Raw genomic sequence first — 71914 nt, 5'->3', positions numbered from 1 at the left:
ATAACAGTCTGAGGAATACGGTAGACCCAGAAACATGGAAGTAGGGTACAGACTGACAACCCTCAGAAGAGGGGGCGGGGGATAGGGGTGGGAAGAGATAAACCACAGAACTTATATGCATGTATACATGACCAATGGACATGGACAACAAAGCCAGGGACAGGGCGGGGGGGGGGGATGAAGAGGGGGGTGCCAATGGGGTAAAAAGGAGAAACATCTCTAACAAAACAAACAAACAAACAAACAAAAAGAAAAAAGGAAAAAAAAAGAAACATCGATGAGAGAGAACATTGATAGGCCGCCTGCTGCATGCCCCCCACTGGGGACCAGGCCCACAACCTGGGCGTGTGCCCTGACCAGGAATCGAACTGGCGACCTCTTGGTGCATGGGTCGATGCTCAACCACTGAGCCACACCAGGTGGACTACGTGTCACCTTCTCAAAGAGACCTTTCCTGACCACCCAGTCCAAATGATACCCTCATCGGAAGTGATTGAACAATGATAAATCATTTCCTGTATCACATTATTTTAATTTCCCCCTTTATTTCATGGATATATTATCTGAAAATTATTTGGGTCATTTATCAATTGTATATCTTCCTACCCAAGAACATAAACTCCATGAAGGCTGGGATTTTGTCCTGTGTTTGTCCCCAGGACCTGGAGCAGTGCTGAGCTCAATAAACGTGTATTGAATGAGTCTAATCTAATTGTTTTCAAATTATTCCCCTCACCCTCAGGAATCTAACCATGGTCTGTAGCAAATGTTAGGCTGTCAGAGTATAAAGCAAGGCCAAGCAAGGTGTTCCAGCTGAGGCAGTGGCCGGCCACCCATGTCCAGCTAGAGCAGTGTCCTGTCCCGCTCCGTGGAGGCTAAGGAAGTGCTCTGGCCCCCAGGGCTCCATGCACTCAGTTTGAGAAGTATTCTAGTCCAACCCTTTATCTGTGCGGAAAGAAAGGCTAGGACAGCCTGGGGATGAGACTTGCCAGGTTCAAAAAGTAAATTCATGACCCAGAGAAAACTGGAACCCCGAATTCCTCCTTTCTACAGGCCAGGGCTGTCTTTAGTGTTCTTTACTCCCTGGACGTGTGTTCACTTCATTCATTTTCTAATGATCAGACAACTATTTGTTAAGTGCATTTTAGGTATACAGTAGGCATCAAAAATGGGTTTAGTTACTTGAGATTTAACCCAAAGGGATGTCTTCAGACAGTACCACTTAGGATCTCTAGCCCTGAGATCTTCATGTTCTTCAGTCCAATAAAACACATCGGAACAAAATTTGCCAGGAAGTGGCCATGGAACCAGTAACTTCAGTTTTCCTCTCTGAATAACAAAACGCACGTTCCAAAATGTGCGGTGGTTCCTGCTACGTGACAGGCACCAGGACGCAGACATGAAGCAAGCACAACCCCTGCCCTCACCACTCATGGTTCAATAAAAGAGGCCACTGCAAATGACACAGCAGAGTCGGTAAATGCTGCAAGTGGAGTCTGGGAAGGCTTCCTGGAAGAGGCAGTATTTCATTTGAATCCCAAACAATGAGTAGGAGTGAGCTAGAGGAGACTGAGGGAGGGATGGGATTGACGATGGAAAAAGGCTTTCCAGCCCTTTGAAACATCCCACGCAGAGGCGCTGAGTTGTTGAAGAGCTTTTGAGAAAAAACTCTCAAAGGTGGCTCAGAGTGATCAGATGTTCTGGGAATGGAGTCCAAAGGACTCAGTGGGAAGAAGGATGGTGCACTTCCGTTCTAACTCTTGGTTCTATTGTATCAGAATTGATCTGGTTGAGGACAAAGAGTCTTATATCCAAATTTTTAAATTAGTTTTATTCTTCTACTTGATTGATACTACTCCGTAGTGTTTTTTGAACCCCCAAAGCAAGGGCAAAAGCAACAAGACTGGTAGAGTTGGCGTCTTTCTGCCCCCCCCATGTATTGGACAGTGAGGCTCCTGGTTTGTGAAATTGGTCCCCTGAGAGGAAGAGCAAAATGAGATCCTCAGTCTGCGTGTGTGTGTGTGTGTGAGTGTGTGTGAGTGTGTGCGTGCGTGAGAGTGTGTGCGTGCGTGCGTGTGTGAGTGTGAGTGTGTGTGTGTGTGAGAGTGTGTGTGTGTGTGTGTGTGTGAGTGTGCTGGGTGTCCGAGTTGGAATGGAACTGGGGGGAGGGCTGGGAGCCAATGCAATAAAATGATCATGAATACCTCTTCTGAGGTCCTACTTTGTTACAGAAGCTAAGGAGTTAACACAATTTCATAAAACGAGTATTTTTTGGCTGGAGAAGCAGCTGGCAGCTTATCTCACTTTCCCCAGGATTCTTGTTTCAGCCTTGTAGTAACATTTAAATTAATGTGCTTGGATGGTCTTGAGTCCATGTGGCAGGCTACACAAGATAGAAATGTGCTCACATTAGCAGAAAAGAAAAAAAATATGCAGGTTGGCCTGTGAGAGCCTACTCACGCCATTTGTGAGCTGAAATATCCCCCAAGAGAATTTTTACTTTCCTTCTTGAATATTTTGCACAAATGGGAAGAAGGGCATGAAAAGAACAGATAGTGTTCAGTCCACAGAAACAGAACTGTGACATAAAGATAGCAGTAATAGATAACACTCACGAAGACTGTAGAAGGTGCTAAGCAGTTTATACCTGGGCTCTCATTTAACATTCATGATAATTGAATGAGGAGGCATAACTGTCCTCATCCTCATGTCGCTAATGAATGGCTGTTGCTCTGAGCCATTGCCCAGGTCCTGCATCTTCTGGAACTCAGAGATCCTGGGTTGCTTGCCTGTCGTAACTCAGCAGGTAAGGAGCAGAGGGGAGAGCAGAACCCCAGAAGTTTAGTCCCAGACTACAAACACTCAGCCGTGATGAACACGACCTCACAAGGTTTTGTCCTTATTGAAAGTGTCCTAAGATTTACAATCATGGTAGGGCTTTATTCGGAAAGATGCTCACTTCTCTGCTTTTTAATGGACTAGAAAAAGACAAAATGTACAGGAAAACCCTCAAGGACTCTCAGTTTCTGGAGACCTTGATTTTGGAATAATCTGTGAAATCAAGCACTGAGAATGGTTCTGAAATTCAGCTGATGCTGATCTACGGACCGACTGGAGACCATAAAAACAGAAGGAGCAATGTGCAGAATCAGAGATCAGTTACTCAAGTGGACTGTGAGACAGTTTGCAAGGGGAGAGTGGTGGGAGGTGGAGCACAGGTATACATGAGCTGGATCATAGAGGACCATGCCTGGGAGAAGACGGACTCATCCCAAGGGCAATGGAGGGTGACACTGGAATATTTCCATTTCAGGCCAGTAACCAAGTGCAGTCGGGGGGACTCATTGGAGAGGTCAGACTGTGGACTGAGTGTCCGGTTAGAAGGCAATGGCAGTGGTGGAGTCTCAACTAATGTGGAGAAATGAGATTGTAGTTCAAACACATGAAATGGAGAGATGATAGGGAAGGATTCCATTCCTTCCTGAAAGAATTTGCAGTTTATAGCGTGAATACATAAGGAACGCATTGTCTCTTTAGACAATGTCAAGGTTTCTTAATTTCAAGGAAAGTGTACTTTACATACAGTGAAATGCCTAAATCTTAAGCATACAGTTTCATGAATTTTGACAAATCGATGCAACCCACAATCCTATCAAGATACAGAACTTTTATATCATTGCAGAAAGTTCCTTATTATCTCTTTCATTCAGTTCACGGCTCTACCCTGCCTAGAGGAAACCATTTTTCTGATTTCTATCACTGTAGATTAATTAGGCCTGTTTTACAACTTCATATAAATGGAATCATACAGTATGTGCTCTTCTGTGTCTTGCTTTTTTCAGTCCACATAACGTTTTTGAGATGCATGCACATGGTTGTATGCTGAGTAGTATTCTCTTGTATAAATAAATATACTGAAATTGGCTTATCCATTCTCTTGTTGATGGACATTTGGTTTGTTTCCAGTTTTGGGCTATTATGATTGTCTTCTCAGTACATTTTTTTGGAGGGAGTATATACTTTAATTGCTCTTGAAAGTACGTGATAGTGAAGTGACTGGGTCATACATAGGTAGGCATATGAGATAACTGTAAGGCTGTGTGAGGGTTATGTAACAATTAGTTTATATCTTTGATAACTTGGTGTTGCCTGTGTTTGTAATATTAACCATCTAGTGAGTGTGCTGTGGTTTCTCATTGAGATTTTATTTGCATTATTTTAATGACTAATGCTCGTAAGCACTTTTTTGCATGTTTATTGGTCGCCCTTAATAATACATAATGCTTGAGTCTTAGTCTCTCTACATGTGTGTTGTGTTGTCTGACATTTTTATTGAGTTGCAGGAGTTTCTTATGTATTCTGAAGCCTAACTTATTATTTTTCATTTCATGGTTAGTATTTCCTGTGTCCTGAAAAATCTTTGCCTGCCCAAGGTTGGGAAGATGTGCCTTTTTATTTATCGTTTTTATATTTAGACCTATGACTAATCTCAAATAATTTTTTGATGCGTGAATTGAGTTACTATTTTTCTTATACATATCTAGTTGTTTCTATGTCATTTATAGAAAACCCTTTCCTTTCCCCTTTGAATTATTTGGCCCTTTATGAAACATCAATAGAAAGTATAAATGTGGGAGTATTTTTAAACTCAATTCTATCTCATGGATCTATTAATCTATTCTGTGTCAGTGTTTCAATTACCATAGATTTATCATAAGCCTTGAAATCTGGTGGAATAAATCATCTATGCTCTTTACAAGATTGTGTTAGATACTCTGTCCCTTGTAATTCCTCATACATTAGGATTAATCTGCTGACTTCTATGAAAAAGTATGGGATTTTGATTGGGATTATATTGGATTTATCAATCTATAAGAGGGATAAATTACATCTTAACAATATCGAGTTTTGTGATATAAGAAATAGTAAATTTCTCCGCTTTTTTTTTTTTTTTTAAAGCATGAGGGAGAGACAGAGGAAGAGAAAGAGAAAAAAATCGATGGGAGAGGGACACATCGAGTGTTCGCCACCCGCATGACCCCAACTGGGGCCAGGGACAAACTACAACCGAGGTACGTGCCCTGGGTGGGAACCAAACCTGGGACCCTCCGGTCTGTGGGCTGACACTCTAACCACTGAACCAAACTGGCCAGGGCAATTTCTCTACTTTTCAAGGTCTTCAGGTTCTTTAAACATTGTTTAGTTGTTTAACACTTTTCAGTGCAGAGCAGGAGTTGGCAAACTTTATTGGTAAAAAGCTAGATTGTAAATATTTTACACTTTGAAGGCCAAGAGGCCAAATCAGATACTGGTTCTCATATAACAAGAAAACAAATTTTCTCAATTTTTTATTTATAAAATTCATAATATTGAGTATAATTTTTTTTTTTTTTTGTAATACAGATCTACTCATGAGAAGAATAGAATTCTTTTTTCAACAGAAAACATTTTGCTTAAATGGGGTTCAGAGTTAGTTTTCTCTATCATAAAATTCGATTGCAAATGCTCATCTGTGAATGGTGGTCTGAAATGAGATTTTCTGCATTTTAGTTTTGGAAAAAATTTGTGTGTGTTTTTCCCCTACCTGGATAGGTACTTGGAATCCTGATACCAAGCCATGAACATATGTCTGTGATTGAGCATCTTCAACATTCACCACTCAGAAGGCATTTTTAAAATCGATTAGATTCTTGGTAATTTCCCTTGAGTATGTCATTACAAGGCAGACAAACCACTTCCCCCTGAAAATGAGGTAGAAAGTCCTCGACTGTCCAGTGGAATGGATCCTGAAATGTGGACATTTCCTTCGCACTTACATCAAGTTTGAACAACACTGCTGGAAACTGGAGTCTGAACTAAGAAAACACGTGTGCACATTTGTAGGGGAGTGGAAATTTGGACTGTTGACAGTGTGGTTAGTGCATGAAGCAGCTTGATGCTATTTGTGATTCAGACGATGTTAGTTGTGGTCAAATGACTTCGCTGCAGTATACATTTCCCGAAGACAGGCTGTGTTGCCTTGTAGTTTCAGGTTGAACTCATCAAGAAATATTACTGGGTCTGCTGCAAAAGCTAATTGCTGAAGCCATTTAGTGTATTGGGGAATACTGGTTGAGGCAAGTTCTTATTCAGAAAAATTTCATTCTCATCGATGAACTTAAAAAATTTTTTTGCAATGAATGTTTACTACTGCTAAACCATCAAACTGCTATATGGTAGGGGAAGTCAAGATATTCACTATTATTTCTGACAAAGATTCATGGAGCCTGGCCTGTGTGGCTCAGTGGTTGAGCATTGACCCATGCACCAAGAAGTCACCAGTTCAATTCCCGGTGGGGGTCCGTGCCCAGGTTGTGGGCCAAATTCCCAGTGAGGGGCATGCAGAAGGTGGCCAATCAATGTTCTCTCTCATCGATGTTTCTCTCTCTCTCTCTCCCTCTCCCTTCCTCTCTCTCTAAATTAATAAAGAAAGAAAAAGAAAAAAAAAAGATTCATGGAACTTTTTTCTTAGAGGAATGAATGAATTTCACCATTGATACTACTGATTTAATAACATACTATATATTTTAAATGTTTTCTGCAAACCACCTACTGATGAATAATATAATGAATAAACCATTGGCCTCAAAAACCTTACATTTTCACAAGCTTTGTAAATTTGTTCAACTAAGTTCTGCTCCCACTTGTTTTTACCATCGTCCGTTGTAATCTGTCTTTGCAGATTCCGCTTCAAATTGTACTAAACTAGTGTTTTCTCAACTTCTTTTTTTTTTTTTTTTTTTTATTTCTTAAAGGGCCAGCCACCTGCATGGACTTTTTTGCCTGCATTTTATTTTATTTTTTATTTTATTTTATTTTTTTTTAATGAATTTTTATTTTATTTTTTGTTACAGATATTTTACCTTTTTACCCCATTGGCACCCCCCACCCCACCCCCCCTCCACCCTGTCCCCCGCTTAGTTGTCCATGTCCATTGGTCATGCATACATGCATATAAGTTCTGTGGTTTATCTCTTCCCATCCCCCCACCCCCCATCCCCTCTTCTGAGGGATGTCAGTCTGTGCCCTACTTCCATGTGTCTGGGTCTACTGTATTCCTCAGACTGTTATGTTCATTATATTCCGTATATAAGTGAGATCATGTGGTATTTGTCTTTTTCTGCTTGGCTTCTTTCACTTAGGATAATACTTTCCAGGTCCCTCCATGTCGTCTCAAAGGATAAGAGATCTTTCTTTCTTACGGCTGCATAGTACTCCATTGTGTATATGTACCACTGCTTTTTTATCCATTCATCTACTGGTGGACACTTGGGCTGTTTCCAGATCTTAGCTATTGTAAATAGTGCTGCTATGAACATGGGGGTACATATATTCTTCCTGATTGGTGTTTCAGGCTTCTTAGGGTATATTCCCAGCAGTGGGATCACTGGGTCAAATGGAAGTTCAATTTTTAATTTTTTGAGGTAGCATCATATTGTTTTCCATAGCGGCTGCACCAGTCTGCATTCCCACCAGCAGTGTATTAGAGTCCCCTTTTCTCCACACCCTCGCCAACACTTGTTGTTTGATGATTTATTGATGGCGGCCATTCTGACAGGTGTGAGGTGATATCTCAGTGTTGTTTTAATTTGCATCTCTCTGATGATTAGTGATGTTGAGCATTTCTTCATATGTCTCTTAGCCATTTGTATGTCCTGTTTGGAGAGGTGTCTATTCAGCTCCTCTGCCCATTTTTTAATTGGGTTCTTTGTCTTCCTTTTGTTGAGTTGTATGAGCACTCTATATATATTGGAAATTAACCCCTTATCTGATACATCATTGGCAATGATGTTCTCCCATACAGTGGGTTGCCTTTCCATTTTGATGATTGTTTCTTTTGCTGTGCAGAAGCTTTTTAGTTTGATGTAGTCCCATGTGTTCATTTTCTCCTTTATTTCTGTTGCCTTAGGTGATGTATCAGTGAAAATTCTGCTCCGTATGATGTCCGAAATTTTGTTGCCTACATTTTCTTCTAGAATTTTTATGGATTCACGGGTTACATTTAAGTCTTTTATCCATTTTGAGTTTATTTTTGTGTATGGTGTAAGTTGATGGTCTAGTTTCATTTTTTTGCATGTAGCTGTCCAATTTTCCCAACACCATTTATTAAAGAGGCTGTCTTTACTCCACTGTATGCTCTTGCCACCTTTGTCAAATATTAATTGAGCGTATTGCCTTGGGTCCATTTCTGGGTTTTCAGTTCTGTTCCACTGGTCTATATGCCTGTTCTTGTGCCAGTACCAGGCTGTTTTGGTTACAGTCGCTTTGTAGTATAACCTGATATCTGGTATTGTGATCCCACCTACTTTGTTCTTCTTTTTCAAGATTGCTGTGGCTATTCGGGGTCTTTTTTGGTTCCATATGAACTTTTGAAGTATTTGTTCTAGTTCTATGAAATATGTCATTGGTATTTTGATGGGGATTGCATTGAATCTATAGATTGCTTTGGGTAGTATGGACATTTTAATGATGTTAATTCTTCCAATCCATGAACAGGGTATGTGCTTCCACTTTTTTATATCTTCCTCTATTTCTTTTTTCAATGACCTGTAGTTTTCTGCAAATAGGTCCTTTACTTCTTTGGTTAAGTTTATTCCTAGGTATCGTAATTTTTTTGGCGCGATGGTAAATGGAATTGTTTTTTCAGTTTCTCTTTCTGTGAGTTCATCATTGATGTACAAGAATGCCGTTGATTTCTTGATGTTAATTTTGTATCCTGCTACTTTGCCAAATTGATTTATTAAGTCTAATAGATTTTTGATGGAGTCTTTAGGGTTTTCTATGTACAATATCATGTCATCTGCAAATAATGACAGTTTCACTTCCTCCTTTCCAATTTGGATCCCTTTTATTTTTTCTTCATGTCTGATTGCTGTGGCTAAGACTTCCAGTACAATGTTAAATAAGAGTGGCGAAAGTGGACATCCCTGTCTTGTTCCTGTTCTTAATGGAAATGTTTTTAGTTTCTGTCCATTGAGTATGATGTTGGCTGTAGGTCTTTCATATATGGCCTTTATTATGTCGAGATATGATCCCTCTATTCCTACATTGCTGAGCGTTTTTATCAGAAATGGATGCTGGATTTTGTCGAATGCTTTTTCAGCATCTATTGATATGATCATGTGGTTTTTATTCTTCATTTTGTTTATGTGGTGTATCATGTTTATTGATTTGCGAATATTGTACCAGCCTTGCATCCCTGGAATGAATCCCACTTGGTCATGGTGAATAATTTTTTTGATGTATTTCTGGATCCGATTTGCTAATATTTTGTTCTGGATTTTGGCGTCTATGTTCATCAGGGATATTGGCCTGTAGTTTTCTTTCTTCGTAGTGTCTTTTTCTGGTTTTGGAATTAGAATTATGCTGGCCTCATAGAACGTGTTTGGAAGTCTTCCTTCTTCTTGAATTTTTTGAAATAGTTTGAGGAGAATGGGTGTTAGTTCTTTTTTGAATGTTCGGTAAAACTCCCCCGTGAAACCATCTGGGCCTGGGCTTTTGTTTGCTGGGAGAGTCTTGATTACCTCTTCAATTTCCTTAGGTGTTATTGGTCTGTTCAAGTTTTCTATCTCTTCCGGGAATAGTTTTGGGAGACTGTGTGTTTCTAGAAATTTGTCCATTTCGCTTAGATTGTCGAATTTGGTGCCATATAGTTGTTCATAGTAGTTGTTAACGATCTTTTGTATTTCCGTGGTGTTGGTTGTTACTTCTCCTCTTTCATTTCTGATTTTGTGTATTTGGGTTCTCTCTCTTTGTTTCTTGGTGAGTCTAGCTAAGGGTCCATCAATCTTGTTTATCTTTTCGAAAAACCAGCTCTTTGTTTCATTGATCCTTTCAATTGTTTTTTTGGTCTCTATGTCATTTATTTCTGCTCTGATCTTTACTATTTCCTTCCTTCTACTTGCTCTGGGGTTTTCTTTTTGTTTGCTTTCTAATTCTTTAAGTTGTGAGGTTAGACAGTCAATTAGAAATTTTTCTTGTTTTTTGAGGTAGGCCTGTAGTGCTATGAACTTCCCTCTCAGAACTGCTTTCGCTGCATCCCATAGATTTTGTGTTGTTGTGTGTTCATTTTCATTGGTTTCCAGGAAGTTTTTAATTTCTTCCTTGATCTCCTCGGTGACCCATTCATTGTTTAACAACATGCTATTTAGCCTCCATGTGTTGAAATGTCTTTGCATGTTCTTGTTGCAATTGATTTCTAGTTTCATGCCATTGTGATCTGAGAAGATGCTTGATATGATTTCAATCTTCTTGAACTTGTAGAGATTTAGTTTGTGTCCTATCATGTGGTCTATCTTTGAGAATGTCCCATGTGCACTTGAGAAGAATGTGTATTCTGTAGTTTTGGGGTGTAATTCTCTGTAGATATCTATTAAATCCATTTGGTCTAGTGCTTCATTTAGAGTCTCTGTTTCCTTGCTAATTTTTTGCCTAGAGGATCTATCCAGTGCTGTCAACGGGGTGTTGAAGTCCCCTGCTATGATTGTATTGCTGTCGATTTCTCCTTGGAAGTCCTCCAGAAGATTTTTAATATATTTTGGTGCTCCTATATTGGGTGCATATATGTTTATCAAGGTTATATCTTCCTGTTGGATAGATCCTTTCAATATTATGTAGTGGCCGTCTTTGTCTCTAGTTATGGTCTTCATTTTGAAATCTATTTTATCAGATATGAGAATTGCTACCCCAGCTTTTTTTTGCTTTCCATTTGCTTGGAAAATTTTTTTCCATCCCTTCACTTTCAACCTATGTGAGTCTTTTGTTGAGAGGTGAGTCTCTTGTAAACAACATATAGATGAGTCATGCTTTCTTATCCAATCAGCTACTCTGTGTCTCTTTATGGGAGCATTCAATCCATTTACGTTTAAGGTGATTATTGATATGTACTTATTTATTGCCATTTTTGTTTAGTGTGGTTCTATTTTTCTTCCCATTTCTACTGCTAATTACAGCAGTCCTTTTAACATTTCTTGCAGTGCTGGTTTGGTGCTAATGTATTCCCTTAGCCTTTTTTTGTCTGGGAAGCTCTTTATTTGATCTTCTATTTTGAATGATAGCCTTGCTGGGTAGAGTAGTCTTGGATTCAGATTCTTGTTTTTCATGACTTTGATTACTTCATGCCATTCTCTTCTGGCCTGTAGTGTTTCTTGTGAGAAGTCAGCTGAGAGCCTTATGGGGTTCCCTTTGTAGGTAACCTGTTGCTTATCTCTTGCTGCTTTTAGGACTCTCTCTTTGTCTTTAATTTGTGGCATTTTAATTACTATGTGTCTTGGTGTGGGCCTGTTTGGGTTCTTCTTACTTGGGACTCTCTGTGCTTCTTGAACGTGAATGCCTTCTTCCTTCACCAAATTAGGGAAGTTTTCTCTCACTATCCCTTGCTCATTTTCTTCTTCTTCGGGGACTCCTATGATGCGAATATTATTACGTTTCCAGTTGTCCCATAGTTCTCTTAGGCTGTCTTCCTGTTTTTTAAGTTTTTTCCTTTTGTTTTTCTGATTGGTTGATTTTTTCTACCCTGTCTTCTAATTCACTGATCCGGTCCTCAGCTTCCCCTACTCTGCTTTTCAAACCTTCCAATGTGTTTTTCATTTCTGATATGTCATTTTTTATCTCTTCTTGTTGGTTTTTAATTTCCAATTGGCTTATTTTCAGTGTCTCTATGTCCTTACTCATGCTGTTCAGCTTCCTCAAGATCATGGCTCTGAATTCTAGCTCTGTTAACATGCCTAATTGTTCCACATTGATCTCATCTTCGGTGGAGGTGTCTTGCTCTTTCATTTGGCTTCTGTTTCTGTGTTTCACCATTTTGGCTATCACTGTGGGCTTTGGAGCCTGTCAAGTTCTCCCTGTGGGTATTGGTGTTCTGCTGTTTGTGACTCCCTCTCCTGTGTTTAGATGAGCGAGGGAGGACCCACGTTGAACACCACTGTCAAGTCTTACTTTCCTGGTTAAAGTTGCCAGCCCAGGAAACGTACTGTTATCCTCTAGCTTTTTGCCTGGAGGCTAGCAGTCTAGGTTAATTGATGAGTTTTGGGTTGTCAGTTGATTGAAAAACTCCCTCTGGTGCTCAGCCAAGGGGCTTTCACGAGGGTGGGGCAGATGCTGGTTGTTAGTGAGCCTCAATTAACACTTCAATGGCCCACAGGGTGGGGTTGGATCTCCGAGGGAGGGGTTGCTGCCTCTCCCCAGAGCCCTGTGAAGGAGCAATGTGGCCACCGTCCTGAGTGGCTGCACTCAGCCAAAGCTCTGAGCGCCCTCCAAATCCGGAGTGTCCCGTCACAGTTCCAGTCCAGTCCGCCCTCCCTCCGCCGGAGCCCAAGGTGAGTGGCTGTGGCTGTTTCAGCCTCTGTCCCGGCTGCGCTGTGGAGCCGCCTGGGAGTGTGACCCGAGGGCGCCGCTCCCAGCTGAGGCCGCTGCCGAGCTGCCGACTGTGGGCTCCCAGCCCCGTCTCGCGCCTTCGCAAGCCTCCCGGGATGGAGTCAGTGTCCCTCGTTGTATGGTCCTCGCAAGCTGCTTTTCTGTTGGTTTTTCCCGTTGATTTGTCTGTGTTATAGTTGTAATTCCAGTTTGGTTCTGGGAGACGGTCTGTGTAGCTCCGTTCACTCCGCCGCCATTTTTTTCTTCTCTCAACTTCTTTGATAATCTTCTTACCTTAGTTTTTTTTGCAAAGTCTATGCAAGGAGGCCAACTGTCCTGTCCTTTCGAATTTGACAGTGACTTCTTGAATAAACAACTGAGCAGCATCGCTAACATCTGTCAAGTCAACGACAGCCAAGGAAAAGAAATAGTTTACCTTGTTTTTTTTGTTTGTTTGTTTTGTTTTTTTTGTTTTTTATCCTCACCCGAGGATATTTTTCCATTTTTTGTTCAGATAGAGCGGGAGGGAGAGAGAGGAAGAGAGAGAGAGAGAAACATCGATGTGAAGGGACACATCGAGTGGCTGCCACCCGCACGACCAACCAGGGCCGGGGACAAACTGCAACCGAGGTACGTGCCCTTAGCGGGAACCGAACCCGGGTCTCTCTCTACCGCAGGCTGACGCTCCAACCGCTGAGCCAAACCGGCCAGGGCTACCTTGTTTTTTTAATTGACTACTAATGTTCCTCCCACTGTCCTCAACTCTTTAAGCAACTGTTCTTGCCAAAAGATAAATAGTCTTAAGTTTATTTTCTGTGCTCCAAACACATTTCTTTAGCTGCTGCAAACATGATTTAATTAACTCACCACTGCTAAATGGCTTTCTGTCCTTGGCTAACAAACGAGCCACTTGGGAACTTTGGATTGCAGCTTCATTTCTGTTATTTCCACATTTTTGTGAAGAAATTATGCTGTGGGGAGATATTTTATTTTCAATGTCTAGATTTTCTGACCATTGCTATCCCATGAAATGGAAATTTGGTGACGAATGCTTACTCTGGTAATGGTGACATATGCTGTGTTCCTTTAGCACAGCTATAGGGCCATTGCATAATAAACACCCCGCATTGCCATCCCCTTGGTAACAGAATCATTCACGCGCCGCTTTGCCTGAATGTGAGACAGTGTCTCTTTCGTGGAAAGGAAGCGCATTTTTCTTTTTGGTTTTAACATTATGGATTTGCACTGGTAATCATGAAAACAATTATGAGATTCCAAATGCTATGAAGTGACAACTGCATCACTGTGATCTATAGTGTCCCGCAAGGCAGTGAGTGGTTGTGGTTTTTGCTGCAGCTCCCCCCCCTCCCCCGACTGTTATCCTGCAAAAGTGACCATAGATGCTGCTGCCCAGGAAAATGGGTATGTGTTCTAATCAACAGTTTTTATGGACATTGAAACTTGACTTTCATAAAGTTTTCCACACGTTGGGAAAAATTCTTATTGTGTTATTATATCATTATTTTTTTAAATTTCTTTTTCTCTCTTTTAAAAATACACTTTCTTTAAAAAATTTTTTTTTCTTTATTTTTTTTAAAGAGAGAGGAAGGGAGAGGGAGAGAGAGAAGGAAATATTGATGAGAGCCCTGGCCGGTTTGGCTCAGCGGTTGGAGCGTTGGCCTGCGGTCCGGAGAGACCCGGGTTCGGTTCCCGCTAAGGGCACGTACTTCGGTTGCAGTTTGTTCCCGGCCCTGGTTGGGTCGTGCGGGTGGCAGCCATTCGATGTGTCCCTTCACGTCGATGTTTCTCTCTCTCTCTCCCTTCCTCTCTCTCCCTCCCACTCTATCTGTACAAAAAATGGAAAAATGTCCTCGGGTGAGGATTAAAAAAAAAAAAAAAAAAAAAAAAAGAAATATTGATGAGAGAGAACATTGTTTGGACGCCTCCTGCATGCCCCCCCCACTGGGGATTTGGCCCACAACCTGGGCATGTGCCCTGAATGGGAATCGAACCGGCGACCTCTTGGTGCATGGGTCGATGCTCAGCCACTGAGCCACACCGGCTGGGCTCTTTTGATTTATTTTCAATCATTCAACATTAAAAAATGGGAAAGCCATTCATTCTTATCTTGTAGACTAGACAGATACAAGGGGCAAGCCAGACTTTGCTGCTGGGAGCTTGCCAACCTCTACTTTAAACAGCCAACTGTCTTTTATGTATTTATTTTTCTTTATTGATTTTGGAGAGAGAGGAAGGGAGAGGGAGAGAGAGAGAGCAACACTGATGAGAGAGAACATCAACTGGCCGCCTCCTACATGCCACCCACTGGGGATTTGGCCCACAAACTGGGCATGTGCCCTGACTGGAAATCGATCACATGTCCAGATTGTGGGCCAAATCCCCAGTGGGGACGTGCAGGAGGCGGCCAGTTGATATTGTCTCTCATCGATTTTTCTCTCTCTCTCCCTCTCCCTTCCTCTCTAAAAATCAATAAAGAAAAATAAAATAAAAGATTAGCAAATTAGGCGAGTTTGTTTTCTTTCTTTCTTTTTTTTTTTTTTATCCTCACCCGAGGACATTTTTCCATTTTCTGTTCAGGTGGGGGGGGGGGAGAGGAACAGAGAGAGAGAGAGAGAGAAACATTGATGTGAAAGGGACACATGGAGTGGCTGCCACCCGCACAACCGACCAGGGCCGGGGACAAACTGCAACCGAGGTACATGCCCTTAGCGGGAACCGATCCCGGGTCTCTCAGGACCGCAGGCCGACGCTCCAACCGTTGAGCCAAACCAGCCAGGGCGCGAGTTTGTTTTCTATTCCCTCTTATATTTGTCATTTCTGGTGTTTTCATTTTTTTGTGTAGATCTTTGCTGTGGTATCATTTCCCTTAAACCTGAAGAAATTCTTTTAACATTTCTTTCAGTGCAGATCCACTAAGTGATGAATTCTCTTAGTTTTGGTATATTTCAAGTGTTTTATTTTGCCTTCACTATTTCCTTTGAAGTGTTTTTATGTTCACAAACACAAAAGAGCAAAAACAGTACACCAAATAAAGACGAAATTAATAATGCTGTAAGAAAATTAGAAGTACCGACAGGCATTGCGTAATTACATATTTATATTCTGTCTTGCCTTTCAAAATATCCAGTGATATTAATTTCCAATTAGCATTTAGATTGTTCATGAGAAACCTTTTCAGTCTCCCTTCTTCAGTTCCCAGATGATGCTTGTAAATCTGTTTATGCAATAGTGACATCTCGAGAGGCACCCACGTGAGTGGATATGTGCTCAGTGAGTGCATGTTTGGTCCTTTATTCAGACTGTTGCAAATGTCAAGAAAATCTGGAGTTCCTCTTTCCTGGGGCCCCTTCTCTGTTAGGCTCTCCCAGTTCTCTGCATCTTCACCAAGACTTGGCTCAAGTTAAGGTTCACTTTCCTTCCAAAACATTGTATTCCTCTGCTCTCAATGCAACTATTTTTTATAACTGTCACTCAACTGTAGTTACTCAGTTAGATAAAAATTAAAATTCTTAAGGTTACCAAAATATAATTCATGTATGTTAAAATTCAGCCTACAGGGAACCTTCTAGTAAGAAGGAGAAAGTATATATATATATATATATATACTGGTTTTAAAGACTTTTTGTGTGTGTGTTTATGTTTAAGCTGCAGTACTTTAATGTTTTATCGTTCTAGTATGTATATCTCAGGAATAGAATGAACATCCTTTGTGGAATGTTTATATTTTTATACTTCCAGTTCAACTTAAAATTTAAAGTCTTATAGACTCATTATAATTTAAAACTATAAAGCTACTCAATGCATATATTTAAAGACATATATAATATCTAAATTTCTTCTTTTCAGTAAGCAATTTTCCAGCTGAGTATTCCTTCATTTAACACTCATTCTTTATGTACCCACTGTATTCATTGCACTGTGCCAGGTGCTGGGACTCAGCAGGGAAAAGGCAGATGTTCTGCCTTATAAATATAAAAATAAACTATGTAAGGAGCGATGAAGAAAACAGGAGGTTCAGGGCTACATGTAGAGGGATCAGGGAAAGCTCAACTCAGGAAGGAATCAATGACTTGAACCAGTTTGAAAAATTACTAGTAACAACATGGAGAAGAGGGATGGTCTCAATGGATCTCTGAAGCAATGGTAGACGCGTTTCAGGTCGCCCGTGGCAATGGATCTCGTCCTTGCACCCAGTCCCAGAAGAGTTCCTCCATGTGGCTGCTGTAGCTGAGCTGCTCTAACTGAAGACATGTGTGTGCATGAGCCCTGAGAAAGAGCTGCTGCTGAGAGTTGTGGTCAAAGGCCTGTGATAGCTTCTGAAGAGTCCACTGGTACCTGCGCATCAAGACCGTCAAACTCGTTCCAGGCACCCAGATTCCGAGCTTCTGGATCTTAAATGTCCTCAGCCAATGTTCTGTCAGCTGTAGAATTAGGAAGAGGCCCCAGTCCATATGGGGGATTAGTAATGGCCTTAGGTGCTCAACTACTTTAGTTGGGGTTACTTGATGACTTCTAGCAGTACAGTTTAACTCTTTGCAATCTGTATTAATGCCACTTGATATATTTAGAATCATCATCCTCACCTCCCTGTTTAAGATCTCCGCCCCCCACATCACCCTCTCCATTGCTCCTATTGCTCATATGTAGCATGAGCACTACCCAAAATCATGTTTTTAAAGAAGTCTCTATCTCCACCCAACTAGAGTATAAGCTTCTTAAGAGCAGAGCCCCTGCCTGTGTTGTTAATGATATACAGGGTGGTGCAAAGTAGGTTTACAGTTGTTGAGTATATGAAACATGGAGTTTATTCTTGTATTATTTTTTCTTAATTATCGTATTTTCCATGCAAACAACTATAAAGCTACTTCTGCCCCACCCTGGGCCCAATGCATATAGAACTCTTCCTGCCACAAGGTTGAGGACTCAACAAATACTGACTGAATAAATAAACTGAATGCATTGGCTTCCTAAAAGGACATTAAGTCCCTGTGTCCTTTCTGTAGATATGTTGTCAGTAATCCTAATTACTCAGTTCACACACAATTTCTGATCATAGAGACAGTATTACATTTACTTCATTGTTTCCATGAAAACCCTGCCAAGATTGTTTCTGTACCATAATAAACTGGAATGTCAAATGATGAGAAGTTTTCCATGCAGCTCTCTCCATTCATCACCCCCCAGGAACTATGCCTTTTTTTTAAGAGACACTTTTTGGCAGGCAAAAGCTATTTCTGGATGAACAATGAGAAGAAATTATCCTTTTGATGGTGGGTCAGTAAAGTCATCAAAATCTCTCTCATTCTCTGAGATTTTAATATAAGGCTTTGGAGTCATGATTTATTTTATCCACAGACAAACCTAGAGTACTGTAAATTCTCTCCCATCTCCCATACTTCAATCTAACCAAAATATTGCCTTCGTTTTTGAAGGAGAATTTACTCAGTATAGAATTGTGTTGATACATGTTTTTTTTCCTCCAGCAGTTTAGATATTATTTGGTTGTCTTGTTTCTACTGAGACGTTAGATGCCATTCCTATCAATATTTCTCTGCATGTAATGTGTATTTTTTTCCTCTGACTGTTTTTAAGAGGCTGGGTGAAAAAGGTGAAGGGATTAAGCAAAGAACAAAACATGAAAAAAACCTCATAGACACAGACAGTAGTATGGTGATTATCAGAGGTAAAGGGGGTGGGGGAGGTAGAAGGTAAAGGGGGATAAATGGTGATGGAAGGAGACAGCGTTGGGTGATGAACACATGATAAAGTAATACAGATGATGTGTTATAGAATTGTGCACTTGAAAACTTTATAATTTTATTAATCAATGTCGGCCCAATAAATTTAATAAAAATTTAAAAATATTATCCAGAAGAAAAGATTTTTCTCCATTTAAATATGAGAAAGCTTTATTTGGTTTTCTATCATTCTTTTAAAAAAGTGTATCCTGTTTGTGACTTATTGAATTTCTTGGGTTCACGGGTTGTTGTTTTTCATACAATTTGGAAATTCTGTTTTTTATTTCTTCATGTATTTTTTCTATCTCATTTCTTTTTTCTCTCTTTCTGGGACTCTGATTAAACCTATGCTGAACCTGATGTTGTCCTTCAGGTCACTGAGGATCTACTAATATTTTTCAGTATTTTAATCTTTATGCATTAGTTCAAATAATTTCTGTTGACCTGTCTTCTAGTTCACCAATACTTTTTTTTCTGCAATGTATATGATGTTGTTAAGCCCATTCAGTGAATTTAAAAATTTCTGATGTGCTACTTTTTTATTAGTATTTTCTTTTCATTGTTTTTCTGGTTTCCTGTTATTTACTGACAGTCCCTAGATGTTCATTAAGCCCATCTTTTTATTTAAAAACCTGAACATATTTATTATAGCTTTATTTATTTATTTATTTTAGATGTTCTCATGTGCTTCTTTTATTTATTTATTTTTTCTGGTGTTTTCTTTTATTTTTATTAATTTATTTTTGTTACAGATGTTTCTCCTTTTTCCCCACATTGACTCCCTCCTCCCTATCCCCTCCCACCCCATCCCCAGTTTTGTTGTCTATGTCTATCGGTTATGTATACATGCATATAAGTTCTGTGGTTTATCCCTCCCTCCCACTTCTGAGGAATGTCAGTCTGTACCCTACTTCTATGTCTCTGGTTCTATTTTGTTCATCAGTTTGTTTAGTTCATTATATTTCAGAAATAAGTGAGATCATGTGATATTTGTCTTTCTCTGCTTGGCTTGTTTTGCTTAGGATAATACTTTCCAGGTCCCTCCGTGTCGTCTGAAAGGATGAGAGATCTTCCTTTCTTACACCTGCATAATACTCCATTGTGTATACGTACCACAGCTTTTTTATCCACTCATCTACTGATGGGCACTTGGGCTGATTTCAGATCTTAGCTATTGTAAACAGTGCTGCTACAAACATGGGGGTACATATATTCTTTCTGATTGGCGTTTTAGGCTTCTTAGGGTATATTCCTGGAAGTGGGATTACTGGGTCAAATGGCAGTTCAATTTTTAATTTTTTGAGGTAACACCACAGTGTTTTCAATAGTGGCTGCACCAGTCTGCATTCCCACTAGCAGTGTACTAGAGTTCCCTTTTCTGCACACCCTCACCAACACTTGTTGTTTGATGATTTGTTGATGGCGGCCATTCTGACAGATGTGAAGTGATACCTCATTGTTGTTTTATTTTGCATCTCTCTGATGATTAGTGATGTTGAGCATGTTTTCATAAGTCTCTTGGACCTGTCCCCTAATTCCAACAACTCTGCTATCTCTTGGTATGTTTCAGTAATTTCTTTTTCTTCCTGGTTATGCATTTCATTTTTCCTGATGTATTTCAATCTGAATGCTATGTTGTTGAGAGCCTGGAATTCTGTTGTTTTCCTTTGCAAGATACTGATTTCTTTTTTTTGTTCCTGGAAGTCTTCTCTGTGGTCTCCATTCAGCTCTTAGGCCTCCTGTAGCTGATTTCTATGATGCTACTAAATTTACAGTTTAATATTCAACCAAAGGAACTTGCATGAAGATTTCTTCAGCTTCTCTGCACAGCATCCTTCATTCCTGTATCCTTCCCCACAAATTCTAGTCACCTTAGACCTCCCCAAACCTGATATATGTCTCCTCTACCTTATGAGACTATTGCTTTTCCTTTGGGTTCCACTTTCCTGGGCCACTGTTTGGAAACTGCGTAGACAGAAAGCTAAGATTATTGTAAGGTGAATGTGTGGTATCTCATAGAGGTCCCTTCTCGCAAAGATCACAGCCCTATGTTGCTTGTTGCCCAGTGCCTCAAAGTAGTTACTTCATGTACTTTGTCCAGTTTTATAGCTGTTATGACAGGAGGTTAAATCCTTTGGCCTTTCCTCTCCATGGCTGGGACTGGAAGTCTCAATGTCTTCTCTACCTTTGTAGTCTCAGAACTTAGAGCAGGGCTTAGAACTAGATGCTGTTGTTGTTGAACAAGTGCACAATAATTTTGTCATGTAACATGGCTGAGGGCACCTGGTAGAGCAATCCATAGACCCGATGTCTCTGGTCTCTCGGTCTGGGCCTCTGTATGCTGTCATTCATGGGATTTGTTTTCTTCTGTCTGTGGTTCTGAATTGGGGCCCAGAGTTCACTCAACATACCTTTGTGGAAAGAAGGCTTATGTTCCCCAGTGAATGACTTCTTCTTCCTTCCTTTATGAAATTGACACCCACACTTTCGATGAAACCACATTTAACCTTTTGGGATTCACTTTGGGGGACAATGGGGAAAGCACAGGGAAATGTCCAGCATTTTTCAGTACCCTCTTCTTAGCTTCCTTTTCCATTTACCGAAGCCACGGACCTTGCTCAGAGCACCTACCTGATGCAATCAGGGGCCACTTGCCTGCCTTCTGAGTAATCCCAATGATTAGCCTGGCCCTTCTGGAGCAACTGTCTGTTTATCGACTTACATTCTTTCAAGTTGATGCTGAGATATTGATTTCTATTTAAGCCATTTCCTAGGTGTGGCTGCAGAGAGAAGTGAGGTGAGACGATTGTGTCAGGTCAGAAATGTGAGCCATGGGAGGAAGAAGGGCTCTGGGAGCTGAGTGCTACTGCTTAGGGGGTGAGCATCGATGCTTAGTTTTCCTAAGCTCTCTAAGCCTCAGTTTCTTCACATACCTACTACTAGGTCAGGCTAAATGAGTTAAAAGGGCAATTATTTCTTCCCTCCCCTTCCCTTCTTTTTTCTTCACTTCTCTTCTTCCTGTCTTCCTGGCTGCCTTCCTTCTTTAACTCCCCCACCCTTCCCTCCCAGGCAGGAAGATAGGAGCAGTATATTTTGTTGACAGTGGTTAGAGCATGTAAGAAAAAGACTGCTTTATTGAGGCATGATTGACTTAAAAACTGTAGAGGAGAACGGTTTTTAAAAAAAATTTTTTTTCTTTATTGATTTTTAGAGCAAGAGGAATAGAGAGGGAGAGAGAGATAGAAATACCAATTGGCCATCTCCTGCATGCCCCCCACTGGGGATTTGGCCCACAACCTACCCGAGCATGTGCCCTGACCGGGAATCAAACTAATGACCTCTTGGTACATGGGTTGATGCTCAACCACTGAGCCACACCGGCCGGACCTGGCTGGGCATTTTGTTTAGTTCTTTTCCTAAAGTTATGTTTTTTTCTTTCATATGGGACATGTTTCTTTGTCTCCTCATTTTGGCTGCTTCCCTGTAATCGTTTCTATGTATTAAGTAGAGGTGCTATATCTCCTAGACTTCATAGGGTGGCCTATTGTTGTAGGTGTCCTGTAGGATTCAGTGACACAGCCTCCCTGATCACCCCAGCTGGGTCCTTGAGGTGCACCCCTAGTGTGGACTGTACACCATTCTGTTATAATTGGGTCTTGGTTACTATTGGCACGTCAATGGGAAGGATTTACTCAGGCTGATCAGCTGCAAGGACTGGCTGTGCCCACTGACTACTGGCCTCTGACTACCTTGGAGGACCAGCTGTGCAGGGGCCCACCACACAGAGCAAGACTTACTTCAGCAGGGCTCTGGTACCCACTGAATTCACTCATTGAGTGTGTCACTTGTGGAGGTGGTTGGGTGGTGGTGTTTCGATGTGGTCTAAAGCTATCCACCGGGTGTGCTGGCTCTGGGACAAGGTCAGCCACTGCCCGTGTTCTATCTGGGGCCATCAGGCATAAGCTACAAAATGATCTGCAGTTGGCTGCTTCTTGTGCTGGGCTTGGAAATGCCCAGGAAAAGCCAAGTTGTGAACCAAGGCTGGCTGCTTCTAGTGCCAGGCTTGGGGCCACTTAGCGAGAGGTATGGGGCTCCTTGGGACCAGATGCTGCTTGTTTGAAAGAATTTAGGAAAATCTGAAGCAGGATCCAAGACAAGCCAATCCTATGGTAAAACCTTTAGAAACAGCTTGGGTGGGCCTGAAAGTTGGGTGGATCGGGGCCTCAGGGAATCACCAGGGCGGGGCAACCAGTGTGAGCCAGGTTGCTGGAGTCCTGGATATGGCAGCTGTCTGCCTGCCCTGTGGGGGAAGGGCTCACCAAAGGAACAAAACCCCCTGACAGTAGTCTGTCCAGGAGAAAGCCCCTCTCCAGCCCTCGCCCCAATGCCAAACAACTCAGTTCTTCTCCATATGTCTCTGGTACCTTTCCAGCTGCCTCCCCCACACTGGAGCCCAGAAGGAGTGAGTCCAAGTAAGTCTGTGCGTGGGCCCTTTAAGAGGCACTGCCTGGGGCTCCAGCAGCCTCAGCCTCCCTCAGCCTCAGTTCCCGCTGGTTTTCCAGCCAGAAGTTATGGGGATTCTCTTCCTGGCACTGGAACCCTGAGCGGGGTGCCTGGTGTGGGAGGGGACCCCTCACTCCTCAGGGAGGACCTTCCTAGCCGAGGTGTCCTCCTGATTTTTATCCACCACACATGGGTGTGGGACCAGCCTGTCCATCTCTGCCCTCCTACCAGTCTCGATGTGGCTGCTGCTTTAATTCCGTAGTTGTAGGACTTCCATTCAGCTCGATGTCAGGCGGTTCTGAAGGATGGTTGTTCTGTAGTTTAGTAATAACTTTGATGTGGTTGTGGGAGGAGGCGATACTGCGTTTCCCTATGCTGCCATCTTGACCGGAAGTCCTTCTCGTCGATGTTTCTTTTTCTCTCTTCTCTCGTCCTCTCTCTTTAAAATCAATAAAGAAAAAAATTTTTTTTTTTAAATTGAGTAAATGAAAAGTTGCCACCTGAGTGTGTTTTGCGGCAGGGAGTTCTCTATTCTAGTTAGTTCTGGATCAATTCCAAAACAATCTCTGGGCTTAGCTGTTTGGTTGGTCAAACTTATTCCCATTCTGACTTCCTGTCTTGTCTTCTTGGTAGGGAGAGTGGGTTCGGAGTGGGAATGTGGGTGGCATCTGAACTTATAGTTCTACAAAAACAATAATCTTACAAACCGATTGTGCAGATTTCAGTTGGAAACTTCCCCTTTCACTTTTCTTCGACCTGCTTCTAGCCCCTACTTAAAGCCTGTTTTAGTTCCGGGTAGGATCCTTGGGGATAGATAGGATTGCACAAATCGTGTAATAATTTCCCATCAAAAGTCATTAACAAACATACTTTTACATTGGAAACTGGGAGACAGATGCTGAATGGAAGGGACTCTCCTTTTGGAATTATGTTGAATATTTGCTCCAGAAACACGGGTTAGCGTCCACTTGATGCTAGTTCTGAAGAGAGAGTAAGGCCTCGTGGAATGGAGGGAAGATAGGTGAGCGGACGGTGAACTGAGGTGGGGGTGGGGTGGTGGTTTCTGTGGGAGCCCCTGGGTGGTCATTCAGGGAACGCTCCACAGAGGAAGTGATACCTGAGCTCTGTCTTGACAAACAAATAGGAGTTCACCACAAAGTGGGTGGATGGCTGGTGTTCTCCCCAGAGTGAAAAGTAAGCCAAAAAATGTGAAAAAAGCCTGGCCGGTGTGGCTCCGTGGATCCCATGGACCTAGAGGTTCTGGCTTGACTCCCAGTCAGGGCACGTACCTGGGTTGCAGGCTCGATCCCCGGAGGGGGTGTGCAGGATTAGTGTTTCTCTCTTACATCAATGTTTCTATCTGTCTCCCTTCATCTCTTCTCTCTAAAAAAATGAATAAAAACATATTTTTTTTTAAAAAATGTGAAGCCCTGGCCGGTTTGGCTCAGCGGTTGGAGCGTCAGCCTGCGGTACAGAGAGACCCAGGTTTGGTTCCCGCTAAGGGCACGTACCTCGGTTGCAGTTTGTCCCCGGTCCTGGTTGGTCTTACAGGTGGCAGCCACTCGATGTGTCCCTTTCACGTCGATGTTTCTCTCTCTCTCTCTCTTCCTCTTTCTCCCTCCCGCTCTATCTGTACAAAAAAATGGAAAAATGTCCTCGGGTGAGGATTAAAAATAAAATAAAATAAAATAAAATAATAAAAAAAAAATGTGAAAAGGAGTGCTTTAGTCAATGGTGCTGGGGCCAGTATATGCAACTCGCAAGAGCTGAACGTCAGCTTTTCAGGAATTTTGTGAGCCGGTCATTAAAAATGGCCATGATTAAACATTAAATTATATCAACTTATATTTAAATAAATTATTTTAAAACAAAGGTAATAAATACATTTCCTTTTATCTAGCCTCTTGAGGTTATTTCTATTCTATCTGTGTGATCAAACTGTTATATAATGATATGCTGGGGCATACCCCCACCCCACCCCTCGTCCTGTGGCAACACATTGGCTGCTTGAAATGGGTCATGGTGGGACCAGTTTTTGTTTTGGAGAGCTAGTTGTTAGACATGTACTGGCACGTTCCCGGGGGAGAAACCTGTTGAAGCAGAGCAGCTGACGGGCTGACTCAGGAAGGGCCGTGGGTGACAAGTTCAGGAGCTTGGATCTCTCCTTGAAGGGGATAGGAAGAGACTAGAACATTTAAAAGTAGAACCATAGGGTGTGGCAGAAGGAGGTTGACAGTCGTTCCCATGGAAATAGCACAACAATTAATAATAATAACGCCAGAATCATCTCTGTGTTTTGCATGCTCACCACTGTAAACCTACTCCTCCCACCCCCGCCCTGTATGTGGCCCAGTTTGTATATAAGACCACTCAAGCTGCTGCTGCAGTGGACGGGCTGGAGTGGGCTTTGCTTGGGACAGGGAGCCCAGTGAGGAGGCCATTGTAATGAAGATGGGGTCAGCCTCAGCGAGTGATTAAATGTTGGGAGTAATGGAGAGTGACCAGGTTAAGATGGCCTTGGGTGCAGCCTTTGGACGCTGGAGGGAAGATGGTGATCCCTCTGAAGGGGTCGTGCCCATGAACATGTGAACAAGGAGAATGTCCCGGAGCCAGAAGGCCCGGTGCATTGCGGCCTCACTCCTCTGTTCCTGCCTGCACCAAATCCACAAGCCCTTGGGATTTGCTTTTGCTGTGTAGACTCCCAGAGTGGACCATCTCCGACCCTTGTGTCCATGGACTGTACCCTCTAGGGAGGCATCACGGGTCTGAGAACATAGTGCTGGGGTTGATCAGACATAGCTCCCTTTATTCCTATGAATCCTTAGGCGCGATGGTTTTCTCTCTGAGCCTCAGTTTACTTCTCTGCAAAATGGGGTACCAGAACCTATTCTTCTCTCCATGGAACTCTTGGGAGAAGGGATACAGACCAGTAATTTTTCCATGATGTCCAATTGTGTTTCCTAGTGAAAGGGCAGAAATAGGGCCAGTTCCCTAGCACAGAGGAAACAAAGCGCAGTTTGGGGTTACCCTTGCAGAACGGCAGGGAGTGCCTAAAGAGATTCTGGATCCCCCTGCGGTGGCCACAGGGAAAATCTTCCCATCTCAGACTTTGGAGTGGAGATCTCGGGATTGGTGAGGTGGTTGTCCCCAGCCATGCCAGAAAAGTTCAAGGTGCAACTCATTTGATTTGGCTCAGGGACAGCTGGCAGCTGGCCAGTGCTCAGCCACCTTGTTCTCTGCCCCTGAAGGTCCTAGTCATTAGCAGTACCTACTGAGTGAGTCACACTTGCTATCATTCGGTGATTGTGTTGTGGAGTCACAAGTCCAAATGTTAATGAGCACACTGAGTCGCCCATATAAAATAGGAATCCCCTTGATGTTCTCTATCTTTACCCTCTGTCTTTTCTTTGAGATTGCTGATATCAACGTGTTTTTATTTATGAATTCCTTTATTGTACCCCCTCACAATTTCAACTCAATAGCGCAGAAGCTAGATGAGCCCAGTGCACATGTCTTTTTCACTCTCTGCACCGAGCAGGCGCCTCACACATCGAGGGTGCTTAGTCACTACCAGTGGGATGAGTGTTGCCCTGGTTGCATGGAATGGTGAGTGGGCTGCCAAGCCCAGTGGAAGTCGTAGGGCCCGGGCGAGCAGAAGGGTAGAGAACTGAGCTGTCAAAGGGAATGGGATTCACCAACCCTGGAGTTTACATCCCCATTCCAGCCACCTTTCTGTTTCCTGCACCGATGGGGTGAAAAGTCCCCAAGTGCCGACCAGAGAGCTGTGCCGCATAGGTACCCGGGGACTTTTGCTTTCTTTGGGAGAAACCCTCTTCTCGCACTACCGCGCCCTCACGCTGCCAACATACCTGAAAAAGGGAAGCTCGTTTGAAAGTCAAGCATAGAATTATTGAGACCTATTTCTAAACTGCAAGTGGAAGGGCATTAGCTCACTTCCTTCACCTCCGCTGCTGATTCTCAGAGGAAGAAATGAAGATCTAGAGACGTAAAGTGATCGGCCCAAGGGCTCAGAGTGTGCCAGCCTGCGGACCTGGGTCTGGAACACAGGTCCACTGACTCCCTCCAGATCCACTGTGTTTTCTACTGCTCTTCCCTGGACCATTATTCTTGATGATGATGGTTATTATTACTATTTTGGGGTGTGTACATGTGTGTGTGTTTTAGTGGAAGCAATGTAAACAGGGATGGTGGTCAAAACATCTATTAACCAGTGTGCTATAAGCATCAGCCCGTCAGAATCGTGTAAATCAGAGCAGACCCCACCCCTGGACGTCCTGACTGACTGTTGGCTGGGCTCTGATTGGACACTGGATGTTTCCCCTGGAAAACTTGACAAACATCAGGAGAGACAGTTAATTCGTTTTGTTTTCTTGCTCCAGAGTTCCCAGGGATGGAAACTCCCTTTCAGAATTGATTGAAAAGTTGTTTTTTGGTGAGCTAGGTTAGATAAAGAATAGTTTTCATCTGGAGAACTGACATTGTGACTTTTGTGTATGATTGGCTTTAAATAAATTTAGGGCAAATAATTCATTTCTCTCTGTAAGTGTAAAAAATGTTTTGTTCATCTTACTCTTGGGAGTGGGTACAAGTTAAATGTGAGAAATTAATTTAGGAAGAACATCAATACCTTTGGAGGCTCTCCTTGGGAGGGAAATTTTTGAGAGTGATGTTTTGGAGGGGAGCCTCGCCCTCTTTTCTCTTAGTCTATGTCTGCTTTTGCCTATAACTGTTAGATGGAAACCGATGAGATTCTACGTGAGCATCTTCGACCCACCGAAATGACAATTTAATATGGTCCCAGTCCAACTTTGGCTGAGCATCAACAGTGACTCCATCTACTGTTCTGGAAAAGAGGAAGAGATGGATGGGTTGAACCTCTTTGATTCATGCTGATTACTGTTTTCATGAGAGGCAGGGGGGTGTAGTGTCGAGAGACCTGGGTCCAGAATCTGGCTCCATCAAGTCCTTTCTTGGCCCTCTCTGGCTTCTCTTTCTGTTTTTGCGATACGAGTTTAGGCCTCTGACGTACAGCATCTCCTATTCATGAAAGGAACTCAGTAGATTCCCTTCTTCTCTCCTTTCCTTCATCTGACCAGTGGCGCAGTCTGTGGGGTTTCACAGTCTCTTTGTTACAAGGTTATTATCACCTGTGAAATCAGTTGCATTCAAGTACATGGCAAGGTGCATTTTTAAAAAAAAATTTATTTATTTTAATTAATTTATTTTTGTTACCATTGTTTCTCCTTTTCCCCCACTGACCTCCTCCTCCCGATCCCGCCCCCGCCCCCGCACCTGTCCCCAGCATCGTTGTTGTCCATGGCTATGCATACCTGCATGTAAGTTCTGTGTTGTATCTCTTCCTTCCCCTCCCCCATCTTAATTTAATTAAAAAAATGAACAGATTAACAAAAGAATGACTCAATTATTAAAGTTCTGTGGCTTTTGATGTCAATTTATTAAGTTACATCTGTTAAATACATCAACACACACAACACTTCATTCACAGAGATCGGAATTGACACACTAGTGCCGAAGACGTGGGCTGCGTACCAGCGAAGTACGTGTCCAACAACATACAATATGCAGTTTATTTTGGGATTGTGACGTTTTAACATAAAACATAACACCACATGGGCTTATCACTAAAACCACATAAACACCTACATTTGTTTAATGTTTACACCCCTGAAACAAAAGAGGGGAAAGTTACATAGTTTCATGACTTTAAGAATAAAATCATTTGATCAAGCGCGGCTACTTTATTTACTTAGAAATTGTGTCTCCTTCCTTCTGAAGACATGTGCCATGAGAGTGGACTGCCTGGCGCGTTCCCTCTTGCCGTGGCTCTGCAGCCTCAGGGGAAGTGTTGCCACGTGACTGCTGTTCAGAAAAGACCTGACTCATGGACGAAGTGGGAAGACTGCTGGGCTTGCTGCCAGGAGATTTGAATGTGAGTCTCAACCCTGCTGCTAGCTACTGTCTGGCACTGGGCTATTTGTGGCACCTTCCTGAGCCTGGGTCTCTTCATCCTGAACACGATGTAACTTGGAGCACATCAACTCTACGGATTGCACGAGTTCTCAATTCCGTGACACTGTCCACTGGCCAAGATGGCAGAGTTACTTTGTGTTGGATACTTTCTGAACCAGTGGCAAATGGCATCTACTTCTAGGCTGGAGGCCCCTGAACTCTTGACAAGGCCTCCCAGGTTCTTAATGATCAAATAGAACACACAGAAGTTAAATAAACAACAGTGTAGTCATAGATTTGGGAAAAAAAACAAAAAAAAACTGCACCCAGATACCACTGGGTTCCATCCCTCCTTCTACCTCAATGAAGAAACGGCTTCTACAAAACCCTTGAGGTAAGCCGTTCGCTTGAATATCTTCAGGGACTGAGAAATCACTGTCTGGGGCTATTCTGGTTTGGGGTAGAAAATTCCTTGGGTTATCAAGCCAGAAAGGGACACCGTCTGACTGCCACTCATCAGTCCTAGCTCCTTCCTCCAGAGACACATGGAAGAAGTCTCTTCTCTCTTTCTACATCATCCCATAGGTATTTGATAAAAATTCTCATACCTTCTTTCAATTTCTCTTCCCGTTATTAAAATGAATACTGTTTGCCAAGAGCAGAGGGTACTTGGATGTGCCCAGTATTATGATTCAGGAAGATAGTACTCGAGCTCTTGATCTGCCATCAACTCCTGTGTGTTCCTGACAAGCGACTTCCATCTGGGCTGATATGGTATTTTCTCCTTAAAATGGGGTGATGTAAGGGGTTGGGGACAAACGTGTCTCAGAGCTCGGGAAGTTGTACATATGGCTGTCATAAGGGGCAGAGCACTGAAGTGACTGTTCTGACCCACACTGTCACCAAAGGATTCAGGGTTAACAGGCCACTGAGTTCTCCTCGGGCCCAGCTACCAGTGTGATGTAGCAGCTGTTAATACCAGGATGGTGACGCACACTTAATAAACTACGGGGGAAAAAAAAAGGCAAAACACTTCCAGAGCTCTGGGCCCTGGGAGAGCAAGAAGTCAGAGGGAAGAGAGTTCCGCGTGTGTTTCACAAGGTGTGGAATATAAACCACCCTGTCCTGGAGAATGAATCCCCAGTGTCACAATCACGGAAACACGCTGGGAAAGGACTTGGAAAATACCTTGCAAGCGAATGTTGGCAACAGGCATGTCTCGTGAGCAGGGAGCTAGTTGAACTTTTATAACCCAGGGGAGCTACTGACGAGCACAGAGGTGGACTTTCCTCCGGGGTGTCACAGCTGAGGTGGAAATGAGGCCGAGGGCTTTGGCATGCCCGGCGCCCTGCAACTGATCGAAACGGACCCTTCTCAGGATGTGAAACTGTACCTTTTCACATTCTACTGTAACTTCGTTAAACAATTTAGACATTTTAGTAGCTTAAGCAATTCTGTCCTGTCAAATAGATCTACATCAGGGTAGGGGTCAAGATGCTAGTGACCCCATGCGTTTTGATCATGACTCCTGGGGGACACATGCACCTCTGGGTCATCCATAAAGTACTAATATTTTCAGGGGTGTTGCTGGCCAAACTTGAGTACAGCAGATAATAAATTCTTTCCACATTTGGCTTCATAATGGATTCTACCGTAGAAGACAAGTATCTTTATTTTCTGCCCTTTTATTTATGGAAAAATATCTTTGTGTAGCTATTTTCAAAATCACTTATAGTAAACAAAAATCATTTTTTTAATGATCATCCTTCACCAAATGGCACCCATTTTCAAAATGATAAAATATCCATGTACCTAAAGTTAGCTAAATAATTGGCTAATACACCCTAAATAAATGAAAAGGTCTGCAGACAGTGGAGGTACTGAGCAGTTAGAATGAACACATCTGAGGCGAAAACAATTTACCTCTCTGTCTCCAGGACAAGTGGGTACTTGGTCAATGTTTGTGGAATTGATTTGAATTCAGCCTTTTGAGAGACATTGGATCAGCAAAGCACTTTCCTCCTAAATTAACTCCTTTCTACAGCATGGGAGCATGGTGCTTCTTCCCTTCTGAACCTTTGAATGCACCCTCTTCCTCCTTTAAGGAGACCACCACATGGTCTTAAAAAGCATTTTCCCACTTCATTTTAAGAACCGGGGCACAAATAATTGCTGTGGAAATAATGCCTACTTAAGTTATAAGTCCTCCTAGAAATATTTGGCTGGGCCTTTCTAAACAGTAAAAGATATATCATAAAGCATTGAACAAATTCAGCCATGAAAACGTGAGCGCAATACATTCTTCAGTAAACGAGCTTATGATGGGAGCAAAATAAATATGTAGTGGGGTCTTTTCAAAGCCTTAAGTCTTTTAGGATAGCCGGAAATTCCAATTTCTTGAATAAACTTCCAAATCCACCAGATGCTTTATGGAACCATGGGCAGGTGCAGGACCTGGGCGCAAGGGTTCCTTTCGCTGGAGATGCGCCGGCCACTCTGGGCTCTTCCATGCACATTCTTTCCGGCCCCCGGGTTGCTTGGCGCTCTCCTGCAGATGCAGACGGGGCATTCTGTTTTCCTGGTGGGGTGTTAGGTCTGATCCTGGAGTCAGTTGGAAGTCACTGATACAACCTCCGTGATCTACCAATAAGTATTATTCTAGGAGTCAGTTGAGGAAACATTCACTTATCAAGCTGGTTTTACAGTTACTGAGAAACCTTTCCTTTCTGCTTCAAGGAAAGGGTAATTCCTCCATCTGAGATGCCCTTTCCCCAGGGCCATCTGCTGTCTGCCCACCTTCTTTCAGAACTCACTTCCTTTGTGAAGACGCTTCTGAACCAAGTGGAGATGACCACACCCCTGCCTGTGCTCCGTGGAGCCTGTGCTGACTGTTCGAGAAGCTGAAGGCGTGGGAGCCTCAACCTCCCAACTGAGAAATTGAAAAATCATTTTTATTTAACTGTAACTCAACAAACAGTGATCAAGTACTGCTTACAACAGTCCTGCTTGGGAGACCCCCACGCACCTCCCTGCCGCTGGCATCAAGGAAAAGAGGGATTTCGGTGCCGGGTTTGCTTTCAGACCCATTTTGAGGTCTCCCGTGTGCTGAAGGTCACTCCCATGTCACACTGACATGCTCTCAGACTTCACAGGATGCTCCAAGTTAACATGTTTCATCCCCATGAACTCATTTGATCCTTGGAAACAAATTGGTGGATTCTTGCTTTACAGACAAGTCAACAGAGGCTAAGAGAGCAGAAATGCTCCTCCTACCCTTGCCATATGAGTGTAGGAAAATGACGTAGGTTAGAGGATATCAACCTGTTGATGAGCAGGAGGGACCTCCTCAATGCCCAGCCTCTCCTCCAGGGAAGAAGCCTTGGCTGAGCTGATAAGCTAATCCCATATTTAAATCCCTTTGAAGATTCTAAGAGAAAAATACCCACATAATACTCTGCATATAAAGTTGTGGATCACAATTCAAAGCAGATCTAGGTTAACTTCTCCAGATTTGGTGATTGCCTCTTCCCCCCCCCCCCCCCCCCAAGAATAAATCTATTGTCTCCTGGCATCAGTCAAGCTTCTTATACAGCTGGTCTAGTTAGAAGTCTGTCTTCAAGCTTCCTGAGTCACCTAATCAGCTGGATATTTTATCTAGTCAGGAGCACTCCAGAAATCTTACGTAACACTGCCCGATGATTTTTTTTTTTTTTTTAGGACTTGGAGTTAGTCCTTGGAACATGCTGAGAGACATTTGACCAGGAGCCATCTAGTGATAGTCACATAAGTTTTGAGTAGATTCTGTCTTGTCCTTCATAGAGTCTTCTGGGTAAAGCTAATGCCCAGAACATCATAGGTGCGTAAAAAAAACAAAAACTGGTGCATAAAAGCTATGGTTATATTTCTGATACGCATGTGCAACTCATATTTGCTTGTTTGATGCCTGTGTACACAATAAAGGGAAAGGTAGCTTTTCTCATGTGCCATAGATAGCATCATGAAAACCAATTTCTCTTTCTGAGAACATTCGTGAGAGAATACCAGCTGTTATCACTTTTTTTTTTTGTTAGGCAAGGCACGAAACTATGTATCTGGGGAGACTGACGAAGGAGTTCTCCTCTGGAGGTTTGTACTGTTTTCCAGGGCTTTGGATTTTATTCAAGGCTCCTGATCTGAAGTGAGCGCCTCGTAATCACACTGAACAACCACTGTGCGCTCTGGCGACCACGGTGCGGGGGGAGGTACGGGGATGTTTTGAGTAGATCAGCCATTCATTTGGGGAGTGTTCTAGTTTTAGAAAATCACCCCTCTTCCAAGCAACCATAATAACACGCCTGATTTTCTTTTGCCTTTTCCCAATTCGTATTCTTAACAGGAAGGCATTTATAGTGTAGACTTTGGCTTGAAATTTCATAGCTAACCCGCTGCCTCTGTGGAATGCTTCGAGAAAACCCCTATACTTACTTATAATTACATATGAATGAAGAAAATTAGGAACTAGGAGGACAGGACCTTTACACAGTGATGTCTGGCTTGCCCCTATAGCAAGAAGGCTCCGAAGAAGGTTTTATCTTCTTTTGTGTAATCCACCAAAGAGATGTCACTGACGTTGACCGTCAGTTTGTCCCCTTCTTGCAAGGAGAACATGGCCCCGAGATAAATAGGTTGGAACCAGTTGGTACTTATTTCACACACTGTCTTGGTCCCCATGAGGAGCTCAGTGGGCTCGGGGTAGCTGTCTGTTACCTTGGTGATGACCACAATGATGGCATCTGGCTTGTTCCGTCGGTTCCCTTGGATTTCACCACACTTGGATGTGGTACCTCGGAAGGTGATCTGAGAGTAAACAAAGTAGTCTCCCGACAGCGGAATCACCAGGAATTTATTGGTGTAGTTCATCCGATTCTTGGTGAAGGCCAAGCCATGTTCATGTTGCCAGTCCAGAGCTGGGAACTGACTTCCCGAGGGCGGTGTGGGTGTTTGTCTCACAACTGCAAAGACAAGAGAGGTTTAATTTGCTTGCGTTGGAACCTGTGGACTTTGCAAAAAGTGTCTCATTATTAATTGAAATTTATTTTTATTGTTGTCAGTATTGCAGATGTCCCCCATTTTCCTCCCTTTGCCCCCTCCACCTGGCCCCCGCCTCTCCCCAGGCCTTCCCCGCACTGTCTGTGTCCATGGGCTAAGCACATATGCACATAATTTCTTTGGTTAATCTGCCCCCACCCTCCCCTCTGAGACCTGTCTGTCTATTCCATGCATCCATGTCTCTGGACCTATCTTGTTTGTCAGTTTATTTTGGAGAGTCCACATGTAAGTGAGATCAGGTGGTATTTGTTTTTCTCTGACTGGCTTATTTAACGTCATTATTTTTATTTATTTATTTATTTTTTTTATCCTCACCCGAGGACATTTTTCCATTTTTTGTTCAGGTAGAGTGGGAGGGAGAGAGAGGAACCAAGAGAGAGAGAGAGAGAGAGAAACATCGATGTGAAAGGGACACATCGAGTGGCTGCCACCCGCATGACCAACCAGGGCCGGGGACAAACTGCAACCGAGGTACATGCCCTTAGCGGGAACCGAACCCGGGTCTCTCAGGACCGCAGGCCGACGCTCTAACCGCTGAGCCAAACCGGCCAGGGCTAACGTCATTATTTTTAAAGAGTAAAGTGACTGAATAAAAGCAACAGCTAACAAGCTGCTGGAGGAAGGGTGAGTGGAAGATATTGTGTGAATATTTGTTCAGAGAGTAGAATCTTACGCCAGTGACCTGGGGCAAATTCCTTAGCCTCTCTGAGCCATAGTTTTCCTGACAAATTTAAATTACACCTGTGCCCTGTGATCCTGGAAAACAGTGAATGTTAGAAATCTCCTCACTGTTTTGGTTTGGGAAATCAGTGTACTGCAAAAAACCCCTCTTCCCCAAACGACTTAGGTACCGTTGATAGACACTTGTTTACCTACGACAAGGCCAAACACAACACTCTCCAAATTCCTATGTTTTGTCTTATAAATGATTAGCTGAGCTGTTTCATTTCTCATTGTTTCATTGGAACAAAATATTGTTAACTGAACTTTGATTAAGCTTCTCTCCTTCTTCCAGGTCCCCGAACTTGGGCCTACCCTCAGCCTGAGCCAGTATACAGTTCTGCTCTTATCATGCCAACCTTTCTCCCCCTTTCCTACACCTGGTTCTTTCTGGCTTTGTTTACTCCTCCCCATAAAAGAAAAGCCCTTTAGCCTAACTCTTGAGACACTTGCAAACTTCATGGTCAGGGGGGTCTCCCTATTGCAATAGTCTCTTCCCTCCCCCACACCCTCACCCTGCAGAAATCCTTTTGCATCAAGTCTCTTTCCTCACAAAGTCAGGATTTGTTTTTTATTTGACATTCCTTTCCTTCAAGAGAGGGGTGGGGGTGGGGGGACATAATAATACCCAGGGAAAGGATGAAAGAGATGGTGTGTATAAATCCCTAGCCATTAGGAATATTCTCTAAACAACATTTACTTACTGTTTTGGACATGCTCTGCTACAAAGAGGGGGCGTTTTAGAGAGAGACACATGTTTCTGTCACCCCCTTTTAACGGGGTCCAAAGCCACATGAAATATAGGTAGTGATCAATAAAAAATCTACAGCAGGGCAAATGTTGGAACCACAGATCCAGAACATTTTGGAAATGCTTCTCTGACATCGAAGGGGCCAAAATATAAGCCAATGTAATTCACTTGTGGAGTGAAGGGGACCAGGGCTCTGGACGGCTTGGGCCCCGTTCCAATCTCCATTCTGCAGCCCTAGGTTATTAGTCAACCATGGAGGTTCCTCCTCTCGGAGTCTCAATTTCCTGTCTGTGAACTGGAGATGAAGCTCTCTCCTAGTCTTGTTCTGAAGGTCAAGTGAATGAAAGAGACACAGACATTTTTATCTCAGTGGCTGGATACAGCATTACTCAATTCATATTTATTTTCTTTCCCCAAATAAACTAGCATCTTTCATTTCGACAGATTAAAAAATAAGCCTATTTTTAATTTAATTTTTTAAACCCTCGCCCGAGGACATGTTTTTAATGATTTTCAGAGAGAGTCAAAGAACGGGAGAGGGAGAGAGAGAAACATTGATGTGAGAGAGACACATTGATCAGTTGCCTCCTCTATGTGCCCTGACTGGGAATGAATCTGCCACCTTCTGGTGTACAGGATGATGTCCTTATGTTTGCGTTAATTACATGTATATGTTATGTAGAACATATGCATGAATGCAAGTGAATAGAATCAAACCATATTTCAAAGAAGATAATCTTCAATAAACTAATACCTTTTAGGGAAAATAAAAACACATTTTAATTTCTTACAGCTACTTTTGAGATCCACAGTAATCCCCATTATGTATTACTGTCAGCCACAGCTTTGGGACTGGTTATATTTAAAGAAGCGTTTAGCAACCTTCATACCTGGTGGTTGACCAGAAACCTGGTTCCCAGATTTTTTTTTTTCTAAAGCATCATTCCCATTGCTGACTAGAATGTGTTTTCTTTTGCAGCTATGGTACATGTTCAGAATGTGTGTGGTCTCCCCTGACCCCTGCACTAAGTGGCCTGGGGAGAGCTCTGTTACTTCTTTGCACATTCTGTGAAAGGCATTTTTATTAGTCACCCGGGATAGTCTCTATTACTTCTTTGTTGGTGATGCAGTAGATTAAAAAAGAAAAAATTCCTCCCAGATGATACAAAAGCAAAACTCATTTGAGTCTCTGTGTAAAGCAAGTTCTGTTAAATGGATACGCAATTCTGTTAAATTGATACACAATTAGCTCTGTCAACAGAACAGCAAGTAGGAGCGTGGGCAGGAAATATGCTGTAACAGAAACAGTGCCATTCTGACAGTCGAGCTCAGCTCTCAGCTCTTCTCAGTTCTGTCACTTGGGGTAAGTGAGTTTAGTTGCCCAAGCCTCAATGTCCCCATCTCATTGGGCTAATATGCAGATTAAATACATCGTAGATGTAAAATGCCTACCACAGTGTCTGGTGCATATTAGCACTTCAATAGAGCCTAGATTCCCTCATCAATTTCAACTCCCCTCATTCAATAGGAAGAGGGGGCGGCATCTCCATACTCAGTTTTTAGGGTTTTCCTGCCTAGCCTTTTCAATCTCACCCATTCTTACAGGTGAGTGCTAAGTGATGGCAATTTGGCATCTCACTGGTCCTAATCCTCATTCAGCACTCCCCACAAACAGCTTCCTCTTGAACAGATGTTAAGACACATATCTTGGGCTCACGGATATAACCCTGTGGATTGCAAATTTTTTATAGGTCAGGAGGGTATGGTTGCTTTTTAACTCTAGTTTTGCAGTGTTTTTTTTTTTTATTATTTTTTATTGTTGTTGTTTTAAATTGTTTTTTTTTTTATTTTTTTATTTTTAGAGCGAGAAGAAGGGAGAGGGAGAGAAAGATAGAAACATCGATGAGAGAGAACATCGATTGGCCGCCTCCTGCATGCCCCCCACTGGGAATTTGGCCCACAGACTGGGCATGTGTCCTGACTGGGAATCGAACTGGGGACCTCTTGGTGCATGGGTCGACGCTCAACCACTGAGCCACACTGGCCGGGCTGCAGTGGGTTTTTAACATCTTTCTGCACTGCTGTGCTCTTTTCTCTGCAGTCTTAGAGGGTTAGACAACTCCAGGGATGAGAGGCCAGGGATTTCAACACTGGACTTGGGGAGGTGGCTAACTGGTGATATACTGAGATTGCTCTTAATCTCTTCACATCAGTGCAAATTCTTTGGAAATACCTTCCTGAGTGTAAGTGTCCAGTAACTTCATTTTGAATAGGGCACAGATGGACTCGATAAATTGACAACCCCACTCAGGGCCGTTCGTCTTTGACCAGACTCAGAGTTACGTGACCAGAGTCACAGTTTCCTCTCAGAGTCGGAGGAAAGCCATTTCTGAATGACTGCACAAATGAAAGAGAGAAACAAGAGAGAAAGGAAGAGGGCTGATAGAATCTGAAAGAAAATGCCCAAGAAACCTGGGTTGTTAAGGGGCGTGGTTTCTAGTTTGAAACTACTAGAATGAGTTTTGGCAAACATGCTGAAACAAACCTCAGGCCCATGGCCCATGGTCTCCTGGAAAGCACATCAGGAAGAATTACCTGTCAGGTGTGCTCTTGGCTTATCTACATCAGCTCTGGAAGGTGCATCTGTAAGGAAAGGAGAAAAATGCTTTGTATGAGTCAGCAGGTGACTGGAATGAAGACAACATTTGGGGAGTTGCATGGTGCCTGCAACTGGAGAGGAATATTCCTTTTCTCCAGCTTGGCCCAGTTTCCCTTTTTGTGAGTTTGTTTTGTTTTTTACAGGAACAGAGAAGACTCAGGAAAAAGTCTTTTTTTTTTTTTAGGGAGAGAGGGGGAAAGAGAGAGAGAGAGAAACATCGATGTGAGAGAGACACATTGACTGGTTGCCACCCACACTCCAACAGGGCCGGGGACAAACTGCAACTGAGGTATGTGCCCTTAGCGGGAACCGAACCCGAAACTCTCTGGTCTGCAAGCCAACGTTCTGACTGCTGAGCCAAACCAGCCAGGGTGGGGAAAAAGTCTTAAGCACAAATGAATCTCGGGCTCCATGACATTAGACAAGTTATCTAACCTGTTTCAAACTTTGTTTCTCCATCTCTAAGATGGGCACATTAATTCCTACCATGGATGGAGCGTGTTCAGAATGATTCCTGGCATGTGATAGGTGCTCAATAAAGCTCATCTTGCCTCTCCTTTCCTCCTACTGCTTCTGTGGGAGCTAACTGGCCTTTTGCCCTTTTCATGGTCCCTTTAACTATAGCCGCTGAGGTATCTGGCTAGCCTAAGAGAATGGGGTGGGGACCACTCTGTAGCTATATGACTTTGACAGGTCCCTTTCTGGTCCTCTGTTCCCCTATCAGTTCTCCAGAAGACCTCAATTTCCTTTTGGCTTTTAGAAATGATTATATTGGACAAGTGTGTTCTAACTGCAGTGATAAAGATGATGATGTTGATGATAAAAATCACTGTATTCTTTTGATGTGGTAGGCATTATTGCAATACCTTTATAGGAATTAACTAATAGAATCTACTCAAACCCTGAGAGGTATGTACTATCAGAGCCATTTTTATAGGTGAGTAACATGAGACAGAGACAGGTGAAATTGTTTGGCCAAAGAGCATCCATCCACAGGCCCTGCACTTGGCCACGGCACCATTTTGCCTTCTTAGTGGCCAAGGAGGCCCCTCACTTCTCTGGGTTTGCATCCCTCTGAACATCCAAATACCAGAACTACTAAATATGCTCTTGTTCCCCACAAAAATCGGCATCAAATATTAACAAACTTACAAGCGCGCTGATGTGAAGGTCCAAATTCCTGTCCTTTTGAAGTCTGTTGGGAAAGAAAGATACAGTTCAGACCATGTGTGGACCTTGTGACCCCAACATCCATGCAGCTGTGCAAAGCATGGGTATGATGAAGATGCTGCTGCTGCCCACCCGGGTACTCTGAGATGAGGGAGAAGGGAATGAGAGTATTTGGTTGGTGGGACTCTTGCACCCAAGCTCTCCCCTTTTCTCCTCCAGGACCTAGTGACCTTTCTCTTTCTCGTGCTTGTCTCTGGAGCTCAACTTCAAGGTTCTTTCCTGGGAGCTTTTCCCGTTCTTTTCAAGGGCACCCCAGCATCTTGTCAATGGTTCTATTATTTGAACAAATAATTGCACTTGTTTCATTTTCCTTTTCCCACCACAATTTGGAAAATGGAACTATCTTTTAAAAATGATACCAAAAAAGAAATAATCATCGTGTTCTCTTTCTCAGTTTCTAGAATTCTTTCTTGTTTTCTTGTAATGCATGATGACTTTTTCTTCATTCCAATCCTAGTGTGTGAGCCATGTCAGGTGTACATGGTAATGGGACCATAGCTGCTTTGGAGGCAGGCAGACCTGGACTTGAATTCTAATTCCATCGTTTATTAACAACAGACTCTTGAGCAAGCCACTTTTTCCCTCTGAGCTTTGCTGTCCTCATCTGTAAAATGGGAATAATAGCATCCATAGCCCTAGATGACTCCCATGTTTGGGATGAGGATCAAATCAGATGAGCAAAATAAACTAACCAAATAGAAATAGACTCATAGGTACGGAGAACAGACCGAGAGCTGTCAGAGGGGAGGGGCTTGGGGGAGCAGGGTGAAAAATGTGAAGGGATGAAGCAAAAAAGCGAAACAAATCTCATAGACACAGACAACAGTGTGGTGATTACCAGAGGGATGGGGGTGAGGGTGGGGGGTAGAAGAGGGTAAAGGGGGGATAAATGGTGACAAAAGGAGACTTGACTTTGGGTGGTGAATACACAGGACAATATACAGATGATGTATTAAATAATCATGCACTCAAAACGATATAATTGTATTAACCAATGTTACCCCAATAAATTCAATTAAAGAACAAAAAAAAAGGAAAATGTATGAGTTAGTGCAAAGAAGGTTCAGAAGTGGAAGGAACCACCACTCCCATGCTGGAATAGAAGGCTGGGCAGCAAACCTAAGCTCTTTGCTGAGGAGTAAAATGCCATCTTACATTTTACAATGTTTCCAAAGAGCCTTCTCTGACATGCTTTTGACCCAACCCAGAGTCTTCAGCTTTGATTCTGGTAATTGCTTGGTCCCCACCACCAGGGATCCTCTCGTCGCCATGGACACTTGATCAGTTTTACCTCTTAAAACCCGTATGTGTGCGAGCATATACTCGTGACTGAGGAGTTGTGTGTCCGTGTTAGTAGGAGAGAAGGCGGCTCCGTCTGTGGGAAAGAGAGGTTTTGCCTCTGTGTATCTTCATGTGTCTGTGGTGTGGCGTTCTGTCCCACATACTTATGCGTGGCCCTGTGGAGGTGGCCAGGTCATTTCTGAGTCTAGGCCTGTGAGCAGTTCTGTGATAGTAGTGATTCTCTTCGAACCCAGACTGGCAGGCTCTTTTTCCTCCCAAGCCACACACCTTGACCTCTACTGGAAGCCTTCTTGAGGACAAAGATCTTGTCTTCGACTGACAAACTGACCTCACCGTCTCTCCAGCTCCCTTTTCTCTGCTTCCTAATTCTGTTAATGGTGCCAGTACTGCTTCCCCTCACTGCCGGGCCTAAAATTGGCTTCTTTCGTTCACAAACCCCCACTCTCACTTTTATTTTGCATGTGTTCTCTTTTGTGAATCCGCTTCCAGCCTCAGTGTGCTGCTTGCCTGGGTCTTTCCAAGAACCTCCTAACAGGTCTCTCCTGCATCTAGTTTCTCCTTTTCTCGAATCCATCTCCCAGCCTGCCTTCCGAGGGTTTGTTCCTAAAGCACGACTTTATCTTGGCATTTGAAGTTCCAGTTTACCATCCCAGCCCCACAGGTGGGAGAACCAGGGGAAACTGCCCCTGACCCGAGTCTTACAGGTCCCACAGGTATTAGCCAGGTGATAAAAGGTCACAGCCATTCTAGACAAGGCCAGCAGCTGTGCAAGAGTAAGGCGGCCCCACAGCACAGGGGAACAGTTGGATGACTGAAAGGATTTCTGCTTCCAGATGAACATGTTACACACATTTAGCACGGGGTCACGATTACAAAGGTCTTTGAAAATCTAAACCAGGTTGATGCAACTACTTGTCCAGCATTAATAACTTTCATGGGCTTGGGAGGTGGAGAAGCTGCCCAGAAATAAGTTAATTTTGTAGCCAGTTTCCTCAGTTGCTATTGACAGAGCTGATAGAGAACCAGTCAGTCCTTTGGCAAGTCAGAAAACCGAAGGTGGGGTTCTCGAAGAGACTGGGGGAGAGCTTGGTTGCATCCCCTTGTGTAGGGAATGGTACTTTCCATGATTGGCCTTCTCTGACTCATTCACTTTGCCAAGAAAACGTATCCAACACTCTGCTTGTTTTGGGTTAGGCCGACACTCAGCTGAGTTTGGAACATTCCTTTTGGCTCACAGACCGCTTTTCCTCAACATGTATTTGGGATGTGAGCACATTTTTCTATTCGCTCTGCTGGGTTTCTGTAACTTGGGAACACATTTTATTTTCATGTATGGATGGATGTGTATGGATTTTGGCGGCTTCAGAATGCCACTAAATGTCTAGGGGCGGCGATAGTGCCAGTTGGCAGGTGTTGAAGAACACAGCACCCCAGAGACCCCAAGGAGAACACTGGCTGGGATTCTTTTTCCAAGAACCATATCTAAAGCCATCCCTTGTTGTTTTTCTTAATAATTGACTCTATCATGAGAGGAAGATTACTGTCATGGGAAGCAGGAACGAACGAAGAGGAGATTTGAGAGGAAGACATCGTAGTTTATTTGGGAAAAAGTTTATGCATTTGAGTTGGTTCAATGCCTGCTCTCCAGATGGTTGCTGGTAACACCAGGCCAGTGAAATGTCTACTGTTGCCCAACCCTGACTCATCTCCATCGCCTCTGGGTTTCTCTGGGGGACCCAGGAGATGGTGGCTGCTGATGGTCAATGCAGCATTGACTTCCAAATTTGAATAGACACAGTATTCAAGATCACCCCAGAAGAATGTAATTTATTTCCCCTAATTGCCTTCTCAAACCACTGGCCGAGAACCAGGATCCTATTTTATTTCTCCTCTTGAACATTCATCCCTCCCTGAAGTGATTTACTTATTTGAGTGTTTATTGATTTTCTTTCTCTAGTAGAATTCAAGCTGCATGCAGGCAAGGACCCGGTCTTTCTGCCTTGGTTACCACTATGCTCTGGCTGGCACCTCTGCTGGATGACCCAGCTGTCAGAACACGCTGATGCTTGGGCATCAAACAGACAAGCAGAGAAGAGAGCAGAGGATGGAGTCAGGTTCAGCGTCAGTGACTTTAGACAGAATTTTGCAAGGGAAAAGACGAGGAAAGACAACTTTTTATTTTAGAATGCGTGCAGTGTTTGGAGCCTGTTTCAATTAAAAAAATATAATTATGTAGAGGTGGGTGGCCCAAATCTTTTGGGGCCGGGGGAATCTTTTGGGGCCGGGGGCCTCTGCAGGCTTTCATCAGCTCTGCTTGGAGCATAGTCATGGCTCTAGAAATGTTTGCTGACAGATGGGGGCTTCTGTCAGACGTTAGAGCCAGAAAAGGCCGGTGTGTACAGCGTGTCTGCCCATGGGCACCCGTGTTAGTGGGGTGTGGAAGCCCACCATCACCAGCACTTATTAGCCTGAACAAAGGAAGTGAAGCCTTTCACCCCTTAATTTCTATAGGTCAGGGAATATTCGCTCTTATTTGGTTTTCTTTCTTGGTATCCTCTCATTTTTTTGTTTTTGGTTTTGTATGTCGATTGGTAGTCCCTGACTCAAACTAACCATGACGTATGACTGTAGGCATTTTGGGGATTACTCGAACCCTTCAGACAGGAAAGGAGGAGGAGGAGGAGAGAAGGAGGCTCCTGTCGAGTTGAGGGCTTGCCGGTCCACGTTGGGGGTCTCTGTGTGTTCCTCATCCGATACTCCAGCTGCCCTCAAAGGACTGGATCACCTTTTTGTTAGAACAGTCTTTGTAAGCCAAAGGTCAGAGAAAAAGGGGAGGGTCTAGGATCGGGACCTTTAGACCCAGCACAGACCCTGGCACATATCAGGAGCCCCATGAACGTTAGCTGAGCATACACAAGGGAAGATCGGACCTGAAGCAAGAGGGTCTTTGAGATGATCTTGGCGTTTCCCCAGATAAATCCCTTGAGTGTGTTTTAACTATTGACCCCTTTGCCCTTTCTCCCATGTTCTCCAGTCACTGTCCAGTATGTTAAAACTGGGACAGATAGCCATCGCCTGCCCTCATACATGCCTCAGTGGCAAAGGCCTAGGGGTTTCATGGCGCATCCTAGCCTCCTAGCACTTCCGGGGGAAATACACAGACATTTGCCTGCTTGTCTTTTTCTCTTGCATATGCCCGTTCATACTCGCACAAGGATAAATCCGACCTAGAAATGTTTTATTCCAAAGCCCCTTCATTTCACCATCCGCGAAGGTGCTCTGGCCAAGGCTTTCATTGACAGGCAGCATTCAGAGTGGCGCAGAGCAAAGAAACGTGGAAATCCCAGGTCTGTTACTTCCTGGCGGTCTGACTTTGGCGTGTCACCTAACCTCAATGAGACTGTTTCCTCCTCCATCAGAGCAAAGATTCTTTCCTCCTAGGACTGTCGTGGTGGCCAAGAAGGAACGTACACATGAAGTGGATATCCAATTCGTTTTCCGCCTTTCTCTGGGCTCAATAAAGGCTGTGGCATACGCTGTTGGTTCTGCAGAGCTTCCGTGCTTTCATCATGTCAGTGACAAACAGCAGCCACTCCGTGTCTCTGCATGACCAGTGGCAGATCGGCACCCTTCAAGGGCTCTGGGAAGCTTCCTCCTTCTCCCAACAGGAGAGCCTTCCTTAGTCCGCAGTTTGCTTCTGGACTTCTGCCCTCTTAGGATGCACAGGAGCGGAGAGAATGGAAGGTACGCCGCCCCCTACACGCGTACAAAACCCAGTAGCTGCTGTCAGCCAGGGAGCCTCATTAAAGAGCCCAGGCAGCGGATGACCTCTTGCAGCCATGTCCTGCTGCAGCTGGGCAGTGTGTGGTCCGTCGGGTGTGACCGCTGGCCACAGACCGATGCATGTGGTGACTTCAACAGGCGAACGAATGGAGCCTGGAATCCCCAGCTGGGAGCGGCGGCGGCTGCTCGGCGTTCACACCGGCAGCTCCCGCCCTCCCTTCCTTTGCACTTGCATAACTCCCCTCCACAGCCTCGGCGTCCTCTGCCCACCGCCCGAGCTTTGGGGCGAGCGGGCTCCTCTTGGAGGACCTCCTGAGGCTACAGTCTGGGTCACCGAGTGCTCCGCATTTTGCAATTTACAAAGCACTTTTATCTCATCTATTCATTTGCTTCCTCTAAACAACACGGAAAGGGGATTATCAAGACTGTCCTCGTGCCAGCTGAGAAAACGGATTGAGGGAAAAAAGGGCTCGTCCAAGGTGCAGTGGGGAGGGAAATAATGTCTGTTGAGCATCTACTTCAGGGCAAACGCTTTTAGGATATCTCCTTGCAGAATTCTCAGCGCAGCGCTATGAAGATAGCACTAAACTTCCTACTTTATAGACAGGGAGTGTAAGGCACCAGGAGGTCAGGTACCTTGTGCATTTCTCCCTCTCTCTCTCCACTCAGCAAACACTTAATGAGTGCTTTCTCTGTGCCAGGTATAGCCAGGTGCTCTCGGGAGGAAGGAGACTAGCTCTTATTGAGCACTTACTACGTGACAGGCACTTTTCAGGTGTCATTGGTAAATCCTCCTGACCACCCCAGGAGGTATAATTTGTTGGGCATATACCCAGAGGCAGACAAGTTATAGTGTTTAGGAGGAATGTAGATTTGAACCCCCATGTCACACTCTAGCTGTGTGACCGGGCACGTGGCTTAACTTTTCTAAGCCTCCGTTTCATCATCTCTAAAATGGAGGTAAGAGTAGAACTTTCCTCATTGTGCAACTTTAAGGATTGACTGAGATGATGCGTGTGGTAATGACAACAAACACGTGTTGCGTGTGTTTGTACCGGACACCAGACAAAGAGTTTTGTAGACGTGATCTCATTTATTCTCAAAACCCTAAATATGAAAAAGCTTAGCATGGAGCCGGGCATAGAATAAATTATTCCAAGGTCACAACTGGGATGTGGTGAAGCCATGGCTCTCCCTCAAGTCCGTGTCACTCTGACGCCTGAGCTGGCGTCACTGTCGGGCCCTGTTCTGGGAGGAGATGAGGGGTCTCAGTGACACGTGTGTGGGGGAGGGACTAGGGGCACAGGGAACGGGGGCCAGGGGTCTTGCAGGGATATTCAGGAAGAGATGGAAGCGAGATTAGAGGGAACCAAGGAGAACATGGGGGAGAGTATGTATATAGATGTTTCTAGAAGTAGGACCTGGAAGGGAAGGACAGAGACAGGGTACTGGCACAGCCCTGGGAGGCAGTGTCTCGTATGGCACCCTGACATTTCAGTGCCCGGGACCGAGTGCCTACTCTGCGGCAGGCTCCGGGCTGAGCCCGTGCGGGGCATTCTGTCATCTTGAGATGATGGTGGCCCGGTCTCTACACCCATCCTGAGGACAGTGAGAAGGCCCAGGCATGGTCAAGTGCAGCTGGATTATGCATGGAGTGGAGTGTGGGTTGAGGGTACAAGACCAGGATAGATAAGGAGGCCTGGAGATAGCCCACAAATGTCAGAGACCAAGAAAAGCCCTCCGACACGCACACCTGCTCTCTGGCTTGCTGTGGCGGGTTCCACAGCAGGTGAAGCTGTTTTCCAGGATGCGATTTCCCCGGCAGGGGAATTCCCTAATTACCACGTCCTAATGCCCTGCCTTCTGCCAGATGCTATAAACAGTTTATTTATAATTATACCTATTTCATACATAAAGAAGCTGAGGCCCCGGAAGTTTAGGTCACAGGGCTAAGAAATGGCTAGGTCGGAATTCAAAGTGGGTTTGAACCTCTGACCCATAGTTTTTCTGAGATGCAAATCTACCTAAGAGTCTCCAGGAGTCTAAATATCCTAAAACACTTTACCATGTCTATTTTTTTTGTATAGGTCACATATACATTTTGTACACGAGGCTATATGTTTAAAAATGTCTCTGCCTTTCCCTTGTCATCCAGACGTCCGGTTCCCCGACCTGGACAAAAGAGAGTCGCCAGTCTCTTTTGTCCTCTCCCTGAGACAGTCTGTATTTATAAACACATTCATATATGTGACAATGTGTTACTTTTTCCAGAAAACAAAGTGTTCCATACTCTGCTGTTTCGTCCTCTGCTTTTCCCCCCTCAATGCCGAATCTTAGAGAGATTTTCCATCCTTACATACAGAGATGCCTCATTAAAAAAACAAACAAAGCAGTCGCAGTTTTCCATTGCACGGAGGGACCGTGACGTAGCTAATTGCCGTGACGTAGATAATTGAGGCCTTACTTATGGACACATCACCTGAAGGCATTTATCCCCAACCTTTCCACACCTAATTGTGATTTCTGTCTGCAACTTACCTGGTGATGAGTCGGTCACATTGAGTCTTTTCTTATACAACCACCCCCTGAAGGAAGAGTCCCCCCTTACAAAATATGTATTTTTCAGTCCTGGGAACTGTTCTTGTTGCTGCTAATAGACACCTGGGACACTCCTGCAGTTGCTGTGGCTTTTGTCTGATGTGGGGGCCCAGCAAGAATGGGGCCAGCCCTGTTTGCTGGTGGAACGAGGCCCAACGACTGTAGAAATAGAATCTAGGTTTGGCTCTGCCCACCCTGACCTGCCATCTGAGACTGGACTTTTGCTTCCTATCTCTGATCCTTGGTTTCCTCAACTGGAAAACAAGGAGATAAGCCAGACCAAGGGTCAGCCACCTTTTCCTGTAAAGGGCCACACGGTCCACATTAACTTGGCAGGTGATATAATCATGGTGACGATGACCCAACTCCGCTCTTGTGACATGAAAACGGCCACAGATAGTGCATAAGTGAGTGGGCGTGGCTGTGTTCCAACAAAACTTTATTTACAAAAACAGGAAGTGGGTGAGATTTGGCCTGTGGGGCCCTGTTGCTGACCCCAGGACTAAGGGCATTTCCATCTCTTAGTTTCTGTGAATCTGTGAAGAGCTTTTCCTCTTCTACTCAGGGAACGGAAAGGGCAAACACCCACCCCGTGACCACATTGCCGGGCATTCGCTGCGGGCCTGATGCAGTTGACTTGGAATCCGCGTGGCACTTCAGCCGGGCAGGTAACACGGGAACCCGAGCTTGGAGTGGCTGTGTACCTGACTCACTCTCTTCTCTGGAAGCCTCCTCTTCTTAAGCCTCAACTCTTTTTTAGATTAGATTAGAAAATATTCTTAGCAATGCCAACCCCCTGTGCTCGTTCCAAGGATGGAAAGAGGAAGTCCCTTAGAGCGGTCCTGGCAGAGGGAACAGCCAAGTGAAGAGAGGGAACAGAAGAACACTTGGCGCGCTGGGGAGCGAGAAGGCAGATGGCTGGAGGCCCGTGACGAGGCAGGGGAGGGGGGGGGGAGTGGGACAAGATGAGGCCGCAGAGGTAGGGCCATGACACAATCCAGTGAAAGTTTTCAGTGAATCATTTTGGCTCTTGTGTGGAGAATCAAGCCCAGGCTTGTCCTTACAGAATGATTTGTTTTACACGAGGGTAATCCATTCATTCATCTCTAAAAGGGGTGAATGAAAAGCGCTTTTCGCAATCTCAAAGCTTGATGGTGAGTGGAGAGGAGGCAACATGGAAACCAACGAGACCTGGATTTGCCAACTCAGAGACACAGCTCTGTCCCGTCCCAGCTTTGTGACCTCAGGTGCTCACACAGCCTCTCTCCAAGTTCCCTGTCTGCCAAGTGTGGCTGCTGACCCCTCACTGCATTTCTGGCTGCTGTGAAAATGCAGGAGGATCAGCTTTGTGAGAGCTCTCTGCAAATGTGAAATGAGAGTTAAGGTCATGCTCGTGTTGTCATTCTTATAAGTGGCTTACCCTCTGCTGTTGGGCTTGCCTCTCAGGGCTGTGAAAGCATTGGAAGGGCTGGGTGACCCTCTCTCTTACTTCTCCTTGTGTTAGAGTTGATTGCCTTGTTGGGGCATTATAAATCCTTTGAAGACTAGATAGACCTTTTTTTTTTTCTCAATGACCTGGGAAATGTGCAGGGGAGACTAACACAGTGGAGGGGAACACTGAGCAGGGGTTAGATGGTCTGGTTTGCAGCTTTGGGCTGTACAACCTTAAATGGACTTGTTATCTCCAGTGGCCTGTGTTGTCTGAGGGGTCTGGACCTTAGGAACAGCATTGTGGCCATCCCTGACTTCCTTCTCCAGAAGCCCTTCCGTGAACCACCTCTACCCCCAAGTCTGGGCTGGGAGAACATCTTGAATTCCACAGCACACAGCCTATTTCCTTGTCTTGCGTCAGACCTGGAACTCCGTAAGGCCAAGACTTAGGCTTCTTGATATTTGTCTGATGCCTGGCACAGATGACGATCACATCACAGTAACTGCGTACGTCTTGTTCTCCCCATCGGCAGAGTATAGCTGCTCTCACACAGCCTTTGTCAGTGCTGTCGAAGTATTGATACTGGGCTTCTTTTGGTAGAAAGGTAAACAGGTTCAAAGAAATGAAGCCGGGTACCTGTTTTCACACGGCGGAATTGGCTGAGCTGGGAACCAAACTCAGGTTCTCGGAGCCATGACATTTCACTGTTAAGTCCATACCCACCCGAGCTCTGCTCAGCGACCTGCTGTTCCCTCCCTGAATCCCATCTTTTTTCTTTTCCTTTAAGACAAATCTTTTATCTCTGTTAGACTGAATATACAATTATTGCTCCCTAAGCGAACAACTCTTGCTTATAACTACAATTTAATTTCATGTTAACAGAACACAGAGGAATCCCATCTTCTTTGGTCTCCTCTGAGCTGGTTATTGTCTGCTAGCCACTCGGGATCCACCCTTCTTGGCCATCCCTGTGACCTTGGAGGATGACCTCTGGGCACACTTGCATGCTGGGAGCACAGTAGCCCGACTCCTCTCCCTTTCCTCTTCTCTCCTTGCTGTTGGGCAGACTCATGGTCTTCCTGTGCCCTGGCGGCAGCTCCTCCAGGCAGCCCTCCTACTTCACACTAGGTTTTCTTGGGTTCTTCTAAGTCTCCTCCCTCCTTTTGCCCCTTCAGGCCAAGGTTTGGTGACCTGCTGGGAATCCCCGGGATGCTTCCAGCCCTGGAGGTTCCCTCCAATCTGTCTGCATCTCAGCAAACAGGCCCTTCTTTGAACCCATTTCCAGCTCTTTAAACTTTTCTTCTTCAAATGCTCTTCAAATGCCAGCTGTTTCTTTTCCGGACCCCAATTGCTGCCTGTGTCCCTGCCTCACCCCCATTTTCCTTTGTCCTTCTTCTGATGCACCAGGAGTTTCACCTCCTGGCCAAACCACGCTCCAAGTGTCCTCGCATGTCCACGCTCCAGGGAGACTAGTTTAACCCGAACAGAATGTCCGTCAGCCTTTCCATTTCCTGCTTACCTACCAGCGGGCAGACACCCACACCTCCCCTCATCGGCTTCCTGCCTAGCGATGGCTCCCATCTCAAACTTTCTTCCCAACTGGGCAATTCGCTGGCCCCCTGGACCGCGGCATCTCACCTGATGGTCTTCTAGACCAACAGAGGTATTTTCTGGCTTCCGCCGACCTAGGGGATCCCAGACATTACTTTGGGCAGAGGGAGTGTTTCCCTTTGGAACGCAGGAGAGTGCATGTCACTGGAGTCACTCAGGAACAACTGTCTGCTGCTTCTGGATCAGGATGGACAGCGTCCCAGAGTGTGGACTGGATGCTGCAGTCTGGCTTCCCGGGAAACAGCACCATGGTGACCCTGGGGTCACGGCCTGACCTCTCGTGCCCTGCGTTGCTCCTCTAACATAAACAGCATTTCCAGATGGCCTGCATATTTCCACATTTTTCTCAACAATGGCACGTGGCCTCGGAGGCTGCTGCCCGCCCCAATCACGCTGTTTGCTCGCCGTGATGGGTGGTGCGAGGTGCACATGAGCCGTGGCTTGCTCTCTGCGTCTCTGCCTTGAAGTTGGCCAGCATGGCTTTGAAGCCAGGTTTCCAATGAAACCAGTGCAAAAGGCTGTTTTCTCCCGTGGAATGTAATACTTTGGACTGAAACTAAAGCAATCTTCCACAGATTATGCAAGAGCGTTTTTTAAAAAAGGGGTCTTCTGGAAAGGCACATTCTTCAGGCTTTAGGCGTTTTGATGTTCCTCGTTCCAAATTTTAAGCTTTCGCCTTCACATGTGTGTGCTCTCATGGTCCCCCCTAAACCCTGTGCATATTTTCTGACAACGCCCCCCAGCCCCCATCCCACCTCCCCCAGCAAGACCTGAAATGATAGACAGTCTGGTGAGCAGGGCTTTCTGGAGCATTGGAAAAGAATTGCTCCGAGCACAGCCAGGGGGTTGATTAAATAAGTTACTGCATGTACATGTATCGGACTCTAATACAAGCATCTGTATCTTCACGCTGCTGTGAATTTATTAGCAGTCAATTCAATGATAACATATTAAGACACTCAAAATTATCCCATCTTATGAAAAAATATGAACTTAAGCACGCCAAAATGTTACCGTTTTAGAATGGTTACCTCTACGGGGTTGTGGGTAATAATAATTATCTTCTTTTCCTGCTCTGTGCTTTCTAACTTTTTCCAATGACCATTTGTTAGTTATGTCATTTAAAGAGTTTTTTTTTTTTTTTTTTTTTTAAAGAAAAGGAACACTCCCAGCTTATTAGTGCACTATGATGATAACTATCTAAAAACACGTGGCTTGAGGTTTCTCCTACATACACATAAAAAGGAACAATTCTTTGAATGGGAACAAACACCCAATTGGGCCTGCCCATCCCTCACGTTCTGCATTTCCTGTGCATGTCGAGCAAGGCAGGAGAGGGGAGCGACGGCTCAGGGAGCCCTGGCCACGGCTGCGTGCGCTTGCTGATGCCCGCAGAGGGTCTGCGACGCCCAGGGGCAGCCGGCAGCCTTGCTTACCTGGAACACACTGGCCTCTCCTGGGGCTCTGGGCTGGCCAACGAGCAGGTAGGTGGTGAGCGCTGCCAGGAAGGGGAGTGACACCAGGCAACAGGTGAGAGCCCAGCGGGCGCTGCTGCTCCTGGCTGCTAGCCCGGCTCTCGCCTTGGGTCTGCAGCTGTGGTCCTCCGGCAGCATTTCCACGCTGGCTGTCTCCCCAAAGCCCAGGTCCTCTGCCATAGTCTTGCTGGTCCTGGAGACAGAGCTGACTCCTCCTGGGCAGGGAGACCCCCCATTAAATAGAAGACCAGCTCTCACAGTGGGTGAATTAATCACAGCTCCTCCTCCCCCTGCCTCTCCTCCTCCCGCTCCGCAGCGCCCTGCGGCCCGCCCTGTTAGGGAATGCACCGCCTACAACAGAAACCAAGTTTGGTTTAAGGAAAAAAAAAAAAAAAAGAAGAAGAAGAAAGCTTCCCAAACATATTTATGTATAGTGTGCTCATGTGCTCCTTCCTTCATTTACAGAAGGAAGTCAGGAAAGTCCCTGGAGGAGGAGAAATCTAATTCATCAAGTCAGTGGGTGGGGCAAATTAAAATATACCTGTTTCTGGGGCGGAGGCTGCCAGTTGTGCTGGTCTGGAAAGTGTGCTTCTGGAAGTGAGAGTGAGGGATGGGGGTGTGGTGGGGTGCAGCCTGGCACATGGAAATCGGGTTTGCATCACAGTGCGAAGTGCTGCCAAGCGCTGCGTCTGTCTGCACCTCACAGGAGTCCCATTCCCATTGCACAGACGTTCTGCAAGGTAAAGCCATGTGTCCAAGGTCGTCCAGGGATGAAGGCAGAGGAGCTAGGATGATGAACTAGTTCTTCTAAATCATGCTTTGGGGTTCTTGCCTCTCTCCCACACAACTACTCGTGAAAGGAAGGTGTATTCCTAGCCTGTGTTGACCAATTATCTAAGCAAAGAGTCTGAGGTCATAGAGGTGACTGTCTGTGAGCAGAGGACATTGACTTCTACTCTGTGACTAGTCCACAGCTGATTGAGCACCGGTGGTAAGCCTTGCCCAAAGCTGGGTGTGCATAGGGACCATAGGATGTGATAAAGGCTAACATTGATTAAACCCTTGCGTTGTGCTAGTCACTGTTCTAAGTGAGTTCAATGTATCGGTGAAATTATTTGATCCTGAGATAATCTTTTGGAGTAGTGATGTTATGATTCCCACGTGACAGTTAAGGGAATTGAAGCACGGAGGGCACACGGTAAAGCCTTGGCTGGGACTCAGACAGGCGGACTGCACAGCTCCAGCCATTCCAGGGCCCGTGGCGCCTCCCGCTGTGTCGTGCGTGTACTGGCCCCAGCAGGAGGTCACCCGTTCCAGTCAGGGGTGGGGAGGCTTCCTGGAGAAAGAAGCGGTGCTGGAATTAGACCTTGAAGCTCAAGGAGGGGGAGATCAGAGAAAAGTAGAGGTCTCTGCAAACAGATGGGTTTCAGGAAGAGAGCTTAAGGGTGTCCTGTGGCATTCGGTGGAAACCAGTCTGACTAGCGCCTCCATTCAATTGTTTTTTCTTTATATCACAGCCCAGCTCTTGAAAGGCCTTTTGTGACCTGGTCTCTGCCCACCGTCACCCCTCCCCAATGTCCAGCCTCACTGCTTACTAGCTTCCCAAGCTGCAGTTCCCTCAGTGTCCTGTGGCCAAGCTGCCCTGGGCACCGCGGTTCCCGCCACTCACTGTGAAACCTCCCCATCCTTTCCCTGCACATTGCTATGCTCCCCTAGTTTTTAACTTCGTGTAAAAAACTTTCCTGCATCTCCTTGCCTCCAAGCTTGGGTGAGATGCTCATCTCTGTTCTTCCCCTGTCACTGAGTATTTCATACTAGACCGTGATTGACAATTTTCTCATCACCCCCATTAAGGCATCAGATCTCATAGGGCGGACACTAGTTATATCCCTTCCCTGTGGCTGTAGCATCTAACATAGTTACTGTCACACGATAGACTCTTAACACCTGTGGAAATAAGCACCTAACATATTTTCAAAGAACCCCTGCAAGAATGGTTTTTATGTCCCTTGGTTACCTGTTCTTGGGTAACAAATCTAGTAAGAAACTTTTCCTTGAGGCTAACCTAAATCTTTGCTGTTGTAACTTTTAAATACATACCAACACTTACCATCTGATCATCCTGAAGGGATTTACAAGTGTGTTCTTAGCCTTGTATTTCTTTTTTAGAAAGTCGGTGCAGTTGAACAAACCAGGATCTTAAAAGTGGTAGGTGTATGGGTTCAACTGAAGTGTTATGTATTATCCACAATATAAAAAGGCCTTGCAGGATGGTGAATACTAAACACACCAGATTGGGGACCTAGAGACCTGGGTTTCAGTTCCTGTATCCTATGAACCTGAGAACTCTAGCAGACTAGCCCCGCTCGAACGTATCTGGCTACTGATGAACATGAGAACTACGCTTATTATAATTCTTATAAAGTAAGTTTCAGTGGATTCTGAGTTTGTGCCTGGGGCATGTCCTCTGGGAAAAGAGTGAGCGTTTTAGTTCATGGACCTATAGACATATCTTTGACATGATTGTAGTTGTAGATTTACATGTAGTTGTAAGAAATAATACGTTACTGTTTTCCCCAAAGGTAACATCTTGCAAAAGTATAGTATAATGTCACAACTCAAAACTGACATTGTCATTGATATTCAGATTTTACTACTTGTATTTTTATTGTTATTATTTTTTAAATCCTCACCTGAGGATATTTTTCCATGTATCTTCAGATAGAGTTGGAGAGAGAGAGAGAGAGACATTGACATGAGAGAGACATTGATTAGTTGCCTCCTACATGACCCTGACCAGGGCCGAGGACCAAACCACAACCAAGGCATGTGCCCTTGACCGGAATTGAACCCGTGACTCTTTGGTCCGCGGGCTGATGCTCTAACCACTGAGCAACCGGCCAGGGCTCCATCACTTTTATATCCACTCATTCACGCATATGTGTTTAGTCTTGTGCAATTTATCTCATGTTCATGTGGCCGTCACTCCTGGTGAGATACAGAAAAACTCCAGCACAGGATCCCTGTGCTGTGTTTTATCATAGCTCTCACCCTCCCCCCCCCTCCCCTCAACCCTCGGCAACATGAATCTGCTCTCAGAATCCATAATTATGTGATTTTATAAATGTTATGTAAGTGGAATCACACAGTCTGTATTCCTTTGAGATTGGGTTTTTTCACTCAGCATCGTTTCCTTAAAGTTCATCCACATTGCCCTGGCCAGTTTGGCTCAGCGGTTAGAGCGTCGGCCTGAGGTCCGGAGAGACCCGGGTTCGGTTCCCGCTAAGGGCACGTACTTCGGTTGCAGTTTGTCCCCGGCCCTGGTTGGTCGTGCGGGTGGCAGCCACTAGATGTGTACCTTTCACATCGATGTTTCTCTCTCTCTCTCCCTTCCTCTCTCTCCCTCCCACTCTATCTGTACAAAAAATGGAAAAATATCCTCGGGTGAGGATAAAAAAAAAAAAAAAAAAAAAAAGTTCATCCACATTATTGCATGAACTAATGACTAATCATTCAATTCTTTTCTTTCTTTTAATCCTCACCCTAGGACACTTCCCCCTCACCCCCACTTTTGTTCAGAGTGGGAGGGAGAGAGAGGGAGAGAGAGAGAAACATTGACGTGAAAGGGACACATTGAGTGGCTGCCTCCCGCACGACCCCAAGCAGGGCCGGGGATGAATCGCAACTAAGGTACATGCCCTTGACCGGAGTCGAACCTGCAAGTCATTGTTCCGCAGGTGGACGCTCTAACCGCTGAGCCAAACCGGCCAGGGCTCATTCATTTCTTTTGATTGCTGATGAATCAGGGGTCCCAGGGAGAGGCTTGAGTGGAATATTAATTTGAGAATCTCGTCCGAAGTGGAGGCGCCTCTTGCTCACAGGCCCTTAGTTCCCTGATCTCAAATACTTGGGGCCAGGTTTTAGGAAAGTATTGAGTCGAACCACGTGAAATTGCCATTATCTGACCATTTTTGACCTACAATAATACATTCACGTGGTTCACCCTAATAATACACTCGACTTGCCTTTTATTACATAACACTCTCAGTGAGGTCTGGAACAGCACTCTGTAATAAAATGCAGAAATATTAACGCAGCCCAGCATATTCTTATTGAGTGGAATAGATAAGGAACACACACACGCACGCACGCACGCATGCACGCACGGACACACCCTTTCAGGTCAGCTTCTGTGGCCAAGTGTGTCATAATAATGTTCAGATTTTCAGAGCTTTGAGGACTTCAGATTGTGGACTTGTATTATCACTGCCGTTGCTATTATCATTTGAGCCTCCTCTAGGGGCATCCAGAGAGTTGAAATAGGTGGTGGAAGGTACTAAGAAGCACATTTCAGCTCGGATTTAAGACTATGTCACTGCAGTGATAAATCATGCCACTTCCAAAGACGGGGCTTTCTGCTCCATGAATCAACTCGGGATCTGAACAACCACTTATGGGGGATATTTCGGAGGACCTTACAAACAAATTCGGAGATGAATGACGTCGACGTCTTGTCCAGCTGTTGATCTCACTGAGATGGGACGACTCTAACTCACTTCTGCTCTCCGGGCCTCCTTGTCTTCATCTGTAAAATGGGCCCAGCGGTTGGACGGTGTGGTTTCTGAGGATGCTTCTGGCATTAATGTTTTCAGGATCTCTCTGCTTCTCTGTGTCTTCTCTTTGCCCGCTGGTTCCTCCCCGACTCATCTCTACACGTCCTTGTTTTCTGAGTTCCCCTTTCCCAGACTGTGCTGTGAGGTATAGGAGGGATTAGGATGGGCACCTGGGGTGGGGAAGAAGACGTTTTTCCTGTTGCTTCCCAAATGGGTAAAAACAGTCATTTTTCAGTAATCACTTCTTGACATCTAAGCTTGTTAGGACTTGTGCAATGTTCAGGCTTACAGCTCCGTCTTCCTGGAATGGAGTTGGTGGTTGCAGGGCCTCCCCCTTCTGGTTCTCTTGGGAAATGAGCTGTGCATACGATGCAAGACGTTTTCAGTGATTGACACACAGCCCTCTCAGGGACAGCCCCCAAAGCGCAATCATTTTGAATGGAAATCTTTCTAAAATATAGTTTACACCTTTAAAACTGTTCATTTTCTTCCTGATTATGAAAGCAAAGTATTTTTGACTTTAGCAACTGAAAAAAAGGAAGGAAGCAAAAGCAATTATCCACACTCTCTAAACGAGGTGTTGGCAAGCTTTTTCTGTGAAGGGTCAGATGGTAAGTGTTCTAGAATTTATGAGCCACGGGGCAACACTGAGGATACTATGTAGGTGCTTATGCAACCATCAGGGAATGTGAAACCGCTCTCCTTCTGCAGCCCATGCAAATCTGGCTTCAGCGCGTGGGCAGCGGTGTTCTGACCTCTGCTCTGAACCTTCTAGAAACTGGTATTAACGTTCCAGACTATTTCTTTACAATTTATTTTTCTCCGCTTTTGCTTTTAATCATTGTTGTGACCGCCTTGTACGTTCCCTTTTGATTTCTGCTCACATGTTGGATAGCAGCGTTTCATGAATTTTCATGAATAAAAATGTCGAGGACTGCATAAATCTGTCAAATGGAAGCATTGTCGTTCGGATATCACTTACTTAACAGCATGTGGATCGTTTCTTGTTAGTTTATAAATAACGCATAGGGTTTGTTTTGAGAATGGTATGGAGGCCCAGGAGGGGCAGCTCCAGGACAGGGGATATGAACACATTTGCGGCTCTTCCTATGTAGAGATGGTACCACGTGTCAGCCCATTGTTGCCAGGGTTGGGCATTTTCCTAGCACAACATCATTTCATTGTCTATAGAGACACCCCAGCAGCGTTCAGTGTGTCTGCATATTTCCACTTCCACGGTGGACGTCGCTATGCCTGTGCCGTGTCCTCTGCAGCCATCGAATCACAAAGAGCAATGTTGCTCCTGTGCCAAGTTTGCCCCCAAATGAGGCTTTTAGAATCTGCTCTTCTTTTCCTTTCTTCCTAGTTCCTTGTCCTCTCTCCTTTGCTTAGATCTAGCTGCCCTTTGATCTACCTCCAGCAGGTTAGAGCCCTCTCGTCCACTCCTAGGTACATGCCTGGGAGAGGTGCTTGTGCGTGCTCAACAGGAGATACACGCGAGGGCCTTCATCATAACAGACGTCACAGTAGCAAAATCCTGGATGCAGGAAGGCCACTGAATAAAGTGTGATGGAGCCACCCACTGGGGCATTGTACAGTTGTCCAAATGAAGGCATAACAGCCATGCATGTCAACTTGGATGAGTCTTAGCAAGACAATATAACATGAAAAAGTAAGTTCCCAGAGATTATATACAGCAAGGTTATATAAAGTTAAAAATGCTGCATGTGCGCACACACGCGCAAATACAGACACACACACAAATACATATCGATGCAACGAATTAAAAAGGAGAGTGAATCAGTGATGAGTGCAGGACTCAGGGTGGTGGGTCTCCTGAGCTGGGCTGTTCAGGGGTGGTGACGAGGGGCTCTGTGTGGTGTCATATGCCACCCCTCGAGGTCCTGGCTTTCATCTTATGTTGTGGGTTAACAGGTACTTAAACAATGTTATAACTAATTAACTGACTAAATATAAAGCAGTCCAAACATGAACCATAATGACAGCGTGGCATGATCCAGGGATTACAATCCCAATTCTGTCTTTCTGAGACCCGGGGACAGAAAATAGCAGGAAGTCAGTGGGTGCTGCGTGTGGTCCTGATAGACTTTCTGATAAATCATGGGGACAAGCATTAGTGCACAGATTTCAAGATGTGTGTTTTGGCTTCACAGAGGAATTTTTTTCTTTTTAGTTCTTGATAGTAGTCCAGGCAGCTGATGTTGCCAGATAAATGAGGTCTTGAACCGAGTTTAATTTTTAAAGCTAATAAACATTCCCTTAAAAGGGCCTGGAGTTGTGTTTGAGTATTGGTTGACCGTTTGGTTATGGTAAGAATATAGGAGGGAGTGGGGGAGGGGTCCGGGGAGGGGGAGGGGAGGAGACCTGCCCCTGGGTGGATGACATGCTGTGGCTGGGAGAAGGGTGCTCCGGTGGAGAGCGGCTTGGCAGAGGTCCAACAGTGAAGGGGGGAAACGCAGAGACACGGAGCTGACCCAGGTAGGCACAGATGTCTGCAAGCTCACAGGAAGCTGAGAAGTCTTGGCCAAACCACCAGACTGGTTCTTTGGACTCTTTCTCCCTTCCCTGGCCTTTACAATATTACTCAGCTTCAACCAAGAGCGCTGTTCAATTGTGAGGCCCGACTGTGGGTGTGGACATGGAATAATTCTTCAGATACCTACTCTGTGCCCAGACTGAACCAGCAACTGGAGACACAGATGTGACCCAGATCTGAGGTTGGAGATCATTATGATTTTGTCCATGGTTGTAGCTCTGCCTCTCACCATGGACGGCGTTGGCTGTCAGTGCTGAATCGAGTCGAGTGAGTCTTGCAATGGAGGAGCAGAGGGCTGAGAGACAGCATTGCGTCATAGTGGCAGCCCCAGGCAAAGTTCGAGCTCCCGCCTCTCAGGGTGTCCAATCCACACCTCAGCTACTGACGCCTTATCACACTGCATTGTCATGATTGCTTTATATAGCTCTCCTGCCCAGTAGCCTGTGAAGCCTCCCAAATTCAGGCCATAGGATAGATCCTAAATACATGTTTGGGGGAACACCATGTGTTACACCTGTTGTCAGCATTGAGTGAGGGGGACCTCAGAGTAGAGACAGATTATCATTATTAGGAAGGGTTCGAGGGAGATGGTGGTTTGCTTTGCCTTTTAAAGTGGGTTTCACCGATGGAGTCGCAGGAGGGACCCTGGGAGGGGTGTTAGTGGGGGTGGGGATAGTCAAAGCAAGTAACAACAGGAACTCCATGCCTGCTGACCCAACGGAGTAGACTCTGGTGGTGAAGAGTCAGTATTGCTGTCCCTGTGTTTACTGGCAACAGGTCAGCCAGAAGTGGAGAGACACCTGGGGTTTGGATGGTAGAAAGGTAGAAAAGGAATAAATGTTCCACCATCACTGGATTTATTCCAGCTCTCCATCCGGAGCTTTTTGTACACAATCTTACTCGATTGTTGCACAACCCTGGTAGGTCAGCACCATGACTGTAATTCTTAAGACGTATGATGCAATTATCTCAGAATTATCCAAAAGGTGAGTATTAGAGCTGGAGCTGACGTTGAACCCAGACCACCAAGATGCTAGGCGTGTGCTCTGTTCTCTCTGTCAACCCATCACACAGCCACGAGAGGAGGGCATGGCCAGTGGAGGGCTGGGCTCTGCAAGAGCCAAGGCGTGAGGCAGGAGCCGTTGAGCACATGTCAGGGACTGTGCGGGGGAGGAGCAGGGATGAGGCTGCCGCAGGGACTGGGCAGCTCCTTTGGCTGGGGTGGTGTCTGTGGTCAGGACATTCTATTTGGAGTCTGTGAACCTCACCCATCACAGCCTAGAAAGTTGTCAGTAACCACACCCTTGCCATGACCTTTCTTACGATACTTCTGAATCTGGACGGAAAGCTCAGGCAGGGAAGGAGGGCAAGGCGCTGTCCTGGAACCGGGACAAGAGACAACAATTTTGGATTTAGAACAAAGAGGTTGAGGTGAGTTTTCAGTCTCTGAGGCTGGAGATGAGTGATGTCTGCTTTGGGGAAGAACTTCATTCTAGGGATGAAAAGAGAGTGATAAAAAAAAATCAGAGACTGAAGATGTAGCTGAACAACTCAACGGTTTTAGTATCAGCTACGGTGAGGGAGAGGCCTCAGGGCTGGTTTCATGGGGCCGTATGTCAGCAAAAACATCTCGGTGGTATACGAATGGAGGCAATGACGTGGGGAAGAGATAGAGGGAAGATTTGGGGACGAGGAAAAAAGAGGCACAGAAACAGAGACAGGCTGAGATGGAGGCAGAAATGTACAATGATAAAAGAAAAATACGAAGATACAGAGACTCAAACAGCCAATGGATAGTGTGTTTAATGAAGAAAGTCCATGTGAACTTCCCTGCATCCTAACCCTTTGGAGCCCCCCAGAAAGGAGGGGTTCTCTGGCTTAGCTGAGGTGCCGGATGGTCAGTCCTAAGCCTCGGAGCTTTCCTTGCAGACAGGTGGAATCCCTGGGGAAAAGGCCACCTACAGCATAGACTTTCCCTGTACTGACAGCATCGCGGCCCTGGCAGAGGCCTTAGTGCCTTCTCCCATCCTGCCTCAGACCTCTGCCTGGGCCCCTGCGGTTACCTCCAGCGACCAGTTGCTCAGCACTAACTTTCAGAGCATCTTCCTTAGGCTGAGCTACCTCCCTGCGAATTCCTGTTTGGGAGCAACACCTGAGCAAGTCTGGTACTGCTTTCCCCCTTGGCTCTTTGAGTGTTGATGACAATGACTGTGTTCCCACCATGCTCTCTCTTCTTAAGGACCGTCATCTGCAGTTCATCCTGGTGCAATCAGTCAGGACAGGCCAAGTTATGCTGTAGTAACAAACAAGTCCAAGATCTCAGGGGGCTCTCAGGAACAACGATTTCTTGTGTTAAAGAAAACAAAATAGTCTAGCCTGGCCGGTGTGGCTCAGTGGTTGAGTGCTGACCCATGCACCAAGAGGTCGCCAGTTTGATTCCTGGTCAGGGCACATGCCCAGGTTGTGGGCCAGATCCCCAGTGGGGGGCATGCAGGACGCGGCCAGTTGATGTTCTCTCTCATTGATGTTTCTCTCTCTCTCTCCCTCTCCCTTCCTCTCTCTCTAAAACCAATAAATAAATAAAAATAATAGTCTAACTATTAAAGAAAAAAAATTATTCATGACACACTGAAGAACAGTAAGGCCAACTTTAGGCAGGAATGCGATTGTGATGTTAGGGACCGCTTCAACGGGGCCTTGCAGAGATCGGGCTCAGCAGCAAACACAGCAAGTGGCAGTTGACCACTAAGGAAAAGGTGGGAGAGCAGTGGATGGACAGTTACTAAGAGGAGACGTCAGGAATAAGGGGGATTTTGGCTAAACTTACCTAACAGGATGCTTACTAAAGGCAGGCCCGGGTGATCTGACGTTACCCGGGGCATGGAGGCTGAAGAACCGGATTCGATATTAAGCATGATCTGGTGTGGAGGACGGGGACTCTGGATGAGCTGACTTGGCAGGATTCATGTGAATGCTGAGAGACAAAGGCTGAAGCTCAAAAGTCAGTCCATTGAGAAGAGAGCTCACAGGAGCCTGAAGTAGTTTGTCCAAGGAGAGAATCTCTGTCACGTGGTCACACTGTATATTCATTGCAGGCCAATGAATTGCTCCAATTTCCCGCGAAGGGCACGTGTCTCCGTTGCTGTTTGTCCCCGGCCCTGGCTGGGTCGTGTGGGAGGCAACCAGTCGATGTGTCCCTTTCACGTCGATGTTTCTCTCTCTCTCCCTCCCACTCTATCTGAACAAAAAAATGGAAAAATGTCCTCGGGCGAGGATAAAAAAATAAAAATAAAATAAAATGAAAAACTAAAAATAAAATAAAAAAATAAAACACCGTTGATTGTGGTGGTTGAAGGAAAAGCGAACAGGAGTCTGCACACGCCGGTCCTGAAAACCGCTCCTGGAAGTGACACATGCCACCTTCCATCACGTGGCCTCGGCCAGAGCCTCTGTCACCGAGGTGGGCAAGGGAGCTCTGCTCTCAGGGAGGGGCAGCAAATATCCACGGATAACGACAAGTCTACCCCAACAGCTTTCCTCTCGCTCTAACTGAGCTAGCTCGTGTATGGGGTTCCCACGTTCAGTGCTATTCCTCTGGATATCTGCAAACCAGTTCTGGACAGGAACCTGGCGGGTGGGTGATGCTCGTGTGGCACCAGGTGGCCGTTCCCACGAACGGTCCTTCTCTATCTTACAGCTTTGCCGTGTAGAACCTGTGTTCACCACGTTTGCCAAGGCCCCAGGTGAGGAAGATCTTTCTAACCAGGTTTCACCAGGTCTTTATCGTTCACTGCCTTTTAAAAATCTCACCTGTTACTGCTTGGGGTCTAGAAGCAATGCACTCTTCTGTGCTCCAAGACAGAGAAGGACAGCTGATCTTCACTGGACTTTGAGTGTGTGAGAATAAACCTTTATTGTGTTCATCCCTTGAAATTTTATGACTTGTCTGTTTTGACAGCTCCTGTTAATTATTTAATGCAGAAATTGATATAAGAAGTAAAACGCTCCATAAGAAAAACATAACGTATATGATGTTAGCTCAGTGATCCGGGGACAGGAAATAAGAAACTGAATTAGAGACCGAGAAGATGGTGTCAGAGTATCCAGCGGCAACGTATTTGTCAAGCTGTTGCCTGGGATGACTTGTCGAAGCAGACCCTGTGCGCACTGAACCTGCTGTTGCAGGGATGAGGTAGGAAATGGAGTGGTATAGCATGGTGGCATTTGGTGTTACAAGTACGAGATGAGCTCTGGAAATTATTCGGGTGGATTTCAAGCAGAAATTAAGAATAGAGCGAGGCCAGAAATGGGAGGCCTTGAAGTTGGAAGAGCATACTGCTTTGGATTCCACACCATCAGAGATGGAATTCCGTGAGGATGTAAGTGGCAAAGGCCCTATAAGACCTCTTAGCTGGAGAAATGACTCAGGGCATAGCTCAAATGGAAAAACCAGGCTGCGCATTGATTTTCCATATAGCCTCGAGGTAGCTGCCATTCGTCTTAGAGAGAGAGAGACGCAAGGAAATGAAAAAGCAAGGAAAAGGACAGATTTGAAAAACTACGTCTTAAAGAGAACTTAGGTTGCGGTCACAGGAAATAAATCAGAAACCTATTATTCTGTTATTGAGTGAAATGCAATGCCAGAGAAGCCATGAGCCTGGTCGAGAAAAGGCTGGAGGTTTAAACCACCCTGGGGATGCCGCACTTCTAAGAACAGGAAGTCGTCTAGGAAGACGATGCAGTGGCCAAGGAAGGTAGGGTATGGTTCCCAGAGGGCGGACCAGGGGTCATGCCAGCCATGGACAAGCATCTGCCCTGAGAAGAGATTCACAGCCCCTCACCCAGGGAGGAGCCTCCTGCCCAACAAGATTTCAGAACTGCTCCCAATTAGCGACTCCGGGATGTGTCCCTTCTTTCCAAATAGGTGTGTTGGTTGTGGTTACCTGGTCCCCTGTGCCTCCACTGTTAACTTGGAAGTGTGGTGTGTATGTTGTGGGGTAGGAGTGGCTGGGAGAGGGATACACAATTTGTCCTGTTACAGCATAGAACTAGGGTAGTGATTCTCAACTGGGGGACACTGAGCAATACCGGGGGACATTTTTGGTTGTTACAAGTGGGGGGGGTACTACTGGAATATAGTGGGTCAGTGCACAGGACAGCACCCCCATCACAAAGGGTTGTCCAGTCAAAAATATAACTATTAACATGATTGAGAAACTCCGGTCGAGGGAATAAAAGGTGTAATATCCTAACCCAACAGCCAGATTATGGGATATCACCTGGAGATCAGAAAGCCGTCCCTTCATTCACTGTTTCACTGAGTGGCTTCAAAGAGTCGGGGTGGTGGGGAGTGGTGGTGGAGGGGTGGGGATTAATTAAGTAATTAACACTAGTTGCTGCAATAGACAACCTCCCAAATCGTAGCATCTTAAGCAATAACAGTTCATTTTTCACATCATGTCTGGGAAACTCTGTTTTTCTCTTGAACAACTCATACATATTTTTTTCTCCCTTACAGACATTGGGAGCCTAGTAATGGATTAATTTTCCTCATTGACTTGGCCTCTAGGAAGCTTATTATAACTGTAACAACTCTGCATTGCTGTTCACTAATGTTCCCTGGCTCGTGTTCCTATCTGGCTTCCATTTGCCCAAGACTTGGATTTTTTTCTCCCCTTTCTCCCCCCCTTCCCTCATATTGTGTGCTTTTGTTTGTTGCCTTAAAAGACATTTGGGGATAAGGTGAGCTGCAGAGTAAATGACTGGATCAATGCATTCTTTTTGGAGGATGGCTTCTAAAGGGAAATTTGGGAACCAGTAAGTATCCCTTTCTTTGAAAAAGAAAGTGGAGCTTTGGGTCTTGGCTTAACATTTTACAGAATTGAAACTGTTGTTTGGGTTTGGGATCTGCAAATAGCTGACTTGTCTCATTCTGTAGTTTTACTTACCCCTTTTGAGTTGCTATTTTAACAACCCGGAGTCCCATTTGCTTTAGCTGGCAGAGGAAGGAGAGAAGAGAAGCTTTCTCCAACGTCTTTGGGGAATCACTTTGTGCAAATGTCTTTTGTCTCAGAAGGAAACTACCCCTCGGTTAAGCCTCTGACTACTCCTGAGAAGTCAGCATTTGGAGTTGGTGTTTTCCCTTTTGCTTTCCTATTCCCAAATATGAAACCAACAAGAAGTCAGGAGACCAGTCACAAACTTGCTGTGTGACCTCAGGTCTTTTGCACCCTGCCTCTGGTCTTCAGAAAAACAAGTGGTCTGAGAGCCCACCCAGGTACTATGGTCAGTGAACCAAAAGAATGGACCAATGCAGTGAAAGGTGCTTTCTGATGATTTTGAAGAGGATGAATTTAGTGACACGCAAACCTGGTGTTCTGAAGAAGCTGGCTCTGCTTCTCATAAATGTAGAGGGAATGGCGGGCTTGGAGACCCCGGCCAGCGTCTCGCTGGTGCAAGTCTTGAGACAGGATCAGTGTGAACCCTGGAGCCTTCCCACCGGATTTCTAGTTCCTGCTGCGTCCCTCTGTTGTGTAACCTTGGGCAAACCATGTTGCCTCCTTTAGGCCTCGATGTCCTCCTCATTCAATGGATGATAGCAACAGAACCACATGTTGGGAAGAGCAAATGACATAATGCTCAAAAAGTGCTGGGCACGTTGCACAACTCACGTTCCTGATGCCTATCCGTAACCGGGCCAGACCCTGCTGGGTTGGGGTGTGGCCACCAGGAGGACTGAGCCAGGACACCCTGACCCAGGACCTCACCGAACCATCCTCTCTCCTCTTCCAGAAGGTTGGAAAAGAATTGCCCCACTCATAGCCCCACAATGAGATGTCAGAAGAGTACAGACACGTTCTTACAGAGAAGCGTCCAGACAGCCTCTTAGTCTCTATTGTCCTTTTCCTCTCTGTCTAATACGTCCTCAGGACATGAGTCCCTTTCTCTTCCTGGGTTCATTTTCTCTTCTGCCAAATGAATAAACTAGATCGAATCATCTGTAATCTAATGTACTTTATTCCACCGCAGTTTAGATAGATTATGTTAAGCTAAAGCAGGATTTCTCAACCTTGGCATTATTGACATTACAGGCCAGATCATTATTTGTTGTCCTATGTATTGTAGAATATTTAGAAGCAGCCCTGGCCTTCACCTACTAGATGCCAGTAGCACCCTACCCACGCCAAGTTGTGACAACTAAAAATGCCTCCAGACATTGCCAAATGTCATGGGGGTGGGGGGGGGAGAAAAATCCCTTTGGTCGAGAACCATTGACTGAAGAGTACTTACACATAAATAATGCCAATCACCTTTATCAAGTACTCCTAATGCCAACCACAGTGCTCAGAGATTTCCATCTTATCTAATCCTCATAATATCCTTGTGAACTGGGTATTAATGTCTCCCACGCACATGAGGTTGTTGAGCTGCTAATAACAGATGAAGTTGGAATTTGAACCCATGTTTTCCTAACAACAGAGCCTGTAATGCTTTACTAGTTTAAAAGTTTAGAAGTACATTTGAAGAGCAAGGTGATGTGGTTTATTTAGAAAGAACACAAGATTTGGCAATAGGCAGACCTGATTTGGAATATCACCTCCATGCTGATAAGCTGACCATTATCTGAGCTCCCTTTATGTTCTTGTTATGTTGAAGGTCACACCAGCCTCGTAGGTAATTGGAGGACAAAATGAGGCAGAGAGTCACCTGGCATGCCAGGTGCTTCTCCAGCTAAATTATCTGCTCGACAACAATGAAGGAACCACAGTTGACATTGATTTCATTCCTTCCCTACAGCGCTGGGTGTGGTGTTGGTGCTCCTGGGTGGATGAAAACCTCATGCCAAGGTGTATCACCTCATTCCTGGTCCCACCTTCTCTTGAGTGTGTAGGCCTTCCTTCTGAGCTCCACACCAGTGTAGACAGCAGTCTACTGGAAGGTCCAGACTCAATACAACCAGAACGAAAATAGTCATGTTGCCCCCACGTTGCTCCTCCACTGTGTCCCCTTTCTCAGTGACCCTGTCCCCCAAGTTAGGACTCTGGGAGTGACTCTTGATTTCCCCCAGCGTCTCATTTCCATAGCCAATCAGTAACCAGGCACTGTCCATTGTACTTGCGAAGACTCCCCTGCACTTGTCTGCATCTCTCATCCTCTCATCTGGACGCCTCAAACTTTCCTCCAGTGCATGGAATCGAACCAGCCTCACCTCCTCCACTCTTGCCACTTCCCCTTGGGAGCCTGCTGAGGTCCCTAAACCTGGCCAAGCACCTCTGTGGGGCTTCTCCACTGAAGCAATTACTGTGCTCTGCTGTACCATCTGTGGACAGATAGGTCTCTCTCACTAGATGGCAATTTTCCTGGGTAGCAAGTACGTCTTTTCCTGTAATCCCCAGTGCCCAGCACAGGGCTTGTTAAAAGAAATGTTTGTAGCATGAATGAATGACAAGCGGTGTTGCATAAGTTAAAGAGCAGCTGTGCGAAGGAGGGAAGCAGATAAGTCAGTGAGTTCTAGAAACTGACATATGACGGTCCTAAAACTGGCTGGAAGACCTCTCTTTCCGCTCTGAGATCTACATGAATTCAACAGAAAGATGATCCCATTGGGTGGACATGTGACTCAAGGTAACTTTATCTTTGACGTTAAGATAAGAAACCATCTTTGTACCTGACAAAGAGCCTGTTTCCTTTTTGTGATGTAAATGTCAGCGGGAAGGGGCCAAACCACCGGGAGCTACATGGCCTGGGATTCGAGTTTAGCTTAGACAGGAGGGAATTTGTTTACAAGTTTCTCTGATGATGTAACTTGGAAAAACAGATGAGATTTTGGTAGCTTTAGAGCAGCATTTCTCAACCTTGCCATGACTGACATCCTGGGACAGATACTTCTGTGTTGGGCTACTCTGTGCATTGTGGGGTGTTCTGCAGCATTCTGGCTTCAACTCATCAGGTGCTCATAATACTCCCTCCACCCAAATTGGGACAACCAAAAATGTCTCCAAGCATTGCCGGTTGTCCTCTCTGGGGTAAGAAAATCTGCCCTGATTGGGAACCACTGCCCCGGAGGAGATAGAACTGGAGTCCCTCTGATGGAGCCACGGAAGCACTGGGAAGAGTCGGGTTTCAAGTTCATGGCCCGCTCTGCCATTTAGGGGAGATGTATTTGATCAGTTTTCTATGATTTTAATGACCAGGATGTTTGCCCTGGCCAGTGTGGCTCAGCAGTAGAGCGTCAGCCTGCGGTCCAGAGAGACCCGGGTTCGGTTCCCGCTTAGGGCATGTATCTCGGTTGCAGTTTTTCCCTGACCCTGGTTGGGTCATGCAGGTGGCAACCACTCGATGAGAGAGAGAGAGAGAGAGAGAGAGAGAGAAGCATCTATCTGAACAACAACAACAACAACAAAAAAATGGAAAAATGTCCTCGGGTGAGGATAAAAACAAACAAACAAAAAAACCCAGGATGTTTGAATTTGGGGAATCAGCTGGACCTCCTTGGTTTACAGCCTTTTCACCCAAAGTAATAGTATAATGCAGGTCCAGAATGTTTTGGATACTTGCAAGTTCAGTCCTGGTCTTCGGAGTGATCAGGGAGATGGAGTGAGTGCAGAATTTGCGTGGGGATCTGCGACCTGGCAGCCACAGTCCGGAGACGAGATTCAGGCCTCTGCTTGCGCAGGGAGCCCTGTCTGCACAGGCCAATGCAGAAGTCACCCTAGAGCCTCTCCAGATGCCCCGGGGAGGGCTGTCTTCATCAGTCACTTCTTGGCTGCCCTCCCAGAAGCTTAGGCTGTAGAGCTGCAAAGTGCTTAGAAATATTTGGGCTGGGCCTTTTGTTACAGAGAGAGAACTTGTGGCTCATAAGAAGAAAGGGACTGAGCCAAGGTCACAGAGAGTATTAGAGTCATACCCCCTTATTGACCCAAGTTTCTTTCTTTCTTTTTGTTAAACCATGTTATTGAGATATGATTGCCATGTAAAAAACTGTACATATTTAATGTATAAAACCCGATGGGATCGGGGATAAAGTATACACTTGTGAAAACTTCACCACCATCAAGGACATAGATAGACATCCACCCCCTCCCAAAGCTTCCTCCCACCCCCATTATTATTATTATTATTATTATTATTATTACTGTGTGGTAAGAACACTTAACAGAAGATCTACCCTCTTAGTAAAATTTAAGTATAGAATACAGCTCTGTTAGCTAAATGCACTACCCTGTATACTAGAGTTCTATAACTGACCAGTCTTAATTATGAGCCAAATTTCTTGATTCAGAGTTAGATATTCTTTCTCCCACTCTGTGCTACCCTACTCTGGGAGACTTACTTCCATGTCTGGTCAATCCTTGGTGGAAGTCTTTGTTGTAGACTTTTCTGGCATGTCTTTTTATTTTGTAGAAACTTACACCTCTTTGTTTTCATTGTTCTTCCTGGATTCTGATTTTTGCTTGGTGATAGCCATCTAAGGTAAAAGCAGTGCTGTAACAATTTAGCAAGAAAAAACATGTGGTTACTTTACTTCCCAAAAGCAACCTTTGGCTTTTCATTGAGCTTTAACCTGATGAAATGAAACTAAGAGTAGGAATCCGAGGCACTGAGCTAGGCCGAGAAAGACTTTTGGAGCAGCTAAATCCTTTCGGGAAATTCCCCATCTTTGGAGGTCATGTCGTCTAACACTGTACACAGAGCTGCACACTGGGGTTGTTTCCCATCATGTGATTTACAGGAAAGAACCTGGGCTTTGGACGTAGGCTCACATTCCAGCTCCACCTCTTCATAGCTGTGTGCATTTGCAAGGATAACACCATTTTTGATGGGTCACTGTGGGCTGGTCACATTACCTGCGTTATCTTATCAATTCTTACAACTGTGGGAAGAAGGGTTTACAGTTTATAGATAAGAACGTGGAGTCTCAGAGAGTTTAAGATACAAAATTACATTAAGTAATAAAGTTAGAAGGGGCAGAGCTAGGAGTTGAACCCAAGGCATTTGGGCTCCAGATTATACATGGCCAAACAGATTTTTAAAAAAATTAGGCATAATATAAATTCCATGAACTTCAATTTCTCAGTATGAGGGACTGGGATGATGATATCTCCTTAGAAGAACTGCTGTGAGGATTAAAGTAATATATCTAGCACCTGGCTCCCCCAGTCCAGCACCTAGCACCTGGCTCCCCCAGTCCAGCACCTAGCACCTGGCTCTCCCAGTGCAGCACCTAGCACCTGGCTCCCCCAGTCCAGCACCTAGCACCTGGCTCCCCCAGTGCAGCACCTAGCACCTGGCTCCCCCAGTCCAGCACCTAGCACCTGGCTCCCCCCAGTCTAGCACCTGGTTCCCCCAGTGCAGCACCTAGCACCTGGCTCCCCCAGTCCAGCACCTAGCACCTGGCTCCCCCAGTCCAGCACCTAGCACCTGGCTCCCCCCAGTCCAGCACCTAGCACCTGGCTCTCCGGAGTGTCTAATGGTCTTCTCTTTAGCACAAACTGCTCTTATTAATTATCAGTCACAGTTTATTAAGTGTTAACTTTTTGTTTGTTTGTTTCCATCTTTATTCACTAAGACAGATTTCCAGATTGGAAGTGCTGGGCTAAAGGATGTGCATATTTAAAATTTTGATCATTATAGCCAAATGGTCTTCCAAAAAATTTTAAAATCAATATATACTCCTAATGGTCTATGAGAATTTTTGTTTCCCAATTTCTTTTATTTTTCTTATTATCTTTGCAACTTTCCAGCGGCTAACAGTGCTTCCTTGCACAGGAGTAAATATTTTAAAATGCTCGAATTGGATTGAATTTCATTGCTTTTTGAATCATCTCCTTTCTCTCCATTTGGTAGTTTACAAGCTCTTATTCTTTCTTTCACTTTTATTATTATTTTTTACTGATGTTTAAACATTTTATTTAATTTTCTCCATCACCATTTGTCCCCTCAATGCCCTTTTCCCCTTCCCCCGACCCATCCCCTGCAACACGCGCTTGTTCTTTCATTCAACAGTTATTTTATTATTTTTTTAAAATTATTTATTTATTTTTTTGTTACAGATATTTTACCTTTTTTACCCCATTGGCACCCCCCTCCCCACCCCACCCCCGCCCCGTCCCCGGCTTAGTTGTCCATGTCCATTGGTCATGCATACATGCATATAAATTCTGTGGTTTATCTCTTCCCACCCCCCCACCCCCTCTTCTGAGGGATGTCAGTCTGTGCCCTACTTCCATGTTTCTGGGTCTACCGTATTCCTCATACTGTTATGTTCATTATATTCTGTATATAAGTGAGATCATGTGGTATTTGTCTTTTTCTGCTTGGCTCATTTCACTTAGGATAATACTTTCCAGGTCCCTCCATGTCGTCTCAAAGGATAAGAGATCTTTCTTTCTTACAGCTGCATAGTACTCCATTGTGTATATGTACCACAGCTTTTTTATCCATTCGTCTACTGATGGACATTTGGGCTGTTTCCAGATCTTAGCTATTGTAAATAGTGCTGCTATGAACATGGGGGTACATATATTCTTTCTGATTGGTGTTTCAGGCTTCTTAGGGTACATTCCTAGAAGTGGGATCACTGGGTCAAATGGAAGTTCAATTTTTAATTTTTTGAGGTAACACCCACCATAAGAAACAATCATCAAAATGGAAAGGCAACCCACTGTATGGGAGAACATCATTGCCAATGATGTATCAGATAAGGGGTTAATTTCCAATATATATAGAGTGCTCATATAACTCAACAAAAGGAAGACAAAGAACCCAATTAAAAAATGGGCAGAGGAGCTGAATAGACACCTCTCCAAACAGGACATACAAATGGCCAAGAGACATATGAAGAAATGCTCAACATCACTAATCATCAGAGAGATGCAAATTAAAACAACAATGAGGTATCACCTCACACCTGTCAGAATGGCCGCCATCAACAAATCATCAAACAACAAGTGTTGGCGAGGGTGTGGAGAAAAGGGGACTCTAGTACACTGCTGGTGGGAATGCAGACTGGTGCCGCTGCTGTGGAAATCAACAGTTATTTTTAAAAATCTTCACCCAAGTATACGTTCTCATTGATTTTTAGGGAGGAAGGAGCTGGCGGAGGGGGTGCTTTTGGGGTATGGGACGATGCTCCAGCCCCGGTGCCACCTGGCCGGGCCCAGCAGTCCCTGACCGAGCAGTCACCGCTCCGTACGCTGGCTGCAGAGAGGAACTAGACCGACTTCACTCCCTCACTTTACCCTCTGTACTCTGTTGGTTGACTCTTGTTTCACATTATATTTATTTTAAATACTCACTCCCTTCCATACTGTTTTTTCCACAGTGCTTTTCGGGTATATGCTGCCTGCCACTCAAAGGATATTGTTCAGGCAGGGACTAATATCTTCAGGTAGCTGATGGGCACACCAAGGCCCGGCACGGGGAAGAAACTTCCTAAGGTCACGT

The 71914-nt window shown here is 44.9% G+C and overlaps 1 protein-coding gene across 1 annotated transcript; it reads right to left on the bottom strand.

The window, feature by feature from the left end:
• Positions 1-33166: 33166 nt before the first annotated feature.
• Positions 33167-51526, bottom strand: TNFSF15 (TNF superfamily member 15). Its single transcript, XM_036261821.1, has 4 exons — positions 51260-51526; positions 39020-39062; positions 37804-37851; positions 33167-33640 (listed from the first exon to the last, which is right to left on the bottom strand). The coding sequence occupies exons 1-4, from the start codon at positions 51476-51478 to the stop codon at positions 33189-33191; spliced, it is 762 nt and encodes a 253-aa protein (XP_036117714.1). The 5' UTR covers positions 51479-51526; the 3' UTR covers positions 33167-33188.
• Positions 51527-71914: the final 20388 nt, after the last annotated feature.

Source organism: Molossus molossus, unplaced genomic scaffold (assembly GCF_014108415.1).
Source record: "Molossus molossus isolate mMolMol1 unplaced genomic scaffold, mMolMol1.p scaffold_m16_p_14, whole genome shotgun sequence".
NCBI lineage: Eukaryota > Metazoa > Chordata > Mammalia > Chiroptera > Molossidae > Molossus > Molossus molossus.
Note: the sequence above shows the minus strand (reverse complement) of the source record. Positions and strands in the feature narration are given on the sequence as shown.

Excerpts from the sequence above, each read along its gene's own strand:
- TNFSF15 (XM_036261821.1), bottom strand. The coding sequence starts at position 51,478 with ATGGCAGAGGACCTGGGCTTTGGGGAGACAGCCAGCGTGGAAATGCTG. Across the intron at positions 39,063-51,259 it reads GAGAGGCCAGTGTGTTCCAG|ACTTCAAAAGGACAGGAATT; the intron begins GTAAGCAAGGCT and ends CTTTCCCAACAG. Across the intron at positions 33,641-37,803 it reads GCCAAGAGCACACCTGACAG|TTGTGAGACAAACACCCACA; the intron begins GTAATTCTTCCT and ends TTGTCTTTGCAG.